The 72089-nt window shown below is 42.3% G+C and overlaps 4 protein-coding genes across 4 annotated transcripts; 2 read left to right on the forward strand and 2 right to left on the reverse strand.

Moving 5' to 3' along the window:
• Positions 1-3458: 3458 nt before the first annotated feature.
• On the reverse strand, positions 3459-18201 carry LOC307120293 (uncharacterized protein). The gene is made up of 5 exons (XM_079807267.1): positions 17993-18201; positions 7762-8091; positions 5961-6317; positions 4161-4266; positions 3459-4077 (listed from the first exon to the last, which is right to left on the reverse strand). The coding sequence occupies exons 1-5, from the start codon at positions 18042-18044 to the stop codon at positions 4023-4025; spliced, it is 900 nt and encodes a 299-aa protein (XP_079663393.1). The 5' UTR covers positions 18045-18201; the 3' UTR covers positions 3459-4022.
• A 5623-nt stretch (positions 18202-23824) lies between these two features.
• On the forward strand, positions 23825-30572 carry LOC307120285 (SLAM family member 5-like). Its single transcript, XM_079807250.1, has 6 exons — positions 23825-23934; positions 24463-24783; positions 24938-25282; positions 25917-26057; positions 27557-27609; positions 29597-30572. Exons 1-6 carry the CDS (start codon positions 23886-23888, stop codon positions 29660-29662), a joined length of 975 nt encoding a protein of 324 aa, XP_079663376.1. The 5' UTR covers positions 23825-23885; the 3' UTR covers positions 29663-30572.
• Positions 30573-40131: 9559 nt separating this feature from the next.
• Positions 40132-47996, reverse strand: LOC307120305 (CD48 antigen-like). Its single transcript, XM_079807285.1, has 3 exons — positions 47662-47996; positions 47254-47559; positions 40132-40755 (listed from the first exon to the last, which is right to left on the reverse strand). Exons 1-3 carry the CDS (start codon positions 47948-47950, stop codon positions 40601-40603), a joined length of 750 nt encoding a protein of 249 aa, XP_079663411.1. The 5' UTR covers positions 47951-47996; the 3' UTR covers positions 40132-40600.
• A 4645-nt stretch (positions 47997-52641) lies between these two features.
• LOC307120824 (uncharacterized protein) lies at positions 52642-55165 on the forward strand (the record flags this gene model as incomplete). The annotated part of the gene is made up of 5 exons (XM_079807999.1): positions 52642-52653; positions 52746-52827; positions 53439-53765; positions 54019-54330; positions 54586-55165. The coding sequence occupies 5 exons, from the start codon at positions 52642-52644 to the stop codon at positions 54738-54740; spliced, it is 888 nt and encodes a 295-aa protein (XP_079664125.1). The 3' UTR covers positions 54741-55165.
• Between the last annotated feature and the right edge of the window lie 16924 nt (positions 55166-72089).

A 72089-nucleotide genomic window follows, 5' to 3' on the forward strand; every position in this document is an offset into this window, starting at 1 on the left:
CCTCGACGACTGGCTCATACTGAGTCACTCTCGAGAGCAGGTTTGCGAACACAGAGATCTGGTTCTCCGCCACTTAGCCTGTCTGGGCCTTCGGGTCAACTGGGAGAAGAGCAAACTTTGCCCCGTGCAGAGGATCTCTTTTCTCGGTATGGAGATCGACTCGGTCGCCATGTGCGCGCAGCTTACGAGCGAGCACGCGCAGTCTCTGCTGACTTGCCTCCGTCAAATCGAGAGCAAGAGTGCGGTTCCACTGAAACATTTTCAGAGGCTCCTGGGGCATATGGCATCTGCAGCCGCGGTATTGCCGCTCGGATTGCTACATATGAGATCGCGAAGCCAGTGCTGACTCACTCCGTGGTCGAACCTCAGTTTTCTATGGGCCGGCGTGTCCTTAGAACGAGTTTCCAGTTATGTTGTTGTATCAACGGATGCCTCCTCCACGGGCTGGGGTGCCATGTGCAATGGACAAGCAGCCGCGGGCTCCTGGACAGGACCCCAGCGCCTTCTGCATGTCAATTGCCTTGAGTTGCTGGCAGTACGGTTCGCCCTGCACCGCTTCCGAGCATTGCTGAGGGGTCAACACGTACTTGTCCGGACAGACAACACGGCCACAGTAGCGTACATCAACCACCAGGGCGGTCTACGCTCCCGCCGTATGTCTCAACTCGCCCGTCATCTCGTTTTATGGAGTCAGAAGCACCTGAGGTCCCTTCGTGCTATCGACATCCCGGGAGACCTGAACCGTGCAGCCGACGAGCTCTCACGGCTTCAGCCACTTCCTGGAGAATGGAGACTCCATCCCCAGACGGTCCAGCTGATTTGGGAACAGTTCGGCGACGCGCAGGTAGATCTGTTTGCCTCCCAAGACACTTCCCACTGCAGCCTGTACTATTCCCTGTCCGAGGGCACGCTCGGCACGGATGCACTGGCGCACAGCTGGCCCCAGGGCCTACGCTTATATGCGTTTCCCCCAGTGAGCCTTCTCGCACGAGTACTGTGCAAGATCAGGGAGGACAAGGAGCAGGTCATGTTGGTCGCCCCGTATTGGCACGGCCAGACCTGGTTCTCAGAACTGCTACTCCTTGCGACAGCCCCTCCCTGGCCTATCCCTCTGAGACAGGACCTCCTCACTCAGAGACGGGGCACCCTATGGCACCCGCGTCCAGCGCTCTGGAAGCTCCACGTGTGGCTTCTGGACGGGACGCGGCAGGTTTGAGTGGCCTGCCACCTACGGTGGCCGCCACCATCACTTCCGCTAGGGCAGAGTCTACACGACACCTCTATGCGTTGAAGTGGAACCTCTTCGTCACCTGGTGCTCTTCCCGCCAAGAAGACCCCTGGAATTGTCCGATCAGGTCCGTGCTTGAGTTTCTCCAAGAGGGGCTGGAGCGAAGGCTGTCTCCCTCCACCCTCAAAGTGTATGTGGCTGCAATATCTGCCCATCACGACCTCTTGGGAGACAAAAAGGTAAGTCAGCACGACTTGATCATCAGGTTTCTGAGGGGAGCGAGGAGACTGAATCCTCCTCGCTCTCCTCTCGTTCCCTCTTGGGACCTCTCAGTAGTCCTAAATGCTCTGCAGAGGCCTCCCTTTGAGCCTTTGCGGTCGGTTGACATTAAGTTCCTGTCAATGAAGATGGCTCTGCTGACCGCATTGGCCTCTCTTAAGAGGGTCGGGGACCTGCAGGCTTTTTCAGTTGACGAAGCGTGCCTAGTATTCGGGACGGCTGTAGATTCTACAATCTCCGAGTGGAGCCAGTGTCCGACTATGTACTCGCCCCCCCGAGGGGCCGGTAATGGACCAGGTTCTAGGTGTCTTCGCTTGCTCGCCACTCCACTCCACGGACTGGATACGTGCGATATTTTCCTCAGGTGAGCTCCCCGAGAGCCCTGAGCTCCTCCAGCACTGTCGACGCCGACATCAGTTCAGTATGCCCTTTCGAGCCCAGACCCTCATGTCCGGCCAGGTGCCCCGTGTGCATGGTTCCCTCCGGCGACCCCCACACGAGTATTTCCACCGTAAGCCTCCTCAGTGAGCAGGTGTCTTTCCCTTGGCAAGCCCCTGCCACCCCTAGGGTTAAAAATCCACCTTCGGCTGGTACCCTAGAGTTTCCCAAATGCAGCCCACAGCGGGTCATATGTGTACTCTTTAAGTCCTCCCTACGGGTAGGCATCATTGGCATTCCCTCACTGGGATATGCTTCCCAGTGTACCTTGGTAATCCTGTGATAAGTGGGAGTCCTACGGCCTTAAGTGGCGGGATCTCACACTTACGCAGGGCACTGGATGACAGCTGAGTGGCGCGGTTATACTGGAACCCCCATTCGTTAGTCACAAACGTACGTCATAGTGACTGAACGAAAGGGAACGTCTCGGTTACGTATGTAACCCTTGTTCCCTGAGGAGGGAGCGGAGACGTACGTTCCTCAGCCACATCAGCTGTGCTGCTGGAACGCGGAGTTCAGATCTTGGCTCCGCAGCAGATACATAATGCGATGTTGCCAGCGTACTTCCTTATATACCCACGCGGTGGGGCGGAGTTACGCATGCAAATTCCGCATGCCCATGGCATTGGCACGCCATTGGGCGCTGTTAAACACCTCGAAGGTAATTAGCTTCTAGGCGAAACCCCCATTCGTTAGTCACTAACGTACGTCTCCGTTCCCTCCTCAGGGAACGAGGGTTACATACGTAACCGAGATGTTTTATCATTGGTCATTTGTTATTTCAGAAGTCCACCTCCACTGTTGTAATGCTACAGAAGCTGTGATCCGATTTGTTGTCTCTGTTCTGGTGGGCGTGGCTACAATGGCTGTTCTGGTTTATGACGTTACACGAAGTTTAGAACAGATAGGCTAATGCAAATATTATGACTTGTGGAGTTTTTAAACTATAAATATGAAAATATATATTCAAGGACTTAAATTCAAAGTATCAATAAAAACAACAAGAGGTTTAATGTGTGGGTGCAAATGTATATATATATATGTATATATATATATATGTATATATGTATATATATATATATATATATATATATATATATATATATGTATATATATATATATATATATATATATATATATATATGCCTATATTTATAATTCAATGAGTGTCACAATAATCAATCAATAATTCAATAATTCAATTTGAATGACTCTACTCATTTGGTCTGTACCAGTTGATGATGATGTTTGAAATTATTATTTAACTCCATGAATTATAATTATTATTAAAAGTTTTCTGTTTCTATTTGTGAGGGGGGCATCTTACCCCAAGGGTCTAACTATAAACTTTCATTACAGACATCATTTTATGAATTAAAACACATTTACAGCATTTGCAGACATAGCATTTATTAACACAAATAATTTATTATTTCTAAATATTGTCAGTTTATTAGTTATTTATAGTTCTAAAGAGTGAAAGTGAAATAACAATTTTCCAGTGGCTTTTGGAAATATTTTTTCCCATTTATTTTGACCATAAAGATTTCACAAAAATAGTTTTAAGCCATGAATCAAATCATCAACCTCAAATATGAATTTTACAGCATTACACAGTGTTTGTTTTATTTAGAATTGTTAAAAATCTATTTTTATATGGAGAAAATGAAAGGGATTGTAACTTAGTTATTTATAGTTCTAAAGAGTGAAAGTGAAATAACAATTTTCCAGTGGCTTTTGGAAATATTTTTTCCCATTTATTTTGACCATAGAGATTTCACAAAAATAGTTTTAAGCCATGAATCAAATCATCAACCTCAAATATGAATTTTACAGCATTACACAGTGTTTGTTTTATTTAGAATTGTTAAAAATCTATTTTTATATGGAGAAAATGAAAGGGATTGTAACTTCCAGAAAACTTCAATATATCAATATATCTTTAATCAATATATCTATTATTTGGATTAATTTTATTGCATCTCGATAGCCTGTACTTGTAACAGGGCTGTGTAGGCTGGCATTGTATATATCCAGTAACAGGTCATTAAAATAGGTATTTTGGGGTAACAATGGATTAAATGGAATCCAACTTCAGTGGCAATGCTGTTGGGTCATCACAATCCTGTGACCTGCAATATAATCACACATAATTAAATACCAATTTAGTACAATAAAGATGTTTTCCTCTCACTGTAGTATCGGTAGGCAATACCTGACAGTCCTGCGGCGATAGTAAATCACACCAACAGCTACAGCTGCAAACATCAGCAGCAGAACAGTAACAGATATTCCTGCTACAACAGCTGACAGACCTGAATCTGGAAGAAAAGAGAGACTGTCATTAGTGTGAATGGATGTGTCAGATTGATCTATAACAAACACTATGAGATATCAGAAAGTCTAAGAGAGTACATGTGAATCTCATTCACTTTAAAGTGGAAATCAACTGAAGAAAAAAGAAGACATTAAATATCTAAAAAATTCCACAAACAGCATTACCAGCTTCACTTATTACTAAGCAGATTGACTTTATTTCTGTCATACGTCTACAAAAGCTCTTATTAAGAATTAACATAGGTTTAGATGTATATGTTTTATTGGAAATGTTTTGTTTTAAGTCACAATTATGGTGATCAGTGTTAGCTTTAGTTGGTCTCTTGGCCCTTGACTTCTGTTAGTTTACTTCTCGTTCAGCAATTGCAGGTGTTATGAAAATTAAACCTCTACTCAAATAAAATACCCACAACAATTAGCAGGGATCCACCAGGGAGCACAATACGTGGGGACAGATTTGCTAACAGCTTGCGCCAGCACAAACCCTCTTTTGGCGTTAAAAAAAATACTGTTAGGATTTACTAAAGACACACAGTGATAAATTAGCGCAGGAAAGGTGTGGACAGGGTTATTTTTGCGGCTCACCTTATTACATATGCATTCTTGGGTGGAGAGTATTTAAATGAATCACGCAAGGTGAGTAACAAATGTTTGCGCTCGTCAAACCAGATGCTAACTGGTAGATTACGCTGGTCATTATGGAAATGATCCGGCTGCATCTGTGAGATCACGAGCAGAACTGTCCACTCCCATCTGCGCTTTTCTGGAATTACTCTCTCACGCTAATTTGCCCTGTTTAGTAAATCTGGCCCTTAAACTATTAATGACAAAACACACTTCTGAACAGATTTCAGGTGAAACAGGCCACATATTTCTCAAACTTCTTCTAACGCAGTAAAAGTGTTTTCTGAACACACAGTTAAAGCAGACATTGAAAAACTAATAAAACAATCACAGGGGAAGAGTCCAACTACAGGAAACACTGTGTGTTTGTTCCTTCTTCAGTGTTATTATGAACATTAAGCAGTGTTAATGAAACACGGGATTTAGTTGTGTAACATCAAAATTTAAGCCATTGTTTAAGCCAGAAATTAGTGGTCCTTAATATTTAAATTAGGTTAAAAAATTCCAACATTATGAGAACATTAATCAAATACTAATGATAATTTGTGGTGATTTCATGAACATTGTTTTGAAAGTGTTTAATCACACTTGCATAACCTTTACATACATTTAAGAGAAAGGTTAGGAACAATAACTATGGGACAGGCAACAAAACTCTCTCACTTTCCTAGGATGTTATTTTAACACTGCAACATTATTCATTTGAAGATCATTGTTCCAAGAACTTTGTTCTAAGGTTTTTTTCACCCAACATTATGAGGACATTAAAAAAAACTTCTACAAACAATGTTTAAATAACGTTTTTGTGCTAACCTTTTGAGATCATTGTTGAAGAGCAGACAAACGTTGAACAAATGTTCGATTGTTATTACTGGAAAAACGTTTGTTCATAATTTTGAGAGAACCTTCAGAACGGTAGCCAATGTTATGACAGTCTGTTAGCTGGGGTTGCTTCAGTACCAAGTTGTCAAGATAGTAAAACAAAAATGTAACAATATCATGTGTGTTTTCACTGTCAGATGGACAATTGCCTGAATGACTAAATTACACTTACCAATGACAATAACATCAAAGCTCTTTACACTGCTGATGCTGCGGCGATGACGCTGGCGACTGCTGCTGCTGCTGATGATCTGTAGTTCATAGAGTCCAGAGTCAGTGGTTCTGGTGTTTGTGATGGTCAGAGATCCAGTCTGATGATTCACCTTCAGTCTGTCTCTGAATCTCTCTGGACAATGAAAATCTGTGCAATTCTTATTTGGATCTCCAGTGATTTCAGCGATGAAAGTATCATCAAAATACCACCTCATCACATCATTTGGGTTGTTTGTTACACCAGGATCTAAAGTGACAGGTTCTCCCTGCTTCACAGATTTTGTCTTCATTTTATCTTGTTCAGCAGTAGGAAGACCTGAAACACAAACACAAACACAAACATGTTCTTTCTAGACCCTTTTTCTGTAAAGAAACATTTATTTGTTGGGGTCCAAGCACCGAAAATGCCACTGTAATAAACAAATGCACTTTTTTGCGTGCAACTCTAGAACGGTACAGGCTATAAAACTGCATATTATTTCATTGGAATGCACTGGAATCCTTCAGATCCTAGACATGAACAGAACCATGGGCAAACCTCGTGCACATCACCACTTCAGCCAAGTCCTCAGCAGAATTAAAGCCTACCGAAGACATGGAGCCTGAGCTCAGTTAATGTTGTCTGTGATGTCCCTGCCCTGCCTCCCACTACCACTTCCTCTTTCCTCAAGAAAGCCGTTCTTCAAATACCTGCCTGTTCCATGTCAGCCAAGAAAGTAATTCTTGAAGTGTCTGCCTGTCCAGTGTCGGCTAAGGAGGCCACTTTTAATCTTTTTGCCCATCCTGAATTGGCAAAGGAGACCATTTTGTTACCCTCTGCCCATGCTAACCGGTTCTTCAGCCCTGTCTTCACTGGCTCCTTCCAGCCCTTCGTTTCTTCCTAAGCTGTCTGCTCCTTGTATCCTGGATCCACTTGGGGATTCTAGTTCACCAGATCCGCCCTGGAGTGTCGACTCTTTAGCGCCAAGCCCTTAACTCCACCTCAGCCTGTCGAGCAGTCGGCTCCAACGTAGCTACTCACTCCCTCGGCTCCACCTGGAACCGCTGTCCTTAAAGCTCCGCCTGGCCTCGGTCAGCTATTGCTCGGCTGTTGCGATGGACTTCCGGGCCTTTATCTACGACTCATCCCTCCACCGTCACTCCATCAGGCTCACCTTCTCTCCAGCTTCACTTTAGTCCTCATTCACACTGGCTCTGCCGAAGTCCTTCAGCGGACTGGCTTTACCTCGGCCGCTCATCCCCATGGCTCCGCCTTGGTCTCCAGGACCTTGTCGTGTCGTCCGGTCTCATCGGTTCTGCCTTGGTCTCCACCAAGGCCAGCTCCACCTCATTCATTCATCCCCCTGGTTTCGCCTGGCATGGCTCCAGCATGGCTCATCCCTCCCTCGACTCCGCCGTAGGTCTGCATCCTGATTTTTAAATTTATTAAATCCTGAATTTATTAAATCTCTGCTGTGAGGGACTGTTCAGGTGTTCGGAACTTATGGTTTTTGTGTGGTCCACAATGACTAGTTATTGATAAAATATATCAATATCCAAAGGTAAGTGGTGCTATAATCTAAAAAAGTTAAAATTAATAATAAAATATATATTTTTTTAATTAATTTTTTTTTTTTAAAGTAATACAATTTCTCCATCAAGTGTACTTTGGATTTCCGGTGAACTAGGAACAATGAGTATAAAATATTACATGCATTTAAAAAGATGATAAAAAAATGTGATCAGAAATGGTATGATTAAACATTTGTTACATGACTCACCAAGGACAGAAACACTGAAGACCTTTTCATCGATGCTGCTGATACTGAAGATCTTTAGTTGATATTCTCCAGAGTCTGTGGTTCTGATGTTCTTGATGGTCAGAGATCCAGTCTGATGATCCAGCTTCAGTCTGTCTCTGAATCTCTCAGTACCTTCATTACACTGAACATCTGTGCAGATCTTACTCGGATCTCCATTGATTTGAGCGATGCGGGTGTTATTAAAATACCATCTAATTCTGTCTTGTTGGGTTTTTTTAACACCAGTGTTTAGAGTGACTGAATCTCCCTCCATCACTGACTTTTCATCTGTTTCAGCAAGAGACACACCTGAAGAAAAAATTAATGGATAATCTTAAAATTTTTTAGGTTAATGCAGAAAAAATTTCGAATAGCAAAAAAAGTACTGTGAATTTACATAAAACAGATTGTTGTGGGGAAAAAAGTGCCTGGATTAAAAATGTATTTAACACATGCAAACAAACATATTTGATTTACATATTCACTCATCAGAAAAACATACATGATTCTCATTAATAATTTTAAACAACTTAATGAACATCATACAACACACATCTTTTTGTACATCTTTTCATACAACCCATATTTTACCTCCCTTGCCTATACATTTAGGCAATTATATAAATGATAAATTCACCACTAGATTGCACTAAAACGCACCGCAACACTTTCCTAAACATCTGCATTTTTCTTTGTACATCGTGGCCAGCAATACAATTATAGGTTAATGTAGCAAATGAGAATCAATAAAATTACGCCCTTGCCCAAGTTCATATATACAAAAATATTTATGGTAAGGGGTGGCAACATAAAAGCAAATGGCCTTGTGGATTTACCGCCTAACATAGACATTTGTGTCCATGAATATGAGAAACACTTGGGGTTACTTGACTGTAACCCTGTTCCCTGATAAAGCGGAACGAGATGCTGCATAAGCTTATGCAAATGGGAAATGTCTTTGACATAACCTGCTGTGAAAATAGTGTGAAAACGCGTCAATGAAATTGACCCGGAGGTATTTATAGCCTCGGCCGGTGACGTCATAGGCGCACCTGCTACACGAGGCTATAAATAGATGAGCTTCAGCTGGAGCCAACAGATCTCTTTTTTTGAAGACCCGTCCTGAAGCCTCAGGCATTAGCCTGTGATGTCGACTCGAGGACATGAGAGCCCGGAGTGGCATGAGCATCCAAGCTATAAAGTGTTATGAATGTTTGCGGAGAGGACCAACCTGCCGCATCACAAACACTTTGTAAGGGAGCACCCCTTGCTAACGCAGTAGAAGAGGCGACTCCCCTGGTGGAGTGAGCCCTTAATCCTATAGGCGAAGCTTGACCGCGCGCCTCATAGGCAAGAGCAGTAGCATCCCTGACCCAATGTGACATTGTTTGGTGGCGGCAGAACCTCTGTTACGGACCCCATGGCAAACAAACAGTTGCTCTGACTTATGCCACTGGCTAGTGCGGTGGACGTAGGCCTGAAGAGCATGGACTGGACACAGTCTATGAAGTTTCTCCTGATCCGGCGTTGTGAACGGCAGAGGGCAGAAGGTTTCAAGAGTGACAGGATGTACAGTCGAGAAAGGAACCGTAGGTAGGTAGTCAGGGTGGGGATGCAAAATCACTTTCACCAAACCTGGGGCAAAGTCTAAGCAGGATTCCGATATTGACAGAGCCTGCATGTCCCCAATTCTTTTCAGAGAAGTTATAGCCATAAGAAAAAACATCTTTAGAGTCAGAAGTTTGTCAGACGCTGATTCTAGAGGTTCAAAGGGGGTCTCAACCAGACCCTTGAGGGTTAAAACTAAGTCCCATGAAGGGATCTCGGTTCTTACCGGAGGCCACAACTGCCTGGCACAACAAAGTGAGCAGGCAGAGGATGCCTCCCAAGCGGCACCCCATCCACCAGGGCGTGGCAAGCCAAAAGAGCGGCCACATAAACCCTGAGATTGGAGGGGAAAGTGCCTGTTGACAATTCCTTGCAGAGAGTTGTAGCCAAAAGAAAAAAACATTCTATGGGTCAGAAGTCTGTCAGATGCTGACGCTAATGGTTCAAAGGGGGTCTCAACCAGACCCTCGAGGACTAAAGCTAAGTCCCATGAAGGGAACAGGTGGCCTCAACCGCCTAACCCCACGAATGAAGCAAGCGAGCAGAGGATGTCTCACGAGCAGCACCCCATCCACCAAGGCGTGGCAAGCCGAAAGAGCGGCCACATGAACCCTGAGAGTGGAGGGGCAGGTGCCTGATGAAGTACTGAACTGAAGTAACCTGGCAGTTGACTGAATCTACATTGTGTCGTACACCACCTTTCAAAGACACCCCATTTATTAGTATAAACTTTCAGAGTGGAGGAAGCCCTAGCACTTAGGATGGTCTCAATAACTGCAGGTGAAAGCCCAGTGTCCCTCAGTTGGTGCCCTTCAGGGGCCAAACATGAAGGTTCCACAGGTCGGGCCTGGAATGGAATATCGTGCCCTCTGCCTGAGACAGAAGGTCCCTCCTCGCCGGAATCGCCCAAGGCGAGCCGTTGAGGAGAGACACTTTCTCCGAGAATTAAACCCTGTTCGACCAACGCAGCACTATCGATAAGAAGCAAGACCCTTGTTGGCGAACCCTGGCTAGAACTCCCAGGAGCAGAGCGACTGGAAGGAGGGCATACAGATGCATTTTGGGCCATGTATGAACCATCACATCCAGACCCAGCGGGGCTGGGTGACAGAGAGAAGCAGGGACATTGCGCTGTCTGAGAAGAGGCGAAGAGGTCGACTCCCGCTCTGTAAAATCTGATCCAGATCTGCTTGACTACTTCTGGGTGGAGTTTCCACCCCGCCCTTGAATGTACACTGCTCGAGTGACAGGAACTTGTTCTGAGCCCAGAGAAAAATCTGTCTCGCTATTCTGATAGTGTGAACACAGACCTCCCTGGTGATTATATATGAGACTTTAGCTGCACTGTCCACCCGCACTAGGACATGACAGCCCCTCAATTGGGGGAGAAAGTATTTCAGGGCCAGAAATACAGCCATCAACTCGAGGCAGTTGATGTGCCAACTGAGTTGATGACCCTCCCATTCCCGTTGGGCTGGACGACCACTTAAGGCCGCACCCCAGCCCGTCAGGGAAGCGTCCGCCGTTAGCAAATTGCGACGACAAGGTACGCCTAGAGTGGGACCCAAGGCAAGAACCGGGGTCTGAACCACATAGTTAGTGTACGAAGCCACATGGCGCGCCACTTTATTTGCCTGAGGATTGGCCCTAAGTCCTCTGGCTTTGAGCCACAACTGAAACTGTCTTATGTGCAACAACCCCAAAGGGAAACCCGTGGATGCTGATGCCATTAGACCTAACACTCTGGTGCTGATGATCAGTAAGATCTTGGTCTAGCCTGACTTTGCTCAGGAAATACTGAATGGTCTTGATTCGAGCGGGAAACCGTTGTGCCCACCTTGTGACCAAAAACCGCACAAACCCTAGATAAGTCGTTCTCTGGGCAGGAGAAAGAACACTTTTCTTGGTGTTGAGTCTCAACCCTAGAGAAACTAGATGAGCTAACACACTGTCTCTGTGTTGAAGCACCATCTCATGTGATTGTGCTAATTTTAACAATCGCCTATGTAATTCAAAATGTGAATGCCCTGGAATCCCAATGGAGCCAGTAATACATCCATGCATTTCGAACCTCAGGAACTTCCTGTGTTGTGGCAGTCTTTATATGCAAATACATGCGTCCTTTGGATCAATCGTGCCGAATCCAATCACAATGTTGAATATGCGACACGACCGCCTTCACTGTAACATCTTGACCTTGAGTACTTTAACTGCTTCACGGTTTAAGACTTGAAGATCTAAGATTGGACACCCCCCCACCCTACTGGGGACCAGGAAGTAACTGCTGTCACTTGTGACAGTACGAACGCCAACTCCGCCTTCACGGAAGTGGAGACCACGCCGTTCAAACACGGAGGACGACAAATAAATTAGTTTACTAATTTTACTGTGCTTAACACCCATACAGAAACGCCTGACAGAAGTTCCACGCTGCCAGACTCTGAGAGTGACAATATTAACACTTCCTGTTGAGGGGATGTTAGATGTTCTATGTCCTGGATGATAGCAGGATTTAAACACTGAACGTCTAACATTTCACTGGAAACCGCTACATGGCTTCGTGGGAAGGTATGTCTCTTTAATGAAAATGCAGACCCAGAAGAGAGATAGCTCGTGAGCGTCTCTTCCACCTGGGGTATTCTCACATATCCACGCGATTTTGCACACATGATAGTCGAAAATGACGACGTCAAAGATACAAAAACACGTGAAGTAAATGGTTTTCTCCATGACTTTGCCACCAGACAAAAACCTCAAGCTCACTGCGTTTCGGGATATCTCATTCACGGTACCAGACAAACTGCCCTGGCCACCGCGCGAACAACCACCTCGATAAATTCCTCTTGGATTCACTATCATGTGAGGAACGATCGCAGGCGGCTGCTCGAGGTCCGCGGACCCAGAGATTCATCATCATTCCCGTGCGAGCCAAAGAACCGCCGAAGCGCGCTTCGGTATCACGCGGGGAAACATGTATTTGGTGAGCGAGCAAGTGAAAGGGACGGACCTGTCTCTTGCTCGTCAACAAACCCATTCGAGAGCTCCGAACACGGGTGCGGACTGAAAGTAGCCAAGACGAGCATAAAGCATTCTAACTGTAAAGGCAATGCTCGCTCTCGTCTGACTCAATGCAGCGACCGCATGCTCTTCCCCGAACACACACAGCAATAAACGTGCGCATCCAGTTCTGTTATTTGAAAGAGAACATGGATATAACAGCGTTTTACTCTGCTGACTCGTTTCCAACTGATTAGATTTAACTAGAACTCTTTCCACTAATGTTTCTTTGTAACAGAAATGAGAAAGAGAGAGAGAAATCTGCACACTGCCATGTTGAAAACTAACTCCTAACAAAGATCTCGAGTTGAGTCTTTAAAGAGAGAGAATTTTTTTTTTTCAGAGACTTTGTAACACACCATTACACAGAGTTGGTCTGAAAACAAAAAGACCTGTTTGCTCCAGCTGAAGCTCATCTATTTATAGCCTTGTGCAGCAGGTGCGCCTATGACGTCACTGGCCGAGGCTATAAATACCTCCGGGTCAATTTCATTGACGTGTTTTCATACTATTTTCACAGCTGGTTATGTCAAAGACATTTCCCATTTGCATAAGCTTATGCAGCATTGAGTGTAGCTTTTGAAAGGGAACAGTTGCATTATCACCATCTATACAGTTTAAAATAATTAAAACGAATAACAAAATATTAATATCCAAGGCACCAAAAAAAAAAAAAATCTATTAAACACATCAACAGATTCTAAATATATTTGAGCTTGTAAAAGTAGGTCTATCATCAGAAACAGACGACTGCTGTATGTGGACATTATAGAAAGTCACCCAGATCACCCTAGCAACCATATAGTAACAGCCTAGCAAGCACCCCTAAAACCCTAGCAACTGCAAATAGCAACACCATAGCAACCACCTGCACTGAAAAAAATTATTAGTTGAATTTACTAAAAAATTTTATCGTAAGTGGTCGCAATCAATTTATTTTAGCTCAATTTAAACAAAAACACATGCAATTCCCATAGAACCAATTATTTTTTTTAAATTAAAATCAAAAAACTACATTTAAATTATTTAAACGAGCACAAATTAATTATGCTTAATTTAATCGGGCCATAATATTTTTTTTCAGTGTGTCTCTGCATATTCTCTCATTTAAATTTCAAACTATTTTAAATTTAAACTAGACAACCTTTTCAAACCAATAAACTTTGTCTTTCAAACTTTTCAATGTTTATTAATATTAGTTTCTAACCCAAATATATCGATGTTGAAAATAATCGACAACTACTTTGATTATCGATTAGTCGTGTCTGCGTGCTCGGAAACCATCAGCCAGTCGACCTCGCTTTACAGTAAATAACCCATTTATATGGACAAAACGCACATTACGCTACATTATCTAAATTTTCCAAAATATGATTTATATTTATAAGCGCTTCAATTCAAACAAAAGCACGGGTGTTTACATCTTGCCCTGTCTTGGACCGCGTGATTGACAGATGCATCATGTGACATGTAATGCCTCTAACACCTGTTTTCCTCATAACTTAGATTTTATGGTTATATCCTTATCTGTAAATGTTAAGTCCCGCTATATTTCTATTTAGCATATTCTTACAACAAGCATCTTGTTAAACTTCAGAACAAGTTTCGGTGTGTGCATATGCATCAAACAGACAGACCACACACAGCAGACAGGAGCGCAATACGACTAAAATACACATGATAAAATATTTTTTATTTGAAATTACGTGTAGGTGTAAGTAATCATATTTATAAGAGCAGTAACAGTAAATGTGCTATTGTTGGAATAGCCAATTGATGTATTACAATTAGCCTAAGCTACTAAAGTGAGTGTTCTTCATAAGTAAAAGTGATCATTTTGTATTTTTGTTTATTATACATTTTAATTTCGGCGTTGAACACGGCTGGACTAAATTTTGGCCCTGGACAAATCCAGCCTATCCAGCTCGCGAGTTCATCTGTGCAGGGCCGTGCACAGACATTTTGAGGGGCAGTGGCCCAAACCCAAAAAATGGGGCACTGGGGTGAGGTGGCATTGGGGGCGAGGATTGGGTGCTTGTCCATACAAATTATCCATCTTACTCTTACTATTCCTTTACTGACAGCCTGTTACTATCTGGCTGATACTCAGTGGGCTCTCCCTCACTCTCTTACCCCTTATTCCTATATAAGTCAATGACAGTAAACAGACGCGTTGGGCATGGTTATCGTCATGAAACTGTGATTTTTGCAATTATGACATGGGGTGTGATTCTCGATTTAATCAGCCAGCGTAATTTTATTTACTTTTACAGTATTTAGACACGTATTGAACACGTAACCCAATCCCTTCCCTAAACCTACCCATTTGTGTATTATAAAAAACAGGATATATGACGACACAGCTTAATGCTTATTGGATTTAAACAACCGTGATGTATGGTTCTTTTTTTTAAATGTTTGATTTTAAAACTGAGATCATGTTTTTTATGTGTGAATATTCCCAAACTCTCTAACAAAGGCGATCTCTCTGTGGGTTATGTGATTGTTGTCATATTTATAAATATATATATATATATATATATATATATATATATATATATATATATATATATATATATATATATATATATATATATATATATATATATATATATATATATATATATATATATATATATATAAACATGTATGTAGGCCTAATTAAAGTAAAAATTATTGATAAACACGTCTTTCGAATGGAAATAAATAACAAAAACTTTGGATGTCTTGTTCATAATATTTATTTTCATATAAAAGTAACAGAACTTAAATTACATCCAGTTTATCAGCAACAAAGCGCAGGAGTGTGAATCCCGCGATATCCGCCTTTGATCTCGCAGGTGTCTGATCCACTACGAGAAGAGAGAACTGTCCGGCTTGCCTGCACTTTTTTCACTCCTCCCCTCACTGCAGCCGCCTAGTCTCGGCTGAACTGCAGGCGAGGCGAGGCGCATCTCAAACAAGCCTTATTATTTGAATCAGATATGAATGAGTGCGTTCACGGAGCGGCGGGATCATCATTTTAGCGAATAAAACATTAAGATCAACTCTGTTCTTGAAGACATCGTGTGACTTCAAAAGACTTGGAATGCAACATGAGTTAGCTAATACTTTTATACTGTTTTGGTCAGTTTTTGCAATAAATACCTGTGACTGTACAAGTATTTGCCTGTTATGTGTTTTATATTGTTGAGAGTGGGTAGGTTTAGGGTAGGAGTGCAGTTAGTTGCTCCAAAATATAAAAGTAGCTTATAAATATTCATAAAATCATGTCTGCTTTTTACTGTCATTGACTTGCATAGGAATCACTTCCGTGGACCCATCACGGAATTTTCAGCGATTCCGTGAAACTGCCACGGATTTTGAGTTAAGGGACCCGTGTTCATTTCACGGAATTCTGTGAGATCAGGGGCACGTTCAACGCTCAAACCGGTGCGCAACGTTTTGCTACGGTTTCCGGTTGAACGTCATGTTTCCTGGAAACGGTGCGCACCGGTGTGCAACAGGGCTGCGTTCAGCCCCGACAAAACGTTGCAAAACGTTTTTTAAACGGTAACGGTGCTGCGTTGAACACCCTGTTCTGTTGACGCAAGAGTTGTAACTATGGCAGCCGAGAAGGCCATTCTTTGTGTTCTTTTTGTGGAATTTTCGGAGCCTGATGAAATCGATATAAATACGTGTTTAATACTGCAAAATACATGCAATCACTGCCCTTGCCGTCCAGAATAAAAGACAACATCCCAATCCCATTTAATGAACCTTTTTCATCTCCTGGTAATCAATTCTAACTTAAATCATTTTATTTCTAGTTCTTACTTTTTTAATAGCTTGTATTTTCTTTCTCACTTTATGTCAAGCAATTACCATATATGAAATTTGGTATAAATAAACTTGCCTTGCAATTAAGCTAAAGATATAAATAAATACATCATCATGTTGATTATATATATATATATATATATATATATATATATATATATATATATATATATATATATATATATATATATATATATATATATATATATATATATATATACATATATATATATATATATATATATATATATATATATATGTATACATATATATATATATTAAACTCTTACGACAATCATGTCTTCTAATACCAGCGGACACATTAAACAACTTTACTTCCATTGTGTGAGCTGTCTCTTTAATACTGCGTGGTTTATATACATTTTGCCGCTGATTGGGCTGTCATTTTTGACACACCCACCAAACGAGATCAAACGCATCTCAAACCCGTTGCACACCGGTGCGCACCGTTTCCAGGAAACATGACGTTCAACCGGAAACCGTAGCAAAACGTTGCGCACCGGTTTGAGCGTTGAACGTGCCCCAGGTTTGAGATGCGTTTTTTCTCGTTTGGTGGGTGTGTCAAATATGTCAGTCCAATCAGAAGCAACATGTATATAAACCACGCGGTATTAAAGAGACAGCTCACACAATGGAAGTAAAGTTGTTTAATGTGTCTGCTGGTATTAGAAGACATGATTGTCGTAAGAGTTTTATAGTAGGCTAATATATATATATATATATATATATATATATATATATATATATATATATATATATATATATATATATATATATATATATATATATATATATATATATATATATATATATATATATATAAATCAACATTATGATGTATTTATTTATATCTTTAGCTTAATTGCAAAGCAAGTTTATACCAAATTTCATATATGTAATTAAGTGCTTGACATAAAGTGAGAAAGAAAATACAAGCTATTAAAAAAGTAAGAACAAGAAATAAAATGATTTAAATTAGAATTGATTACCAGGAGATAAAAAAGTTAAATACATAGGATTGGGGTGTTGTCATTTATTCTGGACGGTAAGGGCAGTGATTGCATGTATTTTGCAGTATTAAACACGTATTTATATCGATTTTATCAGGCTCCGAAAATTCCTCAAAAAGAACACAAAGAATGGCCTTCTCGGCTGCCATAGTTACAACTCTTGCGTCAACAGAACAGGGTGTTCAACGCAGCACCGTTTCCGTTTAAAAACCGTTTTGCAACGTTTTGTCGGGGCTGAACGCAGCCCTGTTGCACACCGTTTCCAGGAAACATGTCGTTCAACCGGAAACCGTAGCAAAACGTTGCGCACCGGTTTGAGCTTTGAACGTGCCCCAGCACTGAGAAAGTCCCAATGCTCCCTGCCTCCCCGCACCCTCATATCGAAAAAAATAACTAGGTGTTCATGTTTATCACAAACACATTCCACTTAAATTGATCATTGACTTAAAACAACAATAATTAAGAAATCATTCATCTCTGTCGAATGTGTGATAAGAGCTGAAACCACAAAAATGAATCCGCGTCACATTAGTCGACTAGGGTGTTTGAAAAGCAACACACAATGTAAGCGAAATAATAAAAAAGCCTGATAAAAATGCATTTCCCTGGAACGTAAAGCAATTAGAGCTGACACAAAATGAAACTGCACGCCAAATCCATCGTAAAAGAGATTGTAGCTATAAAAAATGTTTTACCTTGGTCAAGAACAAACAAAGACACTGAGAGCAAAATAAAGAAAAGCGTCATTTTCTTTTTATCCGGCAATATAAATGCAGATTCTGTGAAATAAAAATCTCTGACTCTTCCAATGGCGAATCGAAAGTAAAACTTGAGTATGAGCGGGACTTTCCGTTACCAGACTCACTAGCAGAGGCGTAGCAAGCTTTTCAAAAGTGTGGGGGATGGATGTGGTTTTTTTGTTAACAATAAAAACGATGAATACAATGACAGAAGGGTACAAAAGGTATAACATACGAGATATATAATATTATACATACCTCGGTTTTTTTTAACCACGGTGTTCGGTTGGGTTCTGATGGCTAGTCACATCAGTTTTTTGTTATTCTATTCTTAGGTGAAGGGGACAGAAAAAAAGCAAATTTTTTATTTTACTTAAAAGACTTGAAAAACCTTATTTAAACTTAAAACTTTACTTAAAAAAACCTTGTACACATTCCTAGTGTATAGTATAATATAATATATATATATAAATATTTACACTGGCAGCTCAAAGCTGTACAGCAGCATTTAAGTATTAAATTTAATGAATAAATGTAAAAATAAAACACTACATAGACTTCACTATAAATATATATTGATTCTTATTAAAGCTACTGTATTAATGTTTTTCAGTCAAGAACAGAGAGTGCTTTTCTATGTCTTTTGTAGTTTTATTAACATTAAAGTCCCCATAGTAGGAAATGATATGGAAGCCAATGGCTACCATCAGCTGTCTGTGTTCAACAGAAGAAATGAATACAGGTTTGGAACAACAGTAGAGTGAGTAAATAATGACATCATTTTAGAGGTGAACTGTCCCTTTAAGGACAGCGTGTTCACTATAGGCTGCACTGCTGTCAATTTAAGACGTGCATCTAATATACAGACACACGCAAATGTACTTTCACATTGCACATAACCGACTGTGTTTATGTTAACGTTGTGTGTATTTGACTGTATTAGCACAGTAAGTGGTAGTCTTAAGTCCAGTAATCACGTGTTTGACAGGCGTTTAGTGCGCGCGCTCTGCGCCTTAAAACGGTGTATAAGCATGCGAATAACCGGCAAGGCTTTAAAACGCATGCAAATAATGAACTTTCGTGATTGTAAACAACTAGTGCTCTGTGAGTAGGCTATAACTCTCTGACACCAGCATTGCAAGCGTGTCTAGCACTGTGTATAGTGATTGGATATTTGCTCATATCAGCGCGTAGACTCACAGGCACACTGCAAAAACAAAAGAAAAAAAACAACGCAATTCACAAGCGCTTATTGAACCGTGAATGCTGTACCGAACGGTTCAATATTATAATGAGAATTGTGGCATCCCTAAAGCGTTTGTGCAAAACTGCGGGAAAACTGCAGAAAAAGTGTGGGTGTTGAACCCTCTCACCGGGAAAAGTGTGGGTGTCCCCCACGGGTGGATTGATTACCTCGTCATGCAGTTAACATGGTCGACTGTTTGTGTTTTAAGCTGAATTCACCACGCGACTGTATACAATTCTGAGACAAATCTGAAGAGATCAATCGAATGTAAAGTGATAAGAGCTGAAACCACAAAAATGAATCTGCGTCCCATTAGTTGTTCCTAAGAGTGTTTGTAACTAACAAAATTTGTTTTACCGCAAGCACAACACAATGCAAACTGCGCGCCATATCCATCGTAAAAGAGCTTGTATAAACATAAAAAAAAACATTTTACCTTGGTCAAGAACAAACAAAGACACTGAGAGCAAAATAAAGAGAATCGTCATTTTCTTTTTACCCGGCAATGTAAATGCAGATTCTGTGAAATAAAAATCTCTGACTCTTCCACTTTAAAAGGCCAATCGAAAGTAAAACTTGGGAGTAGAGATGAGCGGGACTTTCCGTTATGATGCATGATACCGCATTTGGATCTCGTTTCCAGAGTCTCAACATCTAAATCCCCCAAGGAAAGAGAGATGGAGAGATTGTTGATAACTAATCTAAAATGTTGGCTATACACTCAAAAAAAAAAAAAGGCTCGCAATCATAGGGGAACCTTTTTTAGTGCTATATAGCACCAATTTTGGTGCTTCAGTGGTTCTTCAGCGGTTTTTCAGAGGTGATACGTATAGCACATTAGTCAAAGAACCGGTGAAGAACCTCTGAAGAACCTCTGAAGAACCACTGAAGAACCACTGAAGCACCAAAATTGGTGCTATATAGCACTAAAAAAGGTTCCCCTATGATTACGAGCCAAGAACCATTTTTGGTGCCATATAAAACTTTTTATTTTTTTAGAGTGTAGTTGTATTTGTATTTGTTATTTGTATTTATCTTATATACACTTGCCAAGATGCACAATTCTTTTAACACATTTCACTGTCAACCCAATAGAAAAATGTCACAGTGATAACTAAATTAAGTATGACATCTGTCACTCATAATTTTTGAGTCAAAAAGTGTTGACTTACTCGCTATAGGATACTGGAAAAATGAAATAATTTTACCTGAACATTTAAAACATCCATGCAAGAACAGAATGTTACTGTAACTGTAACATGTGACTGTTTATTTGGCCCAGAAGCATTATAAATGATGTCTAAAATGAGTCTGCATTAAGTTGCAGATGTTGAAAATACGTCCACAATGACCACATTTGAACTAAATTTTACCTTCTAGAGATGCAATATTGGACGTTCAAAAGACGTCATAAAAACTTGAATTCTGGCTCCCAGTGGACGTCTTTTCAACAAAGACGTCGAAGTGACGATGTTTGATGTGCGTTGTTCACTCTCTTGACTCAATATTTGAAGGGCGCACGCGCCCACGTACGTGTGTGTGTGTGTGTGTGTGTGGTTCGTGGTTACATTCATCGATCGGGCGGGCGGGATTCATTCCGGTTGCCGTTTGCCACACGCTGTCACTGACAAGGGGAGCAGAAGCTCATTAAATATGCAAATCTTATTCAATCCTAGCCGTGGGTGTTTACTTCCAAGTCTTTAGTGCGGCACGCCCATCAAAACTGAGCGTGTCTTCAGAGAGCCTCAAAACCATGGCAGAAAATAGCCTTTTACTTATTCATTATGATGTTTTTGAATGTAAAAACACGCGAACGCAATAAGTTGACCTCAGACAACAGTATAAAAAAAATTTAAAAGCCAGTTCATGACCCCTTTAAAGGGTAACTAAACCCCTGCTCAGAGCTTAACTCCACCCACTGGCAAATTTTGAAAAATGCTGGAAAAGTGGGCAGAGCTCAGCGGAGACAGAGGGGACGAACCGAGGGCGGGACTGAGCGGAGGGCGTGCTCCTGAGACCCGCAGTGACGGATTGATTGACAGCTGTCTGACTCGCGAGTCGCAAAGATGGAGAATGACTGGACTGACGCCAGCTTTGCAACTGAGCGGTCATTTCTCCTACCTTCACCTGAAGTGGAGGAGGGTGGATTCTGTAGACAAAGACCCAGAGCCTTATCAATGCGAGCCGCTGCTCAAACTGCGTTAACTCCCGATGCTGACGATGCTAATGAAGCAGCCGTGCAAGAAAACTGACCTAATCTATCTGCATCCGCGGCAACCACTTGCGTGTCAGGGTTTGAAAGCGCGTCTCATGTATGAAAATTATCTGTACACATGACGGGCGGCAATAATATCGCAAGAAAAGCCTGACGTGTACTGACAACTGCATTATTTAACCGTTTTTTCTTCATTACAATGTTAAAGCAAGTGTCAAGTCAGTTTCATTCATAATGTTTCTACTTCATGTAACATGACAGTTCATACTGGAGTGAAGCCGTTCTCATCATGTGATTGGGGGAAACATTTCTGAGGGCGTGGTGAGCTCGTGCCAGGGGTGCGGATAGTGAGCCGTTGGAAGTACCATCCTACGTCACGATGTACCACAACGTCCAATAGGAAAATTCAACTGCAGTAGCCACCGTTCAACCCTAAGAGGGCAGCACTTTGGCGGTTTTACACCATATTTTATAGAATTAAAACACTTTATACTCAAATGTCAAATCATTTACTCGAATCAATGAACAGCATTAATAAAGCCCCAGTATTACAGATCATTAACTAAAAAAAGTTGGTTTAGGGTTTAGTTACCCTTTAAGGGGGCCCACAGCAACAACCTGCATCGGGGCCCCAGATACCCCAGCTACGGCCATGGCCACCCTTGTATCATTGTTTTTGCTTTCAAAGACACTGCTTTGTGATGCTTTAAAATTTTCGGAGTGTCAATTTACACCAAGCGCAAATAGCGTGCCTTGTCGGCTTTTTACACTAGCTCTGTCCAACACTGCCTGGTTGGGCCACACAAGATTAACAAAGATGTGCTTGTTTTAACGTCTTCAGTGGTGTAGTCAGTAGAGCATAAGCTTCATGAAACTATAGGTTTTGATGCGATCAACCCAAGTTTGAATCCGCATTTTGCCAAGCTCGCTTTCCCCATCATGTATCAATAAATATGAAGAAAATGTGGAAATAAAGTGCCTAACAAAATGTTTAATAATAATAAAAGCATTTATTGGGTAGGGTTAGGGTTAGGGGTAGGTGTAGGGAGGGCTTTTATTGTCCCATTTGGCAGCATTCATTTAATAATTTTAATAATCATTTACACTATATAGCATCTAATTACACCAATAGCATCTAATTACTATTTACACATATTGCAAAGAACTGCTACTTTTACATGGTGAAAATAGGATATATCACTATTTTCAAATGGCAAATAGCCACTGCCTAAAAGTTTTTGTTTGTTTTGAATCCGTGGTTCGGAGCTTGTATCATTAAAGGGATAGTTCACCCAAAAATGCTAATTCTGTCAACATTTACTCCCCCTTAAGTTTTTCCAAACCCGTATGAGTTTCTTTGTTCTGCTGAACACAAAAGAAGATATTTTGAAGAATGTTTGTAACAAAGCAGATAGAGCAACCATTCACTACCATATTCTTTTTTTTCCCTACTATGGTAGTCAATGGTTGCTCTATCTGCTTGGTTAAAAACATTCTTCAAAATATCTTCTTTTGTGTTCAGCAGAACAACGAAACAAATACAGGTTTGGAACAACTTGGGGGTGAGTAAATTATGACAGAATTTGCATTTTTGGGTGAACTATACCTTTAATGAGCTTGTACAAATTGTTACAGGTTAAATTAACTGGTTGTGAGTTGTCAATCTGTGTGTGTGATCAATGATGCATTATGGGTAAGAATCATGTTTGATTTCTGACCTGTAACTCTCCTTTTCAAACATCAGCTTGCTTCAGTATTTCATTTCAGTGTACATCCGTTCTGTCAAGAGAGGAAGTCAGGCTGTGAGGTTAATAAATAGCAGGACAGGAAGAACTTCTTCACCTACAAACTACATTCACACGCTGTTTGTTCACTCAGCAGATCAAACCACATTTCTGAGACCAAAGCAGGTTTCAGTTTGACTGATGAAGCCGAAGAGTCAGATGTAAAACTGATAATGTGAGATGGTGGGCGTTTCAACTTTTTCATTTTGCCAAACATAACAATCAACAATTGATAATCGAGCTATAATAACTATTTTAATAGCAATAAGTTCTGTTGTCATTAAATTCATTGTGATTCATTCAATATTCTTCTACTTACATGTTTATAACAGCCAGGCAATTAAAAAAATCTATATCAATGTTAAATGATAAAGAATTAGTAATTCTTGTTTTCTGCCATAAAGTCTTCAAACAGTAATAAGAGACAGAAAAACACACATATTTTATAACCATATATATTATACTTTATATATCATATAACTCATACTTGTTCAGAGAGTGTGTGCGTGAACTATAAGAGGGGCTCTGTCGGGGGAGGATTCAGATTCACACATCAGATGCAGTTTGAGTGCTGTTGGTGGATAGTTCAGACACTTAAAGAAAATGTTTCACATGTTTGTTTTGTTCTTTTTGTGCTGCTGCCGTCTGATAGGTAAGTTATAAAAGCATTTTACGGCTTCATTCTTCAGTTTAAGAGCAATAAGCTACTGCGAAATTACATTTTCATGAGACATTATTGTGAGATCTACTTTGGATTCAGGTTTCAGTTTGTGATCTCTGTTTAGGGAATTTTTAAGTTGTGCTTATAGAAAAGGCATGGCAATGTATATGAATTTTAATAATTTTCAATGGCTATTAACATTTCATAAAAATCACAGAAAAGTAATGGTGATTTCTAAAAATAAAAATAAACTAAAGCTAATGGAGGCTTAGTAATACTCAGTTGCTTTCAAAAGTCAGGTATTTTTGTTTTTTGAGTTTTAAATGAACGTTCAAATGAAAATGGAAATCCTCGCCAGCCATAAAGTTTAAATTATTGGTTCACACATCTGTTTGTTAATGAATATCATTCCTATGTGTATATGCGGCTGTTTTACAATTTAAATGTAAAGGTTACCAATTACAGTTGATTCCAGGAACCTTTATCTGTGAAACATTTTATTTTCTGTTTGTTCATCAGGTGTGTTTGGTGAGTCAGTGTCAGTGATGGAGGGAGATTCTGTCACTCTAAACACTGATGTTACTGAAATACAGGAAGACGATGACATAGTGTGGAAATATGGAGCTGAAAACTCTCTAATAGCTCATTTAAGTAAAACTGAAGGAGTGTTCTCCACATCTGATGATGTTCCTGATGGGAGATTCAGAGACAGACTGAAGCTGGACGATCAAACTGGATCTCTGACCATCACACACATCACAACTGAACATGCTGGAGATTATAAACTACAGAAAATGGGAGTGAAAACATCATCAAAATCCTTCAGTGTTTCTGTCTACGGTGAGTAGAGATTCTTATTTTACATAATGTAAAGTTTACTCATTTATAGTTTGAGATGACAAACCTTATAAAGACTCACTCAACACATTGAACCGAAAATAAGATTGCTTATTAGATTGACCTATATCTCTGTTTATTCTCTGATGTTTTCCAGCTCATCTGCCTATTCCTAACATTACCAGAGACTGTTCATCATCATCATCATCATCATCATCATCATCATCATCATCATCATCATCATCATCATCATCATCATCATCATCATCATCATCCTCAAATTGTTCACTGGTGTGTTCAGTGTTGAATGTGAGTCATGTGACTCTCTCCTGGTACAAAGGAAACAGTTTATTGTCCAGCATCAGTGTGTCTGATCTCAGTCTCTCTCTACCTCTGGAGGTGGAATATCAGGATAAAAACACCTACAGCTGTGTGCTTAACAATCCCATCAGCAACCAGACCAGACATCCCAACATCACTCAACTCTGTCACACATGTGCAGGTATGGCAGCATATATACTGATATGCAGTGTTGGGGAGTAACTAATTACATGTACCTAGATTATGTAATCTAATTACAAAATAAATTTAAATGTAATCAGTTACAGTTACTGAGAATTAAAAAAAAAATTTAATTACAGTTACTTATGAAAATGTTAACGATTACAATGGGGGTTACATCTGAATAGTTTCTGTAAAAAGGTAGGATATGTTGAATAATAGGCTATTAATTTGTTGATTTGCCTGTTTTGGAATTAGATATAGCCATTTAGTAAAGCGATGCTATTCAGGTGCTTTTGATTGGTTCTCTTGTTTGAATTTGCATCGCACCACGTCTGGCATCAATCCACATTGCCACTGAAAACTTTAGGCTACAACCCTCTTAGAGTTGCCACCATGGCTAGTGATTAAAATGCATTCTAGAGCTGGAAATTTAGTAACAAATGTAATCAGTTACATTACTTTAATAAAGTAATTGAAATAGTTGCACTACTATTACATTTGGTTAACCTGTAATCTGTAATTTATTACATTTTTCAAAGTAACCTTCCCAACACTACTGATATGTCTGTTTATTTACTGACCTGATCTTGTAGATCAGACTGATGTAATCACTTGTTTCTTCATCATTACAGAACTGGACGAACAGTCTCCTTCTCCTCCTCCAGTCTCTCTGATAGTGTTGATCTCTGCTGCTTCTGCTGCTGGATCTCTGTTGATTGTTGCAGGATTTGGGATTTTCTGCATCTGCAGGAAATGTAGAAAAATTGACAAAGGCAAGTGTAACCTATGATTTTAAAGTGTTATAAAATGTATACTTTAAATGTGCACTCTAAATTGTAATCAAGCTCTAATACTTAATCACAGTTATTCTCATAGTTTTTGAGAATGTCCTAATGTCCTATAGTTCCTTTTTATGGTACGAAATCAAATTAATGTGTGAAAATGTTATATAAGTTATTCAATTTGGCAATTATTACACTCATCAAAATACATGTCCATGTCTATATAATATTAGTCTCAGCCTCAGCTGTCACACCCACGACTGTTGGCTGAACGTCTGATAGCCTGACAAGCCAGACCCACATCAAGATGTTGGGTCTGGAAACTCACCATTGACAGGGCTCAATCCGAGGGGCGGAATAAATGGTTGTCTTTCAAATTCCCTCTGCACGCAATTGGATAGCACCATAAGCACCACAACCAACCAGAGAGAAGAAGAAGGTGAGCTAACGTTAGTTGATAGACTTTCGCCATATCCGGTCGGCAAAACTTCGAACATATCATATTTTCTTAACAATGTCTTCAGTGCCGTTCTTTGTTCTTTTCTCAAAGAAAAGCTGAACTCCAAGTCTTCCAGAGTCGCGGCCAAAGCCGATTCAAAAGGCCGCTGTTTATCAGCTTCTTTATTTACTAGTAGCACTCAGAACCTATGCAACTTTGCCGTGACGTGCCATCATTATGTTAAGCCCGCCCACCGACTCTACACACGCTGTGATTGGCCCTACCAGAGTTTGGTTTTTCCAGCTCTCAGGTCTACCGAGAGTTGCTAGACTACACTCGCGGCAAAATACATTTTCTGCCGCTAGGGTGCGTCTAGATTTCTAGGCTAAACGTCTGATGCATATGGCACTTATCTGGACACACTTCAGGAGTTTCGAAGTCGTCATCTGATTGGTTGAATTCTACAGGATGTCCATGAGACGTGTGTGTCGCGTTCTTTAACGGTCCGCCTGGAAACAAATGCCCTGATGCCAAACTCCCTAGTCGAAGAAGAACGCCGTTGTGTTTACAACTGTGACAATGAGCGCTTACCACGATCAACGAAATGCTAGGTTTTCAAAAGTATGTGAAGTTCGCGGCTTCATTGTTCTAGTAAACTTGCACAATGTTCTTGAATTAATCATTTATAGATGCACGACGCCGGTCCGTTATTGTAGAGGCATCGACTTTACATTTTCAAGGCCCTAAACATGACGTGGAACAAAACAAACTGTGATCGGTTGCGTTAAATGTCAGTCAAACATCCTCTTGGGCGGTCCTTGACCAATGAAAGCTGCGATAGAGTCCAGACCTTCTGCTGCGCAAGACCAATATAATATCACTGAATGTTTCCCTAGTACATTTCTCAATCTACATGAAAACAAAAATGCAAATCTGCATTAATTCAATAATAAATCAACTTGACTGCCCTAATAACACATAAGTTGTAAAGAAACAGATCTAGCAAAGATAGTTTTATTGTTCTAATGAATCTATTATTACTGTTGTGCAGAAGAGATCACTTACGCTGAGCCAACATTCTACAAAAGAAAAGCACATAAATCGGTAAGATCAAATATTCCTATTTTATGTTGTCTTTGTCATTTCAGTGATGAGTCAGATTTAAGGCCATTACATACTCCGCAAGAACAGAGAAAAAAGTTCTCACAACCTTGGTTTGGGAGTTCTCACAGCTTGTTCTCGACAAATCATCTGAGCAGAACTTTTTTCTTGTGGGTGTCCGAGAACTATTGTTAGAAATGTAAAGTGGGTGGGGTTAATGCAGAGAAACGGCATCTGCTTTTTTCGGGAAGTATGGAATGTCCGGGCGAGAACAAACTTTGTTCTTACCACCTCTAGAAAACGAACAAATTTCTTTGTTCTTGTGGAATTTGTACCAAGCTTAAGACGTGTGTGCTTGTCACCAGGGCTTGACATGAAGTTTTTGCTCACCGGCCACAGTGGCTAGTGGTTTTCCAAAGTCACTTGCCACTCAGCATTTTCACTGGCCACAACTTTTTGACATTGATACCATAAAGAAAAGCTACCATATAGATATTTTTAATATTATCTCATAATTTGTCTGCAGGTATATTAGGCTGCTGTCACTTTAAGACCTGACGCATGGATCCATTATACTGTTACACATGTGCAACTGTTTACATTCACTAAAAACATAACTGACTGTGTTTACCTGGAGACCGGCATTTTGACATTATTTTGTGTGTGTTTGACTGTTTAAGCGCAATAAGCAGCGAAAACAACTCAATGTAGTACTGAGAGGCGGTAGGAGTAAAATTATGTGCAAAACGTGCAATCCCACGGTGAAATTGAAGCCCTGTAACAGCAACTATATACATCCAGAGCAAATGAAACGAGTGAGTGAGAGGAGGCGGGTTTGTGTGTCAGTACTGGAAGCGTTTTAGATATTTCAGTATTGATTTTTGACAACTCTACACTGCACTTAGTTTATTTCAGATACCTGTTTAAAAGATTACAACTGAAACATTTATATTTTAATAAAAATCGAAAATTTTTACTGAACTTCAGAATCTCACATACATACATGCCATGTCAAGTTAGAAGAGAAACAAAAATATAGCCTTTAAAAGAGAGACAATTTGCAACTATTTTGGGCCACCTTAATGTCCAGTGTTACATTTGAGCATTGAAGCAGAACCACTGATGGCATTAACTCAGGCTGTTATATTACCAGTTGTCAGGGATATAGTTTCAGGGTGTTTTGGTTTCGTTTTGCCTGTGTTCCTGCGCATTGGTTTCCATAGTTTCTAATTAATCCCACATCTGTTTCTGTTCTAGTTCATTAGCTCTCCCTGGTTTTTTTCTCACAATTGCGAGTTTATATCTTGCAATTCAGACTTTTTTATTCTCAGAATTGCAAGATATAAACTCGCAATTGCGGAAAAAAAGAGAATTGTAAGAAAAAAGTCACAATTACCTTTTTAATTTTTTATTCCACAGTGAATAAAAAAATATACACACACAGGTGAAGTGAATAACACTGATGATCTCTTCATCACGGCTCCTGTTAATGGGTGGGATATATTTGGCAGCAAGTGAACATTTTGTCCTCAAAGTTGTTAGAAGCTAAACACCCCACATGAGCTGCAGTTTTGGAGATGCTCTGACCCTCCCAATCTAACCATCCCAATTTGGCCCTTGTCAAACTCACTCAACTTTGAGGACAAAATGTTCACTTGCTGCCTAATATATCCCACCCATTAACAGGAGCCGTGATGAAGAGATAATCAGTGTTATTCACTTTACCGGTCATAATGTTATGCCTGATCGGTGTATATATGAGATCTACTTTAGAATTCCGAGAAAAAAATTATGAGATACAAACTGGCAAATCTGAGAGGAAAAGTCTGAATTGTGAGATACTGTACAAAAAAATATATATAATGTGAGATAAAAAAATTGCAATTACCTTTTTAATTTTTATTCCGTGGCAGAAACAAGCTTCGGATAATCTTCCATATAAATACATGTTTAGTAAGATTTTTCATTATTATTATATTTTGCTTTACAGAAAATAAAAGCAGAGGATGATGTGGAAGAGGAAGATGTAGTGTATGTATCTGTCGCCATGAGTTGATGATCGAACTTAAACCTTTTTCTGAATCCCAGATCCAGCTTTCTCTACGAACCTTTGGTCTGTGGTTGTGTTTTGGGATTGAGAATCACCACATGTAGCGACTGAATTTAGCACAAATTCTGAAAGAAAATAATTTCAGGAAATCCCAGCAGACATACAGAAGGATCATTCCGGGGTTTTGAAGTGTGACGAGAGATGGACTAATGAAATGTTCTCCTAAAGACTTTACTTTGCAATTCAATGACTTCTAACCCAGACAGCAACATTGTGTCGGTCCAGATCCGGCCCACATCTGTGGATTCCACACGTACCGGATCTGGCTGAATCTCAAAACTATTTTGTTTTCTGTTAGACCACTTTCACTTTCACTTTGCTTTCTCATAATCAAAAATGATAATGTAAAATTACATTAGTACATGGGTTTGATCTGTTTGCAGGACAAACATCTTTTGCATAAGCGTATGTCTGGAGGTTTGTGGTTGGTTCATGCATATACAGTATATCTTGATGTGTCAGTAGCATGCGGTTGAAAGGTGTTTTTCCATTCCTTCCACCACAATGTTAAAAGTTTAACTTCTGCCAATCATTTTAACTGCTTTACACAAAACAGCATTATTACTAAAACACTGAACCCATTCATTCTGATGTTTGACAACAAAGGTGGTCTCATGTCAAACTGTAGGTATGAGAATATCAAACTTTTATTGCATATGCATCATGACTTGACTTGTATTGTATTGACTTGTATTGCACACACATGCTGTGATCCTGCAGAAAAGCTGTGCAGTATTTCCAGCTCTAGAGTTATTTTAAGAGCTATTCTAGATATCACACCTTTTTATTTGATAAAGAATACACCCTGTTTTTGTCAATGTCTGAGTCATTTTAAGAATAAATGAAATTTCTGCTGTGATATTTATGCTTTAATGCAGATGATAACTAACAACACTGCCAACAAACTACACATTTTGTCAAAGTAGTAGTTTTAACAACAATGCCATTTTTCTCAGTTGTGACAGTGTGTTTGTCTTTGTAGGCGTTCACATGAGCTGTAGGTCTGATGAGTCAATATTAAAACTCCTTCAACCGACGGGGAAACACACACAACACACAACGGAAACAACAGCAGCTCTAGATAAGGTGTTTTTAGTAGGCTACTGTACCCTACTCTGTGGTTAGGGTGTTCTGGGTGGTTGTTTGCTAGTCAAAAGGGATACTTTACGTCTGATAAGGCTGAAACCGTGCAGGACTGTTTACACACTGATGGGTATTTATGTGGTCATTTCAACTCTGAAAGTCATGATTTCCAACTTCTACACAAAAAAAACTTGAACTCGGATTTATGGATGTCTACAAAAACCTAGCTTGTATATAACGCCATGTGAACGTGACGGCTTGTGGAGAGATGGGCAGAGTGATGATACACTTTTATTACTGTATTCAATTGAAGTTCATCAAAGGACTACACAATAATAAAACCTAACATGTGACACTAAATGAACTTCTCTGTTGATAATCGCAAACTTTTGACGTCCAGAAAGATAAGCCATAATGCCACAGAATAAATAATGCCAGCACACCGAGACACTGCAGGTTTGCTTTATCCAGACTGACTCCTGACTTCAGCTGTTGCACATTAGGGGCGGTAAAATAATAGACCTTTTTGGCAAAAATGTGTGTCATATCTCAAATACATTTATATTGTGAATTAGCATTTCACCCTTTGCCGGGTGTTTGATCGACAGGTAGACCTGGCTCAAGGTTTGAGATGCAAGGTGAGCCAAGTGGGCCTGTGTTAGAGGTGTTAGATTAATATTTTCAAAATTTAGATTTAGATTTTATTTTTTCCTGATCACATTTGTAATTTCTGATTTTATAAGAAAGGGGCGAGTTTTGAAAGGGACTAAAAAAACAATACTTTCAGGTACACGATCAGTTGACGTCAATTCTACAGGTTCTGATAGATCAACAGCTGATTCTTCAACATAGACTGTAAAAATATATGGACGTTGTGTCCGTGACGTCACCTGTAGGTTTCTCAAGAGCATTTTTGAAACCTAAAGCCAACCGTTGCCATTTTGGCAGTGCGTCACCACTGAAAATGGGCAAAGAGGCGGGATGTGGGTGGAGATGCGGTGCCTGGTTGCTGAAATGCTCAAGCATAGTGGCAATCCACCTGTCACTCAAGTGGCCACGCCCTTATTTATGCAGAACTTTAAGGCTTAATATATTTTAACCCTTAATCGTCCCTTGGGGTCCAGCTGACCCCACTGGACTTTTCCTCCATTTTTAAAAAGTGTTCCCTTCATCTCAGGGCCATGAGACTCTGTGACTTTTCCTAAATAATCCATCTAAACATGCACAAAAAATCTGGGCTTGATTTGGTTGTTCTAAAGGTTTTTTAAGTCCCTCTGGGTCAGATTGACCCCACATTGAAAATGAATGGGAAAGTGTAAAAAAAAACATTTTTTTCACTATTTTGTCAAAAATAAATGTACTAAATCCAGTATAAATCTGAATATTTCTTCATTTATATCAAGGTCAGGTCCTAGAGCATAAACACAAAGTAGAACGAACTTTCTATCTCATACACACACACACACACACACACACACACACACACACACACACACACACACACACACACACACACACAAACACACACATGTGTGTGACTGCAACAGAGAGTATTTTTATTGAAATTGGCAAATAAAATGAACAAAACTGGCATAAATCTGAAAGATTTTCATACATAAATGAAGTACTAATACTAGAGCACAAATGCAATATGGAACAAGCATGTTCACTCACACACACACACACATACACACACACACAGGTGTCTGGAGCATTTTTTTTTTTTTTAAAAATGCTTTTTTTTCACTTTGTTTGTAAAAAAATAATAAACTAAATCCAGTATAAATCTGAAAATGTCTACATTTATATCAAGATCTGATCCTAGAGCATAAACACAAAGTGGAACGAACTTTCTGTCTCATACACACACGCACACACACACGCACACACACACACACACACACACACAAACACACGCGCGTGTGTGTGACTGCAACAGAGAGCATTTTTACTCTGAGTTCGGGCCACATTACCAAGCTCAAAGCCCTCTCCCCGGACAGCACGCCAAATATGTTTACCAACTGAATCTATCCAACTTATTTGTAAGTGTGAACTCGTGAAACATGAGGTAGATACAGATTTGACTTTCTTTTGGAGCCTGTCTCTAGCAGCCAGTCGATGAATTGAGTTTAAGTCACTTCTGTGTTGGCTTCAAGAGAGACCGCAGGAGGTTGTGGCTTGTTCTTCAACTGGGGCCCGTTTCAGAAAGGAGGTTAAGTGAAAACTCTGAGTATGTTAACCCTGAAATAAGGGAAACGTCTCAGGTTACGAATGTAACCATTGTTCCCTGAGAACAGGGAACGAGACACTGCGTCAGCTTTTGCTTACGCTATGGGGAACGCCTCCGGCGTGACAGGTGCCTGAAATCACAATACCAAAACGTCAATCCTATTGACCGGCGACAGCCTATAATGTCATCAAGGTGTGACCAGGAAGTATATAAGGGCGCCTTGCCAACATGACAGTATCAAATCGTCTGAAGGGACTGTTTTCAGCAGGCAAGCCCTGCGGCATGGCAAAGCGACGCAGTGTCTCGTTCCCTGTTCTCAGGGAACAATGGTTACATTCGTAACCTGAGACGTTCCCTTTCGAAAGGGAACTCGCACTGCGTCAGCTTTTGCTTACGCTATGGGGAACGATATACCAACGCCGCCATGCCGACGGGAGTGCATGCCCACTGGCAGTGACAACTGTCAAGACAAGCAAATTCTACTGAGATGCCTGAACCACTCCCCTTCTGGTCACATTAGGCTGTCAGTGACAGCGCTCCCTACGGTCATAGCCCAAGCTATCGCCCAAGAAGGAACCTTCACACACATGAGGTCCTTCCCAGGCCCTGCTCGAAGGCCTGGAACCAGCCCATTCGACTTAGAAGGGGTTCCTTTAAGGGAACGTGGCAAGGGAACTACGAGGGAACCCTATGCCAGTCACTATTCGGGAGGTTCTCACCGAATGCCACCAGGGAGACCTGACCAGGTGACCCAGACTAATGTGGGACACGTAATACGGTCAACCCTGTCTGTACAGTACAGAGCCTCTGGTACTCGCCTCCGAAGAGGCATCCCGCTAGGGTGCTGCAAAAAAGGCAGTGACATCCACTAGCCAGATCTCAGAGACGGGTTATCCCGGAGAGCAGCTCTCAGCGAAGTGCTATATAACCCTTGCTAGCGAGGGGAGTTTAGCCGCTCGATCCTCGGATCTACCAAGCACCTACTTTAAAACGTGCTTAGGAGGCCAGAGGCCTTACAGGCTGATTATGCCAGGGAGGCCCCGAGGGGCCTACAACCCTTAACCAGCGCCAAGCGGCCGTAAGCTCATAGTAGACCCTCATTCGAGAGGAGCTCATAAGCCTGCCTGGTAGGTAACCATGCAGTAGGCAAACTATGAAAGACCCCTCCCGTGGGGACTGCATAGCAGCAGTAACGTCTCGTCGTGCTAGGGTAAGAGCACCGCCTCCAGGTCTCGCGAACGGCCAGAGACCGGCGCCTGATAGCGGGTGACCACTAGCTGTCAGCGTAAAGCCAGTTGTGCGTTCCCACCCAGGGAACTCGTTCCTCAGGGAGGCCGAGAGGGGCCTCCACCTGATGACAGAACATGCCGCCCATAGCCAGAATGTGCTACTCATAGCACTCCATGGTCACCGCCTCAGCGGCTGCACTCAAGGAGGCCAGTTGTGGCCTACTACCTACTAGCACTCGTGCTAGCCATCCAGTGCCTACTAGCAGTTTGTACCAGCCGTCGAGGGACTTAATGCCAGTAGTGCCCCCTCGGGGAAGACCAGGCAGCGCTTGCTGACCACAGCAGGCCCTCAGGGAGGCCAATCGGGCCTACCACCTGAGCGAAGGTAACCCAACCGGGAGCCTACCCCTCAGGGCGGCCTTAAAGAAGGCTGGCTGCTGCGCCTGGGCTGGCGGCAGCTGTCTGCTGCTGACAAAGCCTGGAAATCCAGATCACACCTGGGGACTCATCCCCAAGGAGACTAGCTGACGAAGTTACTGCTGATGTCAACACCAGTGGAGAAAATCCTCCAGGGCCCACTCGTGGGCCACGGCGTCGAGACTTCCTTGCAGGGAGGCCAGTTGACGCCTACTACCTGTTCTGAAGTCCAACTGCCCAGACTGCCCAAGCTGGCTACTAACAACCAGCTGGCTCCTACGCCCTGGGGCTGGCTCCATCCCAGAGGCAGCTAGGGACAACTGCATCGCCGTGTCCTAGGGCCCCCAGGACGGCGCAGTCTCTCGGGCAGCGCCTACAAACATGGACCTAATCACATTGCCAACAGCAGTGTACTCAGCGAAAGTGCTTAAACAAAGACCCTCTAAAGCGAGGGGAGTACAACTTACGTCACCTGCCTCGGGGCGGCTGTCCTACTTTCCATGCAGCGGCCAACCATAAGTGCGAGGGCGTCAGCCATTGGCAATGCTCGGGCCTCAGGGGAGCATCCGACCAGAACCTCCACAGAGGTTTATCCGATGTTCAGTTCAACCCGAGCCCTAAGGAGGTGGAGCAGAGACATAGAGCAAGGGTGAAACAATACCTTTTCTTTTTAGAAAATATAGAACCCACCGGCCGAACATCCTCCAGGAAGAGGCCGGGGGCCGCCAAAAGATGGCGGCCACCAAGCTCTGAAAGGCGGAAACGGCAGATAAAGTCTGATCGCAAACCAGCGAAAGACGCTTCACTCCGCCCCACGACCACTGGCAAAGTCGCTGTCTGCTGCAACACCCCGACTGCGTTACTCGTAACCCCAGAACGCAGAGAAGGGGGTGGGCCTTGGCCGGACGACTCTGTAACAAGAGGAGGCTGAAACAAGGATGCATAAACCACGCCATGTTCTTATATCAAAAGACAGGTCAGGGGCGAACAACCCTCATAAAAGGGAACGCCCCCATCCTTGACAAAGCCTAGGCCAAGTGGTGCGACGTAAGACCGCACTAGATCCACTCAGGGCTCGGAAAAGAAATATTGTCACCTCTAATATTACACACTGAGGCCCCGAAACCCCTTTTTCCAAAGCCCCGCAGAGCTGGGCGCAGATCTTACTACAGCTCGCGCATTAGCGCGTACCCGGTCTTCAGCTACTTCCCACTTCTACGCTAGGAAAACACAGCTAGCCCTCTACACTACAAGCCCTCGGGCAAGAGCGCGAATTAATCACCCACATAGTGGGAAAAATAACACGGAGAGGCAGCAAGACTCAACTAGCAAAAGTGAGGCATACACACACAACCACATAATGTTGCAAAGAAGATCGTTCTTAGCTTACTCACGGGGAGCTGCAGGCCCTGCGAAATCCCGCGACGATCCAGAAGTTTTCCCCAGCACCCTCTCAGGGGAGCGACGGTTCAAAAGTCCTGAAAAACATAGTTTTGAAAATGTTTCGCCCTCATAGAGGGGACTCACCAATCGCTCCTAGCGGCGCGTCAAACCAGCCTTTTCTTTTTTTTTTTTTAAGCTAGTATCCGCCCGCCGCCCTGAGGGGGGCACTTCAACAAACAAACCAGGCGGGCCGTCAGAATCTTACATTTCCTGCTCATCATAGGCCCACCGGCCTGATGTAAAAGCGCCCGGGGAAAAGTCAGTGTAAGGGAAAAACAGCATTCATCTCCGCGCCCTCGGGGGCGGAGTCTGCTGCCTACGCTGTCGGTTGCCAGCCCCGGCTTCCCTCCTCTTCCGGTTGCGGGTGTCCCGCCCCCTCAGCGCCCCGCTCCTCCGCGGCGGGGGCGCTCGAGAGGCAACGCTGGCTCGCTGCTCCTGTCTCCAGCCCTCAGACTGAGACGGGAGAGGGACACCCGACCGCCTGGGCGCTGTCCCGGACCTCCGCGGTATACATGTCCTAAATGCCGCCGAGCGCGCCCTCGCCTCTCTGAACTTTCCCACCACCGCTTCTACGGAGGTGCCGAAAAGCTCAGAGGGCGATACTGGGGCATCAAGGAGAAAGATTCTTTCTTTCCCCCCGATGTCCGCCAGGTTGAGCCACAGATGTCTCTCCGTGGCCACCATCGCCGCCATCGAGCGACCGATGGCGAAAGCAGTTTGCTTGGTGGCCCGGAGAGACAGATCCGTGGCCCGGCGCAGCTCGGCTACCGCCTCAGGGGTTAGTCCCACCCCCTGATCGAGGTCCCCCAGCAGGTCTGCCTGGCAAGCCTGTAACACTGCCATCGTGTGTAAGGCTGCCCCGGCATGACCCGCCGACATGTATGCCCTGCCGTTCAAGCGCGCGGTCGTCCTGAGAGGTTCAGACGGCAGGGTGGGAGTCCTTAATGTCGATAGCTGCCCGGAGGCGAGGTAGTTCGCAAACGCCTCGTCTACGGGCGGCAACGCCACATATCCAGCCTCGGGCAATCCCTCGACATCAGCGAAATTAGCCCGCTGATGTCGATGGATACGGGCTGAATAAGGTTTCTTCCATCCTTTCGCGATCTCTTGGTGGAGATCAGGAAAGAATGGAAGACTCCCGGGAGCTGGTTGGTCATGGGCGGGGAGATAACGGTCGTCCAACCTACTCGGACGCACGTCATCTCTCCTAACGCGCTGCCAGGGCAGCTGCAGTCTACCTGCAGCACGCTCCATGACCTCCAACAGCTCCCCATACATGGGACAGGATGGTTGAGAAGCCTCAGCCTCAGGCGCTTCATTCGCCTCCTCAACCATCCTCTGCTCAAATGGAAAAGCAGCAGACGAGGGGGAGGAACTCAAATCCTGCTCCTCCTCCGAGGTCTGCCCCTCGCGATCTGGCTCGTTGTCTGCCAACACTACACCGGTCTCCAGACGACGAGCCAGATCCAGCTGGGAACCCCAGGTCTGAAGCCGCCGCTCAGCCTCAGCACGAGCGGGGCCGTTCCCAGCTGCTGAGCTCTCTCTCCTCGAGAAGAGAGCCAGACGAGAGCGGAGCGTTCTCATGGGAAAACGCTCGCAGTTCGCACAGGATGCTCCCTCGAGAACATCCCGTGCGTGCTCTTCCCCCAGGCAGTATACACAAAGTGTGTGCGTGTCATCAGGTGTAAGGTACCTGGTACAGGGATCCACACACTTGCGGAAGTGGCGCTGCTTCTTGGCACACTTCATTCCTTGTTGACGCTTTTCTTCAAATGCGATAACAGGCAAAACAGTCACTGAAGACGAAGAGATACTGTCATGTTGGCAAGGCGCCCTTATATACTTCCTGGTCGCACCTTGATGACATCATAGGCTGTCGCCGGTCAATAGGATTGACGTTTTGGTATTGTGATTTCAGGCACCTGTCACGCCGGAGGCGTTCCCCATAGCGTAAGCAAAAGCTGACGCAGTGCGAGTTCCCTTTCGAAAGGGAACTCTGGGTTTTCAGTTTCAGAATGGGAGGTATGTCAAACCCGAGAAAGCAACTTATACTCAGAGTCAGTTACCAGGGTAACTTACTCAGTGAACCTAACCTGGTCAGGAGCAGGTTTTCTTTGGTAAACCCAGAGTTTCTTTCAGTCACCACCCCTTTTTTAAAGCGCCAGCTGTGTTTAAATAGTTTATTCATTCATTCAAACTGCACAAATGCTTTTTTACTAAGTATTTTGGTCGTATTTCAAGTACAAATATCAACAAATTATAAATGTAATCTAAATCTAAAGTAAGCGAAGTTTACTTAAAACAAATTAAATGATCTGCCACTTGACAAAAATATATAGTGAGAAAAGCATTCTTTGCAGTGGAGGAACATTCATTCATTGCTTATATTTTCATCATGGGGACACTGTCAAACTGACAAAAATGGCATGTCCTTTTATACAGGAAGGATCCTGACGTTCACTTGATTAACCTCTAGAAGTATCCTGATATTTAGAATTTCCTCTAGGATTTCCAGTGGTTGGACGCATTGATGACACTCATATTCCCATCATCACACTTTCTGAAAACGGATTACTGTATGGAATGGAAGGATGCTGCCAGATGGTAGTACAAGATATATGCCATAACCACCACCACAGCTGTTAAATACATTTATTTACATTTTTTATAGTCATCTTTATTTCCTACAAATACTTTATTCTTTTTCCTGTTGGATGTTAATATTCTTCCTCCATCTCCTCTTCATCTGTCAGTGGTGCTGGTGTTTGGCTGGCCTGAGTAGAAGTCAAATGTTAATGTCATTACCCTAATTAATAAATGTAACAGGTGGGATTGGAGAACATTTCATTATGTGAAAAGAGCATAGACCCTTTTCACATTTCTGGGTTTCTCAGAACGGAAGTCGTCATAGGGTTAACTTTTATAGCGGTGAATGAAAGAATAAATTGAATATATATTTTTTGTGTACCTATTTGCTCAAATAGCAAAAGAAAAACTCCACAATAGTGATTTAACAACTTTCAAAAAGAGGGAAAAAATAGAGTGAGTTTGATAGCGGAAGTGGAAAGAGAGAAAGATGTAATTTTTCACCATCACTCCCATAGACACTGTATTAGAAACACTCTCACAGCAGCGGTAACTTGTTTTTTGTAATTTGATGCAAAATATAATACAAAGTATTAGTGTTATAAATGTACATACATTAAAAAAAATAAAAATAATACAAAAAACGTTGCAGGATTTACGATATTGATGACCATTAAAACACGTCATCACTGTGAAAAGGGTCTATGTGGGAAAAGCTGCTGCACTTTGGACACTGAATGATATTTAATTAATATGTCAAATGTTTGTAAAGTCATTAAACCAACACCCATGAACATTTTATGCTTAAAGTTTTACCTGATTGAATTATGTTTTTATTTTTCATTTTTAGCTGCTGCCACATTCTTTTTTTGCCTTTTGGATACCATGAAAATTAAACTTAATTAAAATAATTAAGAATTAAACTTACAAATTGACCCGGAAGTATGCAAACATCTTTTTGTTGGGTGCTGTTGCCATGGTGAATCGTAATTTCGGAGCTCCATTGATCGTGGCTTTTCATAGTTGGAGTGCATGTGCTTAACTCAGAGTCAGTTACTCAGAGTTGATTGAACTACCTCAATTCAGCTGTTCTGAAACCCAAAACTCAGAGTTTCCCATCTCAGAGTAAGTCAACTCAGAGTTCAGGTTTAAACTCAGAGTTTGTTGAACCTCCTTACTGAAACGGCCCCTGATCTTTCATATGTCTCCTCCTCTTGTGGATCTGATGTCATAAACCAGAACATCCACTGTAGCCACGCCCACCAGAGCAGAGACGACCAATCGGATCACATCTTCGGTAAAACCACAACAGTGGATGTGGACTTCTGAAAAAGAAAATAGCCAATGATAAAATAGTTATTTTCAACAAGCTGACACTGACACAAATACAGGTACTGTAAATAATATGATTAAAAACAGCAATGTTTAAAGAAAAGAAATATGAGGATTTATTTGGGGCTTTCACAGTTTGAATCAACAGCAACTTTCATTGTGGGAAGGAAAAAAACAATCACATATATCAGCACTGCTGTACCTGCACATGTGTGGCAGAGTTGAGTGATGTTGGGATGTTCAATTCTACAGTGATTTATTGTTGCAACAATATTTTACATTTATATCTGTGGGGTTGCTGCATACAATTATACATCAACATAACATACATTAAGAAAGAATGAAAGTGTAATTAAAAAAGGAATGTAAAATAGATGCCATTACAGAATCACATGAAATATTCAAGAATATTCATAGTTTTTGCCACCAGATGGCCCCAATACACCAGATTCAGGTGATGAACTTTTACAATCCAGTTCTCAGAGAGAATAGGTAAGCAAAGCTTCACAATCAATAAACAGTTAGACCACACATATTTTAAAACTGCAATATATCCCAATATATTTATGACATCTGTTCTGTTTTCTCTGTTTTAGCTCTTGTAGCTCTGACGTCATTGAGCAGAAGAACAGCAGCAGCCGCAGCAGCCACGCCCATCAGCGCAGTGACGACCAATCGGAGCACAGCTTCAGCAGAATCACATGAGTGGGTGTGGACTTCTGAAAAAAGGGAGCAATCAATAATTGAATTGTGATTTCATCAAGTAAACTTTTGTCTCTGTCGTACACTCAAAAATATACCTGCAAAATCTCAATTTGTGCTTCACAGAAGAAAAATGATGTAAAAACTGTTCAGAAATCGTCTCAGGTTACGCATGTAACCATGGTTCCCTGAGAGGGAACGAGACGCTGCGTCAAGCGCTGCGGGAACGCCTCTGCGTTTGCGTCATGAAGCACTCGTAAAATCAGTCCAATGGCGTGACAGGACGTCATAGGCGGGTGACGTCAGCGACCAGGAAACTATAAAGCACCCCTGAACCAAACAGTGTCAGCTTCTGAAAAAGTCGAACAAGTCGGTCACGGGCATGCCGGGAGTATGGCAAAGCGACCCAGCGTCTCGTTCCCTCTCAGGGAACCATGGTTACATGCGTAACCTGAGACGTTCCCTTTCAAGGGAACTCGCGCTGCGCCAAGCGCTGCGGGAACTCAATACCCACGCCGCCATAATTCTCAAGTGCCCGTACATGTGAAGTCGTAGCGCACATTTAAGCTACAAGCACCCGAGAACCTGGAGTAGAGGCTACATCTAGGTTGTAAAACCTCACAAAAGTGTGCGGAGAGGACCACCCTGCCGCATCACACACCTCCTGCAGGGAGACTCCTGACAGAAGAGCCAAAGAGGCAGCCATACTCCGAGTAGAGTGGGCTCGGACCTTTAGTGGTGAAGGTTGGCCGGCCGACTCATATGCGAGTGAAATAGCCTCGACTATCCACTTGCTTAGCGTTTGCTTAGATGCGGGTTTCCCTTTATTTGGAGACCCGAAACAGACGAACAGTTGCTCAGATTTTCGCCACAGGACAGCTCTGTGGACATAAGCATCTAGTGCCCTCACTGGGCAGAGCAGATTTAATTTCTCCTGGTCTGAATTGTGAAAGGGAGGCGGAGAGAAGGCCTGCAGCATTATAGGACCTGCCACGTTCGTGGGAACTTTGGGGACATATCCTTCTTTTGGAAACAAGAATACTTTCACCATACCTGGCGCAAACTCAAGACAGGAAGGGGCAACAGACAATGCTTGCAAATCCCCTACTCTCTTCAGAGAAGAAATAGCCAAGAGAAATACAGTTTTTAGTGTTAGAAATTTCTCTGGCACCTCCTCGATCGGCTCAAAGGGGGCCAATGCTAGACCTTCTAGCACCACGGCCAGATCCCAGGTCGGCACCCTCGAGCGTGCCGCAGGCCTTAGCCTCAGAGTACCACGAAGGAAGCGAGTAACCCATGGGTGTCTCCCCACCGATGCACTATCCAGATGAACGTGATAGGCAGATATTGCCGACACGTAAACCTTCCAAGGTGGAAGGGGATAAACCCGAAGAGAACTTCTCTTGTAGGAAATCCAGCACTGAGTTGACTTGGCAGTTAACTGGATTTAGAGAATGGTTGGAACACCATGCAACAAAGACTCTCCATTTAAGGGCATACAGCCTCCTCGTAGAAGGAGCTCTGGAGTGCAACATGGTCTCCACTACCTCGGCAGAGAGACCTGAGTCTGTGAACTGATCCCCCTCAGGGGCCAGGCCCACAGTTTCCATAACTCCGGCCTCAGGTGCAGAATCGACCCCGACACCTGGGAGAGAAGGTCCCTCCTGATGGGAATCTCCCACGGGGAACCCTCTAGAAGGGACACAATGCCTGAAAGCCATACTCGGCCCGGCCAGAACGGGGCTATTAGCAACAGACGAACCCCGTCCCGGCGTACTCTCTCCAGCACTCCTGGTATTAATGCCAGAGGGGGAAAGGCGTACAGGCGCAGGCTCGGCCACGTCTGCACCATGGCATCCAACCCCAGAGGGGCTGGATGTGTGAGGGAATAAAATAGGGGACAGTGCGTTGTCTCTTGAGACGCAAACAAATCCACCTGAGCCTGACCGAAGCGGTTCCATAGGAGCTCCACCACCTCGGGGTGGAGTCTCCAATTCCCTGGCACCACTCCCTGCCTCGACAGGGAGTCTGCCGTCGTGTTCAGATACCCCGGAATGTATACTGCTCGTAGCGATAACAGATTGCCCTGGGCCCAAACTAAGACTCGATGAGCCAACTTCCAAAGCCGGCGCGAGCGTAGCCACCCCTGGCGATTTATATAGGAGACCACCGATGTGTTGTCTGAGCGAACCAACACATGATGGCCCCTCAGGTCTGGGAGAAAGTGCCTGAGCGCCAGGAACACGGCCATCAGCTCCAACTGGTTTATATGCCAGGAGAGCTGATGGTCGCTCCACAAACCTTGAGCTGAGCGACCACTCATGGTCGCCCCCCAGCCGGTGAGAGATGCATCCGTCGTTAGCGTTAAGCGACGACAAGGAGCCCCCAGCACCGGACACTGGGACAAGAACCAAGGATCTTTCCACATGACTAAGGCACGTAGGCATCGCCGCGTGACCTTGATCATGCGAAACGGATTTCCCCTCGGGGAGAATCCCTTGGTCTTGAGCCACCACTGTAAGGGTCTCATGTACAGCAGGCCAAAAGGTATCACGTTGGACGCTGCTGCCATCAAACCCAGCAGTCTCTGGAACTGAGCCGCTAGCTGTTCCGACTCTGCTAAGATTAGCCAGTCGTCGATGTAGTTCAGCACGCGAATGCCCTGGAGTCTCAGCGGAGCCAAAGCTGCATCCACGCATTTTGTGAAGGTGCGGGGTGATAGTGCTAGGCCGAATGGAAGAACCCGATATTGGAATGCCTCGCCCCCGAAAGCAAACCTGAGGAACTTCCTGTGTTGAGGAAGGATGGAGACATGGAAGTATGCGTCTTTCAGGTCTATTGTGACACACCAGTCCCTGGACTGAACTGACACACGATCTGTTTTAGCGTAAGCATTTTGAATCTTAGCTTTTTTACCGCCCGATTTAACTGGCGCAGATCCAGAATAGGACGCAGTCCTCCATCCTTCTTCGGAACTATGAAGTACCGGCTGTAAAACCCCGACTCTCTGCTGTGGGGAGGGACCCTTTCTATAGCCTCTTTCCGCAGAAGAGTCTGTACCTCTTGTTCCATTACCAGAGCCTGCTCGGAGTTTACTACTGTGGGTAGTACCCCGTTGAACTTGGGTGGGTGTGACCCGAATTGTATTCTGTACCCTTTTTCTATAGTACGCAGGACACACTCTGAGATATTTGGCAGAAGTTTCCACGCTGCCAGAAAATCTACTAAGGGAACCAGCCTCCCGAGGCTGGCCTCTGGATTTTGTTGTGTGGGCAGTTTGGTGTCCTGAAACGGCGCGCCGGCAGGAAGCAACCGAACTGACCCACTTTGAGCCCTCCTTGGAGGGAGCGAGCATCCCCGCGCCGCTACGTTTCCGGGCGGACGTGGAGATATGCGCTCGCCGAGAACCGCTGCGCCCTGAAGCACCAGAGGTGGCAGGGTTGGCAGAACGGCCCCCTGATGGCACCGAGAGGAGACGGGTGCCTCGGCACACTGCTTCCCCTTGGAGGGGACTGCCATCAGAAGCCTGACACCCTTGGCGTCAGGACTTCTTCGCCGAGGCCTTCCTAGAGATAAGGACGGTCCTCAGATCCGCTCTACCTCGGGAAGACCTCGGCTGAGAGCGCTGCCCCGGCCCACAGTCTCTCTGTGGGGGAGCGCGGGTAGCAACACTCTCTTTTTGTTGCGCTCTGTATGAGGAGGACGTACTCGGGTGGGGCTGCTCCCGCCCAGCAGCCCCAGAGACATGAGACTTTCTGGGGAGAAACCTCTGAAACGCCGCCGCCTGCTTTTTTGACTCTTGGAACCTCTCGACGACCGCATTAACTGAGTCGCCGAAGAGGCCAGCAGGGGAGAGAATCTAACAGAAATTTTTTATCTTTCTCTGTGATGTCTGATAAATTCAGCCACAAATGTCTCTCCGTGGCTACCAGGGCTGCCATAGAACGGCAGATGGATTTGGCCGTCTCCTTGGTAGCCCGAAGAGACAAATCTGCAGCTCTCCTGATCTCCGCGATCGTTTCTCTCCCCACTTCTACACATTCGTCATCAATGTCTTTCAGCAGGTCAGCCTGGTATGCTTGAAGCACCGCCATACACTCAAAAAAAAAAGGCTCGTAATCATAGGGGAACCTTTTTTAGTGCTATATAGCACCAATTTTGGTGCTTCAGTGGTTCTTCAGCGGTTCTTCAGAGGTGCTATATAGCACCTTAGTCAAAGAACCGGTGAAGAACCTCTGAAGAACCGCTGAAGAACCTCTGAAGAACCGCTGAAGAACCACTGAAGCACCAAAATTGGTGCTATATAGCACTAAAAAAGGTTCCCCTATGATTACGAGCCAAGAACCATTTTTGGTGCAATATAGAACCTTTTTTTTTTTAGAGTGTAGTGTGTAAACAGGTGGCCGCCTGACCTGCTGCCGAGTATGCCCTACCCACTAAAGCCGACGTTGTTCTAACCGGCTTAGTGGGCAGCTGCGGGGCTTTTAGCGATGATGCAGACCCGGGAGAGAGATAGCTCGCGAGCGTCTCTTCTACCCGAGGCATCGCCGCATAACCATGCTTTTTCAACCCCACAATGTTGGAATATGCAGCAGTTGTAGGGTTAAATGGACGAAATGATGCCGGTTTAATCCATGATCTCGACACCTCGGTGTGGAGATCAGGAAAAAACGGCAAGCCCCGCTTTGGAGGTTGCGATGTAGACGGCAGGAAGCGTTCGTCTAATTTACTCGGCTGACGAACCACCTGCGTCTCGGCTGGCCAGTCTATTTGTAGCCTGGCAACAGCGCGAGTCACAACCTCCAACAGCTCCTCATTAGCGTGTGAATGAGGCGGCGAAACCTCATCTAAATAATCCAGGCTCACCACATCCAACTCCTCAGAGCTGGAATGATGCTGAGCCTGCGCTTCAGCGCGAGCAGAAGAAACCGCAGCGCGTGCTTCTAAAGGCCAATTTATACTTCTGCGTCGAGTGCACGCAGAGGGTACGGCGTACCCTACGCATAGACGCGTTGGTTACGCCGTACCCTACGCCGTACCCTGACGCGCACCTCTCCAAAAATGTAACAACGCGTCAATTCTACGCGGACCGCAAGCGCTGTGATTGGTCTGCCAGAACCCTTCCCTCAGGTCAATAAATAAATAAAAAAATCTGCGATAGGAGTGTGTGTGTGTCCAGAAATTGGATGATAATTCCTTACGTCTGCTATAACACACTATTTTGCAGTCCAGCGATTCTTTATGGTAGTAAATAAATACATAGATCCGCTGAATATAGTTTATTTATTTTCTCATTAAAACCAAAGATGTTAATCAGTAATTGTATATCAAGAACAGGGACACATTAGGGTATATTTCGTGAATGAAGTCTCCGCAACAACAATCGCTTGCTGAGCCACCGCTGCTGAAAACAGCGGCCACGAGCTCCGCATAGTTTCACAAATGCATTCCAGCGCCAGATCGCCTTATTTAACTTTACTAATCAACTAGAGATGCTAAATTTGTATTAGATACAACAACTCAAGCTGCAAGAAAAGCCGCTCTCTCACTGCTGCTGATATTCCGACATGAATGTACAGATTCTACACATCAAGCTGCTTCTTCTTCGGCTGTTGTCTTGATTACACCAACATGCCCGAGGACACTGCCTCCTAGCGTCTGCATGTGGAATTGCACATTGACGCAGACAACAGCGCAGAAGTATAAATGCTCACGACGGCGTCGGCTACGCGCGTAGCCTACGGCGTACACTACGGCGTACACTCGACGCAGAAGTATAAATGGGCCTTAACTCGGCAGCTGAAGCGTCAGATCTAGCGGGTAAAGGCAGAGATAGGGGATCACCCGTCTCTAACCCCTCCGCTAGATCCCTCTGCGATCCCCAGGACATAAGCCTTCGCTGTGCCTCAGCAGCAGCGGGACCTGCACCCTGGGGAACGCGAGCCGAAGCGCCCTCCTCAAAGAGCGCTCGGCGGGATCGGAGAGTTCTCATGGGGAGCTTTTCACAGTGCTCACAGTCAGCTCCCTCGAGAGCTGACTGTGCATGCTCCGATCCCAGACATACAACACACAGCAGATGTGTATCCCCACCCGTGATGTAACGGGGGCAGGGAGAAACACACTGTCTGAACTGTTGTTGATTCGCCATTATATTTGCTTTAGAGAGACACACACACACTTTGATATATAGGACAAACGATTTCACATGGAGCGCTTGTGAAGACACAGAAGCTGACACTGTTTGGTTCAGGGGTGCTTTATAGTTTCCTGGTCGCTGACGTCACCCGCCTATGACGTCCTGTCACGCCATTGGACTGATTTTACGAGTGCTTCATGACGCAAACGCAGAGGCGTTCCCGCAGCGCTTGACGCAGCGCAAATTCCCTTGAAAGGGAAACACGAGTAAATGATGACAGAAGCTCATTCATCCTTTAAGTCATCTTAAGTTATCAGTCTCGATAAAATCAACAAATGAATTCAGTGAATAAATGGAAGTAATACCGTCACTGTCGTACCTGCACATGTGTGGCAGAGTTGAGTGATGTTGGGATGTCTGGTCTGGTTGCTGATGGGATTGTTGAGCACACAGCTGTAGGTGTTTTTATCCTGATATTCCACCTCCAGAGGTAGAGAGAGACTGATGCTGAGATCAGACACACTGATGCTGGACAAATAACTGTTTCCTTTGTACCAGGAGAGAGTCACATGACTCACATTCACCACTGAACACACCAGTGAACATGATGATGATGATGATGATGATGATGATGATGATGATGATGAAGAACAGTCTCTGCTGATGACAGGAACAGGCAGATGAGCTGAGAAAGATGAGAATAATTCATACTGTGTAAAATTGTAATATTTAGGATGCATCATACTTTAAAGCTATAACAAACAAAATAAAGTAATTTCAAACTCACGATGTACAGTGAGACTGAAACTCTTGCTTGGATTTCTGATCATCTCTAGTTGATAATCTCCAGCATGTTCAGTTGTGGTGTTTGTGATGGTCAGAGATCCAGTTTGATGATCCAGCTTCAGTCTGTCTCTGAATCTCCCGTCAGGAACATCATCATATACAGTCATGCTGTCGGCTGTTACATCAATTTGAGCTATTAAAGTGTTTTTAGTTCCAAACCTCCACATAATCAGATCTGCATCCATCATTTCAGTAAGATCAGAGTTTAGAGAGACTGAATCTCCCTCCATCACTGACACTGACTTCAGTTCATCTGTATCAGCAAACACACCTGAAGAACACAGAGTTTGTAGATTAAAGCTACATTGATGTTGGTATCAGTAGTTTGCAACTGTTTTTTAAAAAAAGGAAGAACAAACAGACGAGTAGCACAGACAAAAGAAAAACTAAATGAAAAGAGAAATCAACAAGCGGAAGAAATGAGAATAACTGACGGTTGAAGAGAACCGTAATACTATTTATATACATTGCCTTTGTAATTAGTGATTCTGAATCGTTTGTTTCCTGATGTTGCGCCACACAAAAAAGAATTTAGAAGAATTTTCTGCCTCAAGATGGTAAAACGAGGTGTATATTTGCTTTAAATATTTTACTGGGATATTCAGATTTGAAGAGTATGTGTGGCGGATTGGATCTGTTCATAATGTGATGATCTGTGATGAGAGATCTGAATCCAAACGAGATCTTACAGTGATTTACCTGCTCGAATTCAGAGTATCTTTTATCTGGAAATAACAAATCCATCATATTACTCTGTATATAAGAGGCAAATCCTGAACTAAATCAATAAAAACATTGATATAAAAACACTTACCAAACCTTCGCCACAAACACAAGCTGAACAAAACGCCCACATGAACCATTTTCTTTGAGCTCTTTAACATAATACAAATCTCTGAAGTGTGATATTAATCTAGTGTGTGTGTGTGTGTGTGGATCCTCCCCCATCTTTCAGTGACCACACACTATATATTACTGTCACGATATATAGCATTCATTAAGGCTTGCTAGTGACATACTGTAACATATGCAGTTATTAAAATGATCGCAGCATATTTTCTTTTTTGCATTTTTCATGCAGTATTTATTTTGTGGCAGTGTTTATATATTCCAGAATAGGAAGTATACGTGTTGTGGAATTAATATATATTTTAATATATATTATGTGAAGTATGAGTCCCCAAGTGATGTGTGATGGGTAAGAATCCTGTATTATCTGTGAATACACTCAAAAAAAGAACTCATTGGTCCAACTCAATTTTATCAAATACATTCCTTTGTTAAACTTGTCAAACTTGTTAATTGTAAAATCAATTATAAGCAGTTTCATTCATCATCATACACTATGTATATAATGATAATATAAGAAAAGGTTGGTGTAACTCCTGACATTAGCTTAAATCACTGAGTACCCACAGGCTAAGCACAGGCGCCACTCTTCAGCATAATGGTAACCACAAAGTTCAAAAACATTACAGAAACTCCTCTAAATGTCCAACATAGCTGAACATTAAACACTAACATTAACTAACAACATCTTTTCCCTTTTTACTGTAAAACACATAAATAATACTCTAATCCCTAAATTTACTCTCCTAATAGAGTCCCTTGCAAAGCATGCTGGGAACGACAGATCCACTGCCCAGTTAGTTATGTCAACACAAATATTTCATGTAGTTTTAACACAAATTAATTAAGTAAACCTCCATTTTAAATATATTAGGTTGATTGAACACAATTAAATTAAGTTGTGACAAAATTAGATATGTTTAAGTAAAGTGAACAGAATTTAAACGTGTCATATCTATGAAGGGCCTGAATCTTTTTTTGTGTGTGTGTGTATTGGACTGTTTCTGAAACATCAAGTGTCTGTAAAGCTGTTTTTGTGAAAAGGAAGTCTGATCGAGAGGTTCATATTAACAGGAGAGGAAATAAAGACACTCTTTACCCACAAACGACTGACACACACATCAACTCGTCTCCAATAATACGCAGGTTTTCCATCCATCTGGTCAAACTACATTTCTTTGTAAATAAATGTGACCACAGAAGTTTCGCTTTGACACACAAACTGAGCTGATGGTCGCACTGAACACAAAAAAGTACAAAGCTGTCACCGGGGAAGTACCCTATACAAAAGCGAAAAGGTACATCTTTGTTCCTTATTTACTCCTAAATAGCACATTTTAGTACATTTTAGTTTTTGTACCTTATGGTACTGCCCCAGTGACAGCTTTTGTAACTTTTTTTCTGAGAGTGAATCGCATTCACTCTCTAAGTTAGAGGAAACACACATTGTGGTTTTCTATGGGTCTGTTTAAACAGAATGTGGTTTAAAAAAAAAAAAAAAAAAAAAGTTTGGGTGAATTTTTTTTTTTTTACCTTGTAATTAGTTCTAGTTCGAAACATTCAGGCCTGTTTGCACATCAGTTGTGAACATGCTTTGTCTTTCTCACTGAAGCTTTTTATAGCAAATGCATTAGGGTATGCATCATCACACACATTCACAGGCTAGAGTTACTTTTGCATAATTGATAACAATAGTTAAGTTTGTGCAGGGCTCATGAAGTTTCAAATATAGGTTTGGGATGTCTAATCATTCAGCCGTGTCGATCATTATTTCGAGGCGCATATAAGCAGCAGTTATTGAGCCGTCCCAACAAGAGATATCCAGCTGCAGAACCGCAGCAGCAGCAGTTTCAGACCATCAATTTATTAAATAAGATTTATTTTCACATGGATGTTGATCGGATTGATATGTAAAACATTTAATAAAAATACTTATATACTTAAATGAATACTTAAATTAAGTCAGTTTATACATGCATAAGATATCACAATGTACAATAAGCAATATTTTTTTTTTTAAATAACGTTAGATAACAATATTTTGTTGTTCATAAACGCATGATGGAGATTACGGAGTGTTGTCTTGTTTGTAATATTTCTGTCATGATGTGGTGAACTAAATTATATATTAAGTGATTATCTGTTAAAATATATTGAATCTGTGCACAAATTGAGGCTTTATTTTTTTTGTCATACTTTATTGTATAGAATATTTTTTCCTGTGGCCAATTAAGAACATAAAGTATGAGCACCATAAGGTTTTTTTTTTTTTTGCATTTGTCAAATTGGAGGTATTATTATTATTATTATTATTATTATTAATTTAATTTTAATTTTAATTAAGAATGGTATATGATCCGTGTGATATTTTATTGAAAATGTAATGAAAAGTCGCCATTATGGTGATCAGTCTTTTGTGCTTTAGTTGGGCTCTTGACCCTTGACTTTTCTCTGGCTGCTGTGACTGTGTGTTTATAGGACACATTTATTATGGCAAAGAGAAAATGTGATCATCAGGTCATGTTGGCTACTTATGATGATCACATAATCACCATGAGGGATCTTAAAAACATATGCACAACATATAAAATAGAGTGCAACAGCTCCCTCCCCTTTTTCAGTGGTGTTGGTATACGTAATACCGTAAGTATTTTTTCCATTAATTTTTCCGGAATGGATTTTTAAAAAGTCTTCGTTAAAGAGTTATAACCCATGAAACAAGCCAATCGGCTACGAGGTGAATCACAACACTACAAACTTTGATTTGAAGCAAAAACGTTTTTTAAAACCGGAAAAAAGTACAAGGGTACAAGACTGTGTACTTAACAGCTTTAGTGGTTGAAAGAACTACAATCCCATGAAGCATTGCAAACAGCATGATCGAATTAAAAACAATGGAGAAATATCAAACTACTCATTTACAAACGTTGATGATACATATAAAAACAATATATTTATAGTTTATTGCATTCATTCCAATTTTCTAACTGCTTGAGTGATCATGGAAATTCAGATTTACAAATATTGATTCTTTTGATTCCCATTCTTGAAAGGCAGAGCTAAGACAACAGGAAATGAGGCATGTGTGTGTGTGTTGCTTGCCCTTTACTACTTTCACTTACTAGCAAGTAAGCGAGGATGTCGGTTGTGGCTAGAATGGATACAGCAACAGCCGGAAGTGATGCAAAATCTCATGATTAATAAATAAATGTGCTACTTACCAGATTGTGTTTTATTAACGCCTACACCTATACCCCAACCCTAAACCTACCCTTACAATAATGCAAATACATTAATTAAATGGTACAATATTGGTGTGCGCATGCCCAGTGCCTGTATCTGTATCCCTTCTAGGGTGATTCTCATTCGGCTCCCTAGTTCAGTAGTCAATGGTAGTCAACATTAGTCAATGGGCTGACTCCCTGATCAGTGCCCTGACTACTGAACTAGGGAGCCCATTGAGACGCACCTAGTCTTTACCGAGGAGTCCCATGGATGACGTAGGCAGAAATACCTCTTCTTCTGTTTCAGTGTTCAACAAACGAATGGTGTTTAGCGACACCTACAGGACTAGTGCATGGAGAAGTGAATTTGTTCTGAAAGACTTTGTCTTTTTTTTTATGCAGAAGAGAAATGACAGAACAGTGTTTTCAGATTAATCTGCCGGTCGATTGAAATGGTTAATGAATGTGATCTTTTGAGCAGCAGGTTTCAAAGCATATTCAGAGAATTGAATTAATCTTTAACTATAATAAAGCAAAGCACACAAGAACCCGTTCGTGAATGTGATTCTCTAGAAGTCTCGAGCAGCTCAGTGGGAAACCTCTAGTGACTTCTGTGCAGAGTTGTGGTTTGATCTGCTCTTCTGCATTAGTGTGTCTTTATTCAAACATGTGGTGTGTGTGAGTGTGATCGGCTGATGGCAACACGAGAAAACACACTCAAACCCTTAGTGACCGCCCTAAGACTATTCCACACATTTAACAGCAAAACATTGATAAAACATATGAAATGTATTGTTGCTGCAAAAATAATATTGAATAGAATATTTAAAATAGAATATTTTAAACCAATGCATGTGAGAGTATGTACGTGTGCAGTGAGTGGGTGGTGCTCAAATATTATTGGTGGAGGAATCACACACAACACTAACTCATCTTAACTCTGTCCTGTTAGTTCACAATCTCTGACGTGTTCACAGACTACAAGTGCGACTATCTGATCATGTTTGTGTTGTTCTGCTTGTGGCGTCTGGTTGGTGAGTTATAATCATATTCATTTTAACACATCACTGCTTTAGTTTGAATATACCTACAGAGATTTAAAACAGATCAGATCAGATTTCCTAGATGAAAGATGCTCAAACTGAAACTTTACTGTGAGATGAAAAATAGAGCAAGAACAGTGGAATCAGTTTATAAACGACACTGAATGATTTTTGATGAATCTGAAGTTTAGTTTACTGTTTGTTGACTAGTTTCTGGTTTATTATTTAAAGAAAATTATGATGAAACATTTGATATAGAGAGAACTATATATTTTCATATGGACAAATACAAAGTCAAGGGCTATAAAGGCTACTCATTTGGGCCTTTTAGTCAAAGTATGCATCTCTGTGCAACATTAGTGAGGCGTTTTTCAAACGCTTTACCAGATTTGCTCTATTTGCCATCCCATAACCCTTCATTCTCCAGAGCAGAAGATGAATCCTCCTGTAGCTCCACCCACAGATCCACCTGTATTGTGCTTACAGTGCCAGATAAATAAACATAACAACACAAAATATATTAATCTCCTGCTACTCCTGTGTCTGTGTTGCTGTCACAAAACTGATCTACTGCGTGCTTCATCTGTCTCTGTGTTCCTCAGGTGTGTTTGCTGATACAGACGGACTGAAGTCAGTGTCAGTGATGGAGGGAGATTCAGTCTCTCTAAACTCTGATCTCACTGAAATGATGTATGATGATCTGATTCTGTGGAGGTTTGGACCTGAAAACACTTTAATAGCTGAGATCAATGTAATGGACGACAGAATCACTGTATATGATGATGTTCCTGATGGGAGATTCAGACACAGACTGAAGCTGGACGATCAAACTGGATCTCTGACCATCACAAACATCACAACTGAACATGCTGGAGATTATAAACTACAGATCAGCAGTGAGAGAAAGAGTTTCAGTCTCACTGTCTATGGTGAGTTTATTATTTTTTTCACCTGTTTTTAGCTTTAAACTAGACATATCTTAATTATTAAAATGACTAAATCCTTTTAATAATCATAATTGATTATTTCAAATTCATTTCAATAATCATAATTTTCCTCTGATATTTCTCCATATGTGTAAATAATAACAACTTTTTTATATAAATGTATGGAGAGGAATGAAGATTATGAGATGCTCACTGACACTTCAATAAACACTTTCTGAACTCTCATTATTCTCAGCTCGTCTGCCTGTTCCTGTCATCATCAGCTCTTCACAATGTTCTTCATCATCATCATCATCATCATCATCATCATCATCATCATCATGTTTACTGGTGTGTTCAGCTGTGAATGTGAGTCATGTGACTCTCTCCTGGTACAAAGGAAGCAGTTTATTGTCCAGCATCAGTGTGTCTGATCTCAGCATCAGTCTCTCTCTACCTCTGGAGGTGGAATATCAGGATAAAAACACCTACAGCTGTGTGCTCAACAATCCCATCAGCCACCAGACCAGACATCCCAACATCACTCAACTCTGCCACACATGTGCAGGTAGGACAGTGATGATATTAGTTGCATTTATTCACTGAATTAATTTGTTGATTTTATCTGATAACTTAAGATGACTTAAAGGATGAATGAGCTTCTGTCATCATTTACTCGTGTATTTCTGAACAGTTTTTACATTATTTTTCTTCTGTGAAGCACAAAATGAGATTTTGCAGATATCTTTTTGAGTTTACGAGAGAGACAAAAGTTTACTTGTTGAAAATCACAATTTAATTCTTGGTTTCTCCCTTTTTTCAGAAGTCCACGCCCACTCTTGTGATTCTGTTGAAGCTGTGCTCCGATTGGTCGTCACTGCGCTGATGGGCGTGGCTGCTGCGGCTGCTGCTGTTCTTCTGCTCAATGACGTCAGAGCTACAAGAGCTAAAACAGAGAAAACAGAACAGATGTCATAAATATATTGTGATATATTGCGGTTTTAAAATATGTGTGGTCTAATTGTTTATTGATTGTGAAGCTTCTATTCTCTCTGAGAACTGGATTGTAAAAGTTCATCACCTGAATCTGGTGTATTGGGGCCATCTGGTGGCCAAAACGATGAATATTCTTGAATATTTCAGTTGATTCTGTATTGCCATCTATTTTACATTCCTTTGTTAATTACACTTTCATTCTTTCTTATTTTATGTTATGTTGCTATTTTCATGTTGATGTATAATTGTATGCAGCAACCACACAGATATAAATGTAAAAATATTGTCACACCAATAAATCACTGTAGAATTGAACTGAATATTACCTTGAACTGATATACATATATGAATCATATATAGGCCTAAATGGTAATTTAAGGGTGTAATAAAAGTGTAAAGTTGTTCATAAACGTTACAGATGTTCTGTCTCAAAGACTGGAAGGTCATTCTAACTTCTGAGAGAAAGTGAAAGTTCTGACCTGTGACTTTTTTTGTCCATGTTTTGATGGCAAGTAGGGCATAAATTACATACGCAAAATAAAAAGGCTGCTGCTCAAAAGTCATTCTGAATAGACACATAATCAACATATATTTAGAAAGTCAACACTTGAGAGTTTACAGTTCAAGACTCAGACTGTTATTAATATGAAGATATATAATCTCAAAAAATCGAAATATTTACAATATATTATTTTAATGTATATAAAATGATGTGGCTGTAGAAACTTAAAAACACAATGAAGCTGAAGCCACCGGTCTACTCATCCTTCATTTCAAATCTGCGGATGTTATCTCTAAAAATATTAATTTTATGAAATATTTTCTACAACCATGTCATGCATGTCGGTGTCACCCCGTTCTGCCAGGACCTCATCTTTGCTTTGGTTCCTCGAGCCGGTGGCATCGTCTGGGACTTTCAGGCCTAGTCATTTCAAAAGCATGTTTAAATTACCATAATTTCGAGATTTCAACTTGTAAAAAGCATTAATGTCCTTGTGGAGCTTGTAATTATGGTAGTTTTCGGAGAGCTCCTATTTGTACCACATGACTGCTGTACCACCTGACCGCTGCTGATTCATTTAGGGATTGATACTATTGCCATAGAAACGCACAATTCCAAGTCCAAGGATGTGAACAGATCTGAATATAATGTCATAATCTCGAGACTACTGTAATTACAGCATCAGAATAGCGTAAATGCAGCAAAAGTACCCGGATGACCCAATACTTCTGGCGTGATTCTGAAGTGCACATTTGATGGACACTTTACTTGGATGCAGCGTTATCGTCGAATGTTTCTGCTTTTTATTCAGCGACAGCAAACTATGCTTGTCCATGTAAGGGATTTCCTGGAACATCATAAGTGTAATGGCTTCCATGTGTCTCACTTGTGGACTTTTAGCATGAGGGCGCCCTCTGGCTTCCAGTATGAATAAAACAGACATCACATGAGAGTGTTTAGCGCTCCATGATGTTCACATCACCTCGTTTTGGATAAAAATAAAACATCAGGTCATGCATAGACTATCTTGTGTCTTTGAATATCTAGTTTTATTCACATTTGCCCATGAAAACCTGAACACACTTGCACGAGAAAAAGTGCGGAAGGCAAATTTACTTTTTATTAAGTGTATTGTTGTAAATATGAGATTTATACCAAAAATATGCTGCTGGTGGTTGAATACGAGTATGATTTACAATCACTGCAGTCCAGTTTATGAACACTAACAAACAGGAACTCTTTCATGAAACGGATTTCTTTATAGTTTGTCCATAAATGAATTGGGGCGGACAGTAGCCTAGTATTTTTACTTTCTACTCAAGTGCATTTTTCAAGTATATACTTTATCTGTGCTTTTCTTTGGAAAACTTTTGCTTCACTACATTCCAAAGCATAATGTCGTACTTTTTACTGCACTACAATTCATAGATAAAAGTTGTTGTTTTCTTACCTTTAATACTTAATTAAATTAAACATATAGAACTGTCTTACTTGTACTCAAGTAAAACTTTGAATTACTTTTACTTGAGTAAAGTATTAAATGATATTCAATATGAAACGTAGTGCAGTAAAAAGGACAATATTATGTTTTGGAGTTGTTGTGAAGTAAAAGTTTTCCAAAGAAGAACACTGATAAAGTACACTTGAAAAATAAAATGACTTGGAAAGTAAAAATACCTCACTACTGTCCGCCTCTGGAATTAGGCCTGTATGTGACAACGGATATAGTCTTACAAGAAAATTGTTCTGTTTCTCAATGCCCAAAGACACAAGAAAATGCACAAACTCCACAATAAAAAAATACAAAAGATTCTATTTAAAATAAATGATGTTCTTTTAAACTTTCTAGTCATCAAAGAATTCGGAAAAGAAAACCTTTTTACACGACTATTTTCAACACTGATAATAATCATAAATGTTTGTTGAGCATCAAATCATCATATTAGAATGATTTCTGAAGGATCATGTGACACTGAAGATTGGAGTAATGATACTAACATTTTACAATATATTCAAATAGAAAACAGTTCAAAAGCATTTGAACGGCAGTGTATATTAAAATGGTTTAGAATAAAGATAAGATAAAGTAACTCAGTGCTCATTAACAACTAAACAGATGTGTTTTGAGTCTGGATTTGAAAGTGACTACTGTTGGAGCATGTCTGATCTGTTCAGGAAGCTGGTTCCATCCTAAGGACTGAGGTGATATGGTCATATTTTCTGGTTCTGCTCAGCGTTCTGTATGAGCTGCAACATCTAATGGTCTTTTTTGGGAAGGCCAGTGAGGAGTGGAGAATTCTTGCAATATTTCTGAGATGATAGTAAGCTGATTTAGTTATTGCATGACTACTGAAACTCAGGTCCGACTCTAAAATCACACCAAGATTCCTGACTTGATTTTTTTTGTTTTTAGACCCCTAGCCTCAAGGTATGCATCTTGAAAAGTTCAGGTTTGTTTCCAAATGCAATGAGTTCAGTTTTGTCTTTGTTTAACTGAAGATAGTTTTGGCACATCCAGTTGTTTACTTCATCAATGCATTTGCACAGGGAATCAATGGGGCTGTATGCCATTAGGTGATAGGGCTAATATAGATCTGTGTGTCGTCAGCATAGCTGTGGCTCAGTGGGAGCATGTACAGGTTGAATAGGAGTGGTGCAAGAACTGACCCTTGTGGGACTCCGCGTGTCATGGATGTCCACTCAGACTTATGGTCACCTATACTCACATAATAACCTCTCCCTTCTAAGTATGACCTGAACCATTTTAGGATCATCCCAGAAAGCCTGACCCAGTTTTCTAGCATGTCAAGAAGTATGTTATATGCGGCAAATATATTAAGATATATCATATTAAAGCTACACTGTGTGATATTTTCCCCCATCTAGTGGTGAAAAGGTATATGACCATCCATGGAATTTTAGTTTCTGTTCCTCTCAATTCTGATTTCGTTTCAACTCCTACGGTGGCCGATTTAGTCCAAGATTAACATGTGGACGACCTCGTCCACATTCGACATGGTGCCTGTGGGATATTTGGAACTCAACTGGCCTAATTATTTGGCTAGAAAGAACTGCAGCTAATCCAGAGTGAACTTTGATGATAGTAATGTTTATTCAGTCATCCAATTGCAAGGCATAAACAGGTTTGCGTGGATATGTACATAAATGTGGTTTCTGTGAGAGAACAAATAAGGATGGTAAATATACATTAAATATAAATATACTTATAAGTTACATTTGTATAATGTAACCGTAAACCAGAGCTTATTGTACCATATATAGGCGCTAAATGCAGTGTATGCCGCTGCTAACAAGCGGTGTCCGGTTACAAAAGTGTGTGCGCCGCTTTAACGTTAGCACTGCAGTGCGCTCTGTATAACAATTGTTAATATGCCGATCAGACCTGATACATATTTCCATCAACATACATTACAAGCAAATATTTTCTATAAACGAATAAACATTGTTGATAACAAAATAACTGAATGATTATTCAAATAGGTGAGCATTACGCTATTGTATGTTGACACAAAAATACTTCTGAGGTGACATCAACTGAATTACGCGACACACTCTAATGACACACTCTGAAACACATCTACAATGACAATAACTATTATTACTTACGGAGTTATTAACGCACAGAAATACCACACAAGGAAAACCAGACTTTTGAGGAATAAACAAGCCAGGAAAACTCTGTATAACTCTGTTACTGGAGCTGCGGAGATGAAAACTCTCTGCGAATGCACCAGACAAGTCTGAACAAGTTGACGCGCACATGCGCGAGGCAGAGAATTTTGTACAGTGCCATCGAGTATTAAAACCGGTTGAAACGCGAAAAGCGAAGCTTGAATTTACGGGTATGTCCCTCTTTGGCTAATGTACTTTCAAGATGGAGGGGCAACATGGCGACCACCGTTAGATCCCATTACCTTATGTATTTTCAATGGCATATTATAAACTTACGAGAATACTTTATTACTTGAAAGAAGTAAATGTACATTAATGAGCACATATATTTTTGAAAGAACTAAGTGTTTTTAGCTAAGAATAGACTAAAAAAGTTACACAGTGTAGCTTTAAGGGTTATGATACACATTACCTAATAACTGTGAGTGTTATTGTCGGGGTTTCTGTTTTGTAACTTAACTTAAGTAACTTAATTTACAAAGCTTTGTTCATTCATCTTTGACATGTACATGCATAGGCCTACCAGGCAATCTTTTCATTATAATTTGTAATTTGCTTAAATAATGATCTTTACAGCATTAAAACAAAATATTTAAAAATACAGTGTAATGTTTATTCACATTTTTATTTGAAAATTAAACTTGTTAAAGTTAATTCATATAGCACATTTACCACAGTTTTAATTTAAAGTGCTTTACATAAAGTCATTTAACAAAATAAAGGTAAGAAACAATAATGTAATAGTAAAAAGCAGTAAAATGGATATATTCATTCAAATGAAATAAAAAGTATACATTACATAGAAAAAAAGTGCAGTGCGCCTACAGAAACACAGAGTTCACAGCTTAACAGATACTCACATTATACATATCCACAGATAACATATACTAAATCTGGACTTAAAAGTAGCCACATGATCGTACAGATGTTAATTAGAAGATACAAAAATAACTCTAAAAAATGCTGAGTTAAAAACAACCCAAGTTGGGTTGAAAATGGACAAACCTAGCAATTGGGTTGTTTTAAGCAAACATTTAACCCAACCGCTGTGTTAAAACAACCCAATTGCTGGGTTTGTCCATTTTCAACCCAACCTGGGTTGTTTTTAACCCAGCATTTTGGAGTGTCTGACTCTGGAGTGTAACAGTACAACAGTGACAGGCTAGTTTCTTGGCAGATTTAGGTTCTAATGTATTTTTCCACACTCAAGGTTTAATTAGAATTGCACAAATTTTGCTGCTCTACAGAGAAAATAAATGATGTTTTATTAACAAGGTTCGGGAGAAGCATGTTCAGATAATTGACACAGGTGGAGAGCACTCAGCCAATCAACAATAGAGGTGTATATAGATACGCAGCAGTCCTACCTCTGCTTGTTGACAGTTCTCAGCAACCCCTTCTCCACACTTTTTACTTTAAACCACTTACATATACGAGGGGTACTCTGAGTTTGGGCCTAAATCCGAGCTCGAAGCCCTCCCCCCGGACAGCACGCCAAATACACATTAAATTATTCTCTATAAATTATAAGTAAGTGCGAACTCGTGAAATGGGATTTCCAGAAATGGGAGCTCTAGTGTAGTTCTCCCTGGAAGACTCAAATGTCACGTCATTCATCCTTTATCTATATAGCTAATCATTATTTGTCTTCGGTAGTATATAAGTTCTGTTCCCACTCCGTTCACAGATACTGACGCCAGTGTTTTTTGTGTGTGAGCAATTGGCACTAAGTGGCGGTTCTTTCCAACCCAATAACACTAGAAAACGTAACCATTTTATGAATTGCCATTTTTGTATGAACTGACTCATGACAAAGTTTTATGCATTTGCCAAGACATAAAATAATTTTATGACCAAATGTGTCAACAAGGCACAAAGACGCCATCTCGTACCTTCACTGTTCCTCTGTGGTGAATCGAGCTGCTAACCTCCACCTGATCTACTGAAACCATCAGGCAGCAAAAGACTTAACTAACCCACAACCAACCTTTTTTATGCTTCAAATAGTTTGCTAAATCAATAAATGTGATGCTGATGATGTTGTAGGATTCTCACCTGTAAGAAAGCAAGAAATCACAGCATTGTTTACGATAACAGAAAATCAGCACGTCTGTCATCTATGAACGAATGAGATTCTTCTTATTTTCCTCTGGAATGATTGTGCTGTGATTTCAAACGGAGTTGATCTTGTACAGGTGCTGGTCATAATTAGAATATCATCAAAAAGTTGATTTATTTCACTAATTCCATTCAAAAAGTGAAACTTGTATATTATATTCATTTATTACACACAGACTGATATATTTCAAACGTTTATTTATTTTAATTTTGATGATTATAACTGACAACTAAGGAAAAACCCAAATTCAGTATCTCAGAAAATTAGAATTCAATTAGGTTCAATATTGAAGACACCTGGTGCCACACTCTAATCAGCTAATTAACTCAAAACACCTGGAAAGGCCTTTAAATGGTCTCTCAGTCTAGTTCTGTAGGCTACACAATCATGGGGAAGACTGCTAACTTGACAGTTGTCCAAAAGACGACCATTGACACCTTGCACAAGGAGGGCAAGACACAAAAGGTCATTGCAAAAGAGGCTGGCTGTTCACAGAGCTCTGTCTCCAAGCACATTAATAGAGAGGCGAAGGGAAGGAAAAGATGTGGTAGAAAAAAGTGTACAAGCAATAGGGATAACCGCAACCTGGAGAGGATTGTGGAACAAAACCCATTCAAAAATGTGGGGGAGATTCACAAAGAGTGGACTGGAGCTGGAGTCAGTGCTTCAAGAACCACTACGCACAGACGAATGCAAGACATGGGTTTCAGCTGTTACATTCCTTGTGTCAAGCCACTTTTGAACAACAGACAGCGTCAGAAGCGTCTTGCCTGGGCTAAAGACAAAAAGGAAAAAAAGTAGTCCAAAGTTATGTTCTCTGATGAAAGTAAATTTAGCATTTCCTTTGGAAATCAGGTTCCCAGAGTCTGGAGGAAGAGAGGAGAGGCACACAATCCACGTTGCTTGAGGTCCAGTGTAAAGTTTCCACAGTCAGTGATGGTTTGGGGTGCCATGTCATCTGCTGCTGTTGATCCACTGTGTTTTCTGAGGTCCAAGGTCAACACAGCTGTATACCAGGAAGTTTTAGAGCACTTCCTGCTTCCTGCTGCTGACCAACTTTATGGAGATGCAGATTTCATTTTCCAACAGGACTTGGCACCTGCACACAGTGCCAAAGCAACCAGTACCTGGTTTAAGGACCATGGTATCCCTGTTCTTAATTGGCCAGCAAACTCCCCTGACCTTAACTCCATAGAAAATCTATGTGGTATTGTGAAGAGGAAGATACGATATGCCAGACCCAACAATGCAGAAGAGCTGAAGGTCACTATCAGAGCAACCTGGGCTCTCATAACACCTGAGCAGTGCCACAGACTGATCGACTCCATTCCACGCCGCATTGCTGCAGTAATTCAGGCAAAAGGAGCCCCAACTAAGTATTGAGTGCTGTACATGCTCATACTTTTCATGTTCATACTTTTCAGTTGGCCAAGATTTCTAAAAATCCTTTCTTTGTATTGTTCTCAAGTAATATTAAAATTTTTGGGATTTTGATGATATTCTAATTATATGACCAGCACCTGTATGTGTACATTATAGAAAAACAGAATCCATGTTTATTGAACAGTTTGATTAAGGCAATTATTCAGACATTAAACAACTAAACAATATATATATATATATATATATATATATATATATATATATATATATATATATATATATATATATATATATATATATATATATATAATTATTATTATTATTTATTTATTTATTTTTTGACAGAATTCTTGTGCTGTTTTTTGTTTTTGTTTGTTTGATAAGCAGCGGTAAAATCAAACAGATCTAAATCTAGGGATGCACTGATATATAAATATTGGCCGATACCGATAACCAATATTTCTTCATTTTGAAAGCCGATAACTTACATAGGCTGATAAACCTAAATCGAAATGTACATAATTTTTGAGAGGCTGGTTACAAAAACAAAAGTCTCAAACTTAAAAGCCATGTCCCAAGCAGACAATTAAGGTCTGTGCACACCGGGACAATTATCGCCGACGTTTAACGCCTCATGACTAAACAAAGGGCGCCAGTGTGAGTGTGCACATCGACGTGGAAAACAGCATGCTAAAAAGTGTCTTTTTTTTTTATACGCCTCGGTTCGTTTTTTTTTTTGGTTTTGACGTGGCGTGTTAAAAACTGACCAATTTGTTCACGTGCCTGGAGCTCATGAAGTTATAGTAAAACGCTACTTGGTGGCGCTCAAGCACAAAACGGTCTTGCTGAGCCAGTGTTTATTTCGTTGAGGAACAATTTAACATAATGTTCGTCAACAACCTTTTTTCACTGACGAAAACGAGACGATAACTAAATAAAAACCAGTTTTGGATGACAAAAACTATGACGAAAATCGTCAACGAATAAAAGTGAGACAAAAATGTTCGGGAGGGACGATTAGGAAAGAGATCCAGTCTGAACCGATGTCCTGTGTAACAGATGTGCACATTTGAACTGTAACGTGCGGATCTAACTCTACAGGCTCACGTGACAACGCTTCAGAGCGACTCAATCAATGAACAGCGGACGTTTATGCCAGTTACTTATTTATGAACTAATTCTGATGAATAATGACAATGTTTACTTTACGATGTTCATATAGTAATATGTTTTAGACGGTTGTAACAATGCATATTTTATCCCTCATCTGAACTTGAATGAGCAGCTGCAATAGTAAGGTGCATTTCAAAGTAAGAGTCACTGTGTATTTCGAGCTTGTTTATAATTAAAAGTCACAAATAATATATTCAGGTTTTTTTTGGTTACACAATAAACTGTATTTAATTTAATTCTGATTTAATTCATAGTCAGGAGGAAATACTAAGAACAGTATTTGACATATTATTCAATAAAGTATCAGGGTTATAATAGTTAAAATATTTTACAAATATTCTATATGTTAACTGAAATAAAAAAATAAATAAACTTATTTGAAGCTTCAGCTTAACCTGATATACTAACTAAAACAGAAATACATTATAAGAACTATATAGATATTTTAAAAAACAAACAAAAACGTGAATTGAGCTCTCTCTCTTTTTGATTATAATGTCAAAAACGTCTCGGTTACGTATGTAACCCTCGTTACCTGAAGGAGGGAACGGAGACGTACGTCGGAACTGACCGACGAATTGGGATCTGATCTCAGAGACCAATCTACTTCGAGTGTATTAAAAATGAGCCAATGGAGATTGCATTCCACGCATTCCACGCTCCGCCCCGCGGTGCGGGTATAAATAAGGAAGTGGAATGCTTGATCATTGCTTTTTTCTGCTGAGGAGCCGAACTAGTGACTCGGCCCCTAGCGGAAGCACAGCACCTGGCGACGGGACGTTCGTCTCCGTTCCCTCCTTCAGGGAACGAGGGTTACATACGTAACCGAGACGTTCCCTTTCAGTCGGTCACGTTCGAGACGAATTGGGATCCCTACCAAAACGCCAGGGCGCTGGCCCTTCCAGCGTCCTGCTTGAGCGCACTGGACCGTCTTAGATGGTACGGAAGTCAGGGCTCCAAGCAGGGAGGTCAGTCACTGCTGATTCTGCAAGACCCACCCAGTGTGACTATTGGATAACGCTGGGAAAGCGTGCCCGTCTCGGGAGATGGTACCCTGCGGAGCCACGTCCTTCAGTGGAAGGATTGGTGGCAGAATACACATAAGGACTAACCTGGCAGGGTAGTGCAACATATGGCAGTCTCTGGGGTGGTTCCAGCCTGGTTCCAGGGGGGAAAGAACACGCCCAGAGACGACAGAGCGGGCTCTGTCAAGGGAAAGACACGGGGCTAGCCGAGTAGGGTAGCTGGTACCGTGGAAGAATACACATATGGGGTAGCCGTGAGGGGGCCGCTACATATGGAACCCAGCCTACACACACGTTTCACAAGCATACGGGTGCAGGCCTGGCGTCAGACAGCCGCAACGTCTGGCACCGCAGGGGTGACGGAGGAGCTCGACAGGGTTAGCCGTTTCCGGGGAACACAACTGGAGAAAAATAGACGCACGTATCCGACCCAGAGGGCGGGAATTCTAGGCACGATTCGTTGACCGAAAGTGCATGCAGGTCCCCTACCCTCTTGATGGAGGCCAATGCCGTCAGAAGCATTGTCTTCATTGACAGGATTTTAAGCTCCACAGACTGCAAAGGCTCAAAGGGAGGGCTCTGAAGTGCTCTGAGCACTAGAGCCAAGTCCCAAGAGGGTAACGAGTTTGGACGTGGAGGATTTAGCCTCATCGCACCTCTGAGGAACCTGACGATTAGGTCGTGCTTTCCCAAGGACTTACCTAAGACTGCATCGTGATACACCGCTATTGCTGCGACATACACTTTGAGGGTGGAGGGAGACAGCCTTCGCTCCAGCCCATCTTGCAGGAAAGAAAGCATGACATGAACCGAACACCTTCGGGGGTCTTCCCGGTGGGAAGAGCACCATTCAACAAACAGGTTCCACTTCAAAGCGTAGAGGCGCCTCGTAGAGGGGGCTCTAGCAGAAGAGATGGTGTCCAACACTGCCTGTGGTAGACCACCTAGAACCTCCGCGTCCCGTCCAGGGACCAGACATGGGGCCCTATTTTAACGATCTGAAACACAAGTGTCAAAGCGCGAAGCGCAAGTAACTTTGTGGGCGGGTCTCGGCGCTGTTGCTATTTTCCCGGCGGGATAAATGGCTCTTGCGCCCGGCGCAAATGTAAAATGGGTTGGTCTGAAGTAGCTTCATTATTCATAGGTGTGGTTTGGGCGTAACGTGAATAAACCAATCCGAGCGTCATCCAACATTCCCTTTAAAAGCAGGTGCGCAAGTTCCATTATGGATTGCTATTATTATGGCGTATTTACCAGGCGCACGCCAGGAGCGGTTCACAGCCGAGGAGACTGATGTTCTTGTAAGAGCAGTGAAAGACAGAGAAGTGAAGTTGTAATGTTGTACATTATGGTAAAGGTGATTTCACAGTCTTTTTTTTTTCAGTCTTTCAGTTGTTTCAGTTTTTCAGTCGATTTTTTTTCCTGGTTCTTGACGGACAAACCAATTTGTCAGATGTCCTTATATACATATATGTCTTGCCACTATTGGGCAAATAGGTCTTATCCTTAATTATTACAATTAGCCTGAATCATTTGTAAGCTAGATTTATGCCTATTTTTTCACATCTTCGTGGCACACCACAATGATTTCCGTCATCTCATGTGTTAATATTTTTTTAGTGTAACAATTTATGATTTGCAAAAATAACTGTTGCATCTGTGTAGATTACATGAGCAAAGTGTATGCGCGTTGTGCACGCTATACATTATGGTCAAGCATGCGCCCTTAAAATAGCATAATGAACAACGCGCAACGCGCCACTGACTTTAGACTAGGTTTTTTCTGGTCAGTGGCGCAATTGTTTAATGGAACAGCAAAATAGCACCAGGGATTGTTTGCGCCGGAACACGCCTCCTTTTTTGCGCTGAACCGCCCAGGGAGCCCAAGTTCATTCACTAGTTTAGCGACGTGCTTCTGTGGAGGGAAAAGCGCGCTTTGCGCGGGTGCAAAATAGGAATGACACATGCGTCGGTGTATAAAGTCAATTGCGCTGGGTGCAAGATAGGGCCCATGGAGTTTCCAGAGGTCTGGACGCGGGTGCCATAGAGTGCCCCGTCCCTGAGAAAGAAGGTCCCTCCTCAGGGGAATCGGCCAAGGAGGGGCTGTCGCGAGGAGAGTTAGTTCTGGGAACCAGGTCCGGTTGGGCCAGTAGGGCGCAACTAACAAGACCTGCTCCTCGTCCTCCCTGACCTTGCACAGGGTCTGTGCAAGAAGGCTCACTGGGGGAAACGCATATTTTTCCTCCAAAGGAGGAGGTGGCGGGCGAGTTGGAACATGCAACGGGAGCGTAGACCACCCTGACTGTTGATGTACGCAACGGCTGCAGTGCTGTCCGTACGGACCAGTACATGCTTGCCACGTAGCGGCCCCTTGAGGCGGCACAGTGCCAAGTGTACCGCTAACAACTTGAGGCAATTGATATGCCAATGCAATTGAGGTCCCGTCCCCAGACCTGAAACTGCATGCCCGTTGTACGTGGCCCCCCAGCCCATGGAGGAGGCATCCGTGAAGAGCACAGCATGCCTGGACACTTGTTCTAAGGGCACCCCGGCCCGGAGAAACGAAGCGTCGGACCATGGGCTGAAAGTTTGGCGGCAGTAAGGAGTCACTGAGACCCGGTACTGGCCGCTCTGCCACGCCCACCTCGGGACTCGGCCATGAAGCCAGTGTTGAAGCGGTCTCATATAAAGCAATCTGAGCGGCGTTACCGCGGCTGCAGATGCCATATGCCCCAGGAGCATCTGAAAAAATTTCAGTGGAACCGCTGTCCTGCTCTTGAACGAATTCAAGCAGTTCAACACCGACCGGATCCGCTCTTCCGTGAGGCGTGCAGTCTGGCTGACCGAATCCAACTCCATACAGAGATAAGAGATCCTCTGTGTGGGACAGAGTTTGCTCTTCTCCCGGTTGACCCGAAGGCCCAACAGGCTGAGGTGACTGAGCACCATGTCCCTGTGTTCGCACAACTGCTCCTGAGACTGGGCGAGTATGAGCCAGTCGTCGAGATAGTTGAGGATGCGAACGCCGCGTTCTCTGAGCCGAACAATGGCTGCCTCTGCGACTTTCGTGAAGACGTGAGGCGACAGGGACAGCCCGAAGGGCAGGACTTTGTACTGATATGCCTTCCCTTCAAACGCAAAACGTAGGAACGGTCTGTGTCGAGGAAGGATAGAGACATGAAAGTACGCATCCTTCAGGTCGATTGCTGCGAACAAATCTTGGGGACGGATGCATTCGAAAATGCGTTTCTGCGTTAGCATCCGGAACGGGAGCTTGTGCAGGGCCCGATTCAGGATACGCAGGTCCAGGATTGGCCGTAACCCACCCCCTTTCTTGGGTACAATAAAGTCGGGGCTGTAGAACCCCGCCTTCATATCGGCTCGAGGAACCGGCTCGACCGCGTCCTTCGCCAGTAGGACATCGATCTCTGACCGCAAGACCTGGGCATCGCTGCTCCGCATGGAGGTGAAGAGGATGCCCCTGTACTTGGGAGGCCGGTGAGCGAACTGAATCGCGTAGCCGAGTCTGATGGTACGGATGAGACAGTGAGATGGCCTGGGGAGCTGAAGCCAAGCCCCCAGAGACCGTACAAGCGGGACCAACGGCACCACAGACGTACCCGGGGTGGGGCAGCGTGGTGGAATAAACAGACCCAACTCGGGAGGCCCGTATTCGGCCCGGAGTGTTGTCTGAATATTCCAGGGTGGGGCAGAGTGTGGGTGAGAAGGCCCGGGGGAGTTCTCGGTGCCCACACTGCTGCCCCCTTGCGAGGGGGAGAGGGGAGGAAAGGAGTGGCAAGGCCCGGGGGCAAAATGGAAAATGGAAACTGCTCTTTTATTGAGGATGTGGAGATGTTATACCAGTGAGGGCCCCCCGGTCCTCCTCCGGGGGGTGGGGGAGGGATGCGGACATCATCTCCCTCAGAGCAGCTCCCGTCTTCCCTGGGCTGCCCCGCTTCCCCTTGCGCTTGCCGGCCGGTTTAGCGGGGCCCTGAGCGGGAGGCTGCTGCTTGGGTTTCCAGAGGCGGAGGCGGACGCAGGGGGATGCAGGGGGACGCATGGGGACGCAGGGGGACACCCTCGGCGACGAGCAGGCAGAGGTGCTGCCGGCGACGACTGGGTGGAGGCAGCAGCGGGTCGTCGGGGCAGGATGTTCTTAATGGCCTCCGTCTGCTTCTGGGCCACCGAGAACTGCTGGGCGAAGCTCTCGATGGCGTCGCCGAAGAGGCCGGCCTGACAGACAGGGGCTTTGAGAAACCGGACATTGTCGGAATCACGCATGTCTGCCAGGTTCAGCCACAGGTGGCGTTCCTGGACCACTAGTGTGGACATCGCCCGACCCAGGGAGCGTGCAGTGACTTTCGTCGCCCGGAGAGTGAGGTCCGTCGCCGCACGCATTTCCTGCATAACACCCTGGTCGGAACTACCCTCGTGCAATTCCTTTAGCGCTTTGGCCTGGTGGATCTGCAGGAGCGCCATGGCATGCAGAAATGATGCGGCTTCCCCGCAGGCTTTGTAAGCCCTGCCCGTCAGACTGGACGAGAACTTACATGCTTGGGAGGGGAGACGCGGGGCACCCCGCCAGTCTGCAGCGGTCTTGGGACACAGCTGCATCGCCACATATCGCTCGACTGGGGGGATTCCCACGTAGCCCTTAGCCGCACCACCATCGAGGGTAGTGAGGACGGAGGAGTCAGTCGACCGTGAGCGAGCGTTGCAAGGCGCTACCCACGACTTCCGGGAAGAAAGGAACCGGGGCGGGGCGCTGAGAACCAGCATGGGCCATCCCGAGAAACCAATCGTCCAACCGCGAGGGTTCCGGACACGGTGGAGGGTTCCACTCGAGCCCGACACTCGCGGCGGCCCGGGAAAGCATAGCCGTAAGCTCTGGGTCGGACTCGGGCAACGCGCTCTTCTGGAAGCTCCACCGGCGCAGCGGAGGGGGGAGGGGCCCAAGGAGCCATTTGACCCGTCGGGGATGCCCTCACGGTAACCCTCAGGTCCCCAACATGGCCATCAGCCAAAGTAGCAGCCCTCTGCTTTGCAGCGGGAGGACCTCTAGATCGGGGGATGCGCAATGGTGCCCCACCTCTCTCTCGAGGTATTGGAGTCTGGACCGTCAAACTGCGATGGTCATGTTCCCGCAGTGGGAACATGAGTCATTCACGAACGCTGCCTCAGCGTGCTGAACGCCCAAACACGAGAGACAACGAACGTGACCGTCAACTGGGGACAGAAATCGACCACATCCAGAAACACACGGTTTGAATGACATCTTGAAAAAGACGCAGGGTCAAACCATGTTGCTCTTTTAGAAAGGAAAAACTGCTCTTTTATGTGCTGAAGCACTCAGGGAGATGACCGCGACACCACACAGTACAAAGGTGCAAGCCTGTGTGTGCACTCAAAATGTAAACGCCTAGCAAACCAACAGCTGATCTCCGTTTGAAGCGGCACCCACTAAGATTTATAAACCGTGATCACGAATTCTTAAACTGTTCCCTCGGTTTAACAAATCGTGCCCACGGATTAATAAACCGTACCCACGAATTTCCAATCCGTGCGCTCAGATTTTGCAAACCGTACTCTCGGTTTTTAAATCCGTACCCACGAATTTCCAATCCGTGCGCACGGGTTTGTAAAAACTTTACTCACGGATTAATTTTAGAAGAAGAACAGCAAACTCCCAGGTAGCCTACGTGTTAACGAATCTTATTGTTTTATTGTGTATTATTCATCAAATTATATTAACTGCAGTGATTCTCTATAAACGATTTAATGAGAATTATGTGCGTCAAAATCTTGTTTAACTGTAATAATCTTAGCACTTTATTATTATTACCTAATAAACCTGGCATTGTGTATTATGACTGACTTTTAATTTATTTGTTCCTCTTTTCTTCTTCTAAATGCATGTAGCCTAAATGCAACAATAGGCAAATAATAATAATAATAACAACAACTATTATTATTATTTATTGTATTGATTTTTTAAAATGTATTTATTCATCACTTATTTTTAATGTATGACTGTAAATGAGTGCAATTAAAACAGTATGTTTATCATAAAATAATTAATGAATGCTTTATTTACTTTTTTTTTTACAGTTTTAGAAATGTTTGTGTAATATATTGTATGTTATACTGTAATATATATATATATATATATATATATTCTAGAAATGTATTAAACAGAAAGATGCTTTCAGCCTTACTCAAAGGCCGCGTAAACAAGCCAGTGGGTTCGTTATGCACATTAATCCGAATTTCCGGTGTTCTTATTTAGCTTCTTATTTATTAAATATAGGCTACAGGCAATTCGTTTATGAAACCTTGATCAAAATTAAAATACAATTTATAGAAAACGAAATTCACTTTAAAGAAATTATTTCTGCAAAACAACACTCAATAAAAATCATGTCTGACCCCACTCCATGTTTCCAGACATATTGAGCGTCTTATAGCCTATCTTACTCATGCTGACAAACGTGCCCGCGAATTCTTTAATATTTATCATTTTTGCAGGTTTTTTTACCACTTCGTTATTTTGGCTCGCAATTTCGTTTGTTGGAAATATGAACTGAATTTAGAAATTAAATTTGAAATTAAAAACTTTGCGTTTAATAAACAAATATAAATTTTTGAAGCGTTTGGAGTGGAGTAGGCTAAATGCAAAACGTAGCCTATTTAGATTCATAGTTAGGCTATATGTTTAAATATTAGCCTATTATATTATTGTTTTAATTGCATATGTTGATGATGAAAAGTGAACAGCATGAGTAAGATAGGCTATAAGACGCGCAATATGTCTGGAGACATGGAGTGGGGTCAGACATGATTTTTATTGAGGGTTGTTTTGCAGAAATCATTTCTTTAAAGTGAATTTCGTTTTCTATAAATTGTATTTTAATTTTGATCAAGTTTTCATCCACTAAATGGCTGTATATTTCATAAATAAGAAGCAAACCAAGATCGTCGGGAATGTATTGACCTGCGTACGAACCCTCTGGCCTGTTTCCGCGGCCTTTGAGTAGTCTAAGCCCGTCTTTCTGTTTTTAATAAATTATTTGAATATATGTCTTAATTACAGTAGGCCTATAGATAGGCTAGTTATGATATTTGTGGCTGCACCGATCCGCCATAAGTCACGGCTCTGCAAGGCACAGCGACGTTCATGGGGCGTATTGTTGCATTTAGGCTACATGCATTTAGAAGAAGAAAAGAGGAACAAATAAATTAAAAGTCAGTCATAATACACAATGCCAGCTTTATTAGGCAATAATAATAAAGTGCTAATATTATTACAGTTAAACAAGATTTTGACGCACATAATTCTCATTAAATCGTTTATAGAGAATCACTGCAGTTAATATCATTTGATGAATAATACACAATAAAACAATAAGATTCGTTAACACGTAGGCTACCTGGGAGTT

Source organism: Gobio gobio (assembly GCF_949357685.1).
Source record: "Gobio gobio genome assembly, chromosome: 24".
Classification (NCBI taxonomy): Eukaryota; Metazoa; Chordata; class Actinopteri; order Cypriniformes; family Gobionidae; genus Gobio; species Gobio gobio.

Bases quoted from the DNA above. Each gene is read 5' to 3' on its own strand.
- LOC307120293 (XM_079807267.1), bottom strand. From the start codon at position 18,044: ATGACGCTTTTCTTTATTTTGCTCTCAGTGTCTTTGTTTGTTCTTGAC. The intron at 6,318-7,761 runs GTGAGTCATGTA...TTTGTGTTTCAG, and splicing joins CTTCAGTGTTTCTGTCCTTG to GTCTTCCTACTGCTGAACAA. The intron at 4,267-5,960 runs GTAAGTGTAATT...CTTTTCTTCCAG, and splicing joins CTTTGATGTTATTGTCATTG to ATTCAGGTCTGTCAGCTGTT.
- LOC307120285 (XM_079807250.1), top strand. From the start codon at position 23,886: ATGTTTCACATGTTTGTTTTGTTCTTTTTGTGCTGCTGCCGTCTGATA. The intron at 24,784-24,937 runs GTGAGTAGAGAT...GATGTTTTCCAG, and splicing joins CTTCAGTGTTTCTGTCTACG to CTCATCTGCCTATTCCTAAC. The intron at 25,283-25,916 runs GTATGGCAGCAT...TCATCATTACAG, and splicing joins ACTCTGTCACACATGTGCAG to AACTGGACGAACAGTCTCCT.
- LOC307120305 (XM_079807285.1), bottom strand. From the start codon at position 47,950: ATGGAGGGAGATTCAGTCTCTCTAAACTCTGATCTTACTGAAATGATG. The intron at 47,560-47,661 runs GTGAGTTTGAAA...CATCTTTCTCAG, and splicing joins TTTCAGTCTCACTGTACATC to CTCATCTGCCTGTTCCTGTC. The intron at 40,756-47,253 runs GTACGACAGTGA...CCCTTTTTTCAG, and splicing joins ACTCTGCCACACATGTGCAG to AAGTCCACACCCACTCATGT.